Source organism: Bos javanicus, chromosome 3 (genome assembly GCF_032452875.1).
Source record: "Bos javanicus breed banteng chromosome 3, ARS-OSU_banteng_1.0, whole genome shotgun sequence".
Lineage (NCBI taxonomy): Eukaryota > Metazoa > Chordata > Mammalia > Artiodactyla > Bovidae > Bos > Bos javanicus.
Genome location: NC_083870.1, coordinates 28387544 through 28459632, shown reverse-complemented (window position 1 = coordinate 28459632; position 72089 = coordinate 28387544). Strand labels below are relative to the sequence as shown.

Below are 72089 nucleotides of genomic sequence, written 5' to 3'. Positions count from 1 at the left end.
TGACTATATGGACCTTTGTCACTAAAGTAATGTCTCTGCTTTTTAATATGCTGTCTAGGTTTGTCATAGCTTTTCTTCTAAGGAGCAAGTGTCTTTTAATTTCATGGCTGCAGTCACCATCTGCATAGATTTTGGAGCTCAAGAAAATAAAGTCTCTCACTGTTTCCCCATCAATTTGCCATGAAGTGATGGGACCAGATGCCATGATCTTTATTTTTCGAATGTTGAGTTTTAAGCCAGCTTTTTCACTCCTCTTTCACCTTCATCTAGAGGCTCTTTAGTTTTTCTTCACTTTCTGCCATAAGGATGGTGTCATCTGCATATCTGAGGTTATTGATATTTCTCCCTGCAATCTTGATTCAAGCTTGTGCTTCATCCAGTCCAGCATTTTGCATGGTGTACTCTGCATATAAGTTAAATAAATAAGGTGACAATAAACAGCCTTGATGTACTCTTTTCCCAATTTGGAACCAGTCCATTGTTCCATGTCCGGTTCTAACTGTTGCTTCTTGACGTGCATACAGATTTCTCAAGAGGCAGGTAAGGTAGTCTGATATTCCCATCTCCTTAAGAATTTTCCACAGTTTGTTGTAATCCACACAGTCAAAGGCTTTAGCATAGTCAATGAAGCAAAAGTAGATGTTTTTCTGGAATTCTCTTGCTTTTTCTATGATCCAGAGGATGTTGGCAATTTGATCTTTGGTTCCTTTGCCTTTTCTGAATCCAGCTTGAACATCTGGAAGTTCTCAGTTCACGTACGGTTGAAGCCTGCCTTGGAGAATTTTGAGCATTACTTTGCTAGTGTGTGAGATGAGTGCAATTGTGTGGTAGTTTGAACATTCTTTGGCATTGCCTTTCTTTGGGATTGGAATGAAAACTGACCTTTTCCAGTCCTGCAGCCACTGCTGAGTTTTCCAAATTTGCTTGCATATTGAAGGGAGCACTTTAACAGCATCATCTTTTAGAATTTGAAATAGCTCAGTTGAAATTCCATCACCTCCACTAGTTTTGTTTGTAATGATGCTTCCTAAAACCCACTTGACTTCACACTCCAGGATGTCTGGCTCTAGGTAAGTGATCACACCATCATGGTTATCTGGGTCATTAAGATCTTTTTTGTATAGTTTGCTACTTCCCTGATAGCTCAATTGGTAAAGAATATGCCTGCAATGCAGGAAACCCTGGTTCGATTCCTAGATTAGAAAGATTTGCTGGAGAAGGGATAGGCTACCCACTCCTATCCCTCCTAGCCCAAGTATTCTCAGGCTTCCCTTGTGGCTCAGCTGCTAAAGAATATGCCTGCAATGTGGGAGATCTGGATTCTATCCTTGTGTTGGGAAGACCCCCTGGAGAAGGGAACAGCTACCTACTCCAGTATTCTGGCCTGCAGAATTCCATGGACTGTATAGTCCATGGAGTCACAAACAGTTGGACACAACTGAGGAACTTTCACTTTCACTTTCAGTGGGAATTCTATCACCTCCACTAGCTTTTTTTGTAGTGATGCTTCCTAAGCACCACTTGACTTCACACTCCAGGATATCACACCATCATGGTTCTGGGTCATGAAGATCTTTTTTTTTGTATAATTCTTCTGGGTATTCTTGCCACCACTTCTTAATATCTTCTGCTTCTGTTAGGTCCATACCATTTCTGTCCTTTATTGTGCCCATCTTTGCATAAAATATTCCATTGGTATCCCTAATTTTCTTGAAGAGATCTCTAGTCTTTCCCATTCTATTGTTTTCCTCTATTTCTTTGCATTGATCACTGAGGAAGTGATCAGTTGATCACTTTCTTATCTCTCCTTGCTATTCTCTGGAGTAGATAGCCTATCTCTTCTCCAGGGGATCTTTCTGACCCAGGAACTGGAGTCTCCAACATTGCGGTCAGATTATTTACCTGCTGAGCTACTAGCAGATCATACTGCTAGTCATTGTCAAAACTGGGATTTGAATCCAGGTCTGTCTGGTTGCAAAAGCTTTGATATTTCCATATTATCTCTTTTTCCTACCTATCACTTATATTTTAGCAACATCAACAGAACTATAGAGTAATAAGAAAAAGAAAGAAAGAGAAAAAGGGAAATTTTGGCCATACACTTGCTACATGAAAATAAAATCCAGCTGTTTAAATTAAATTTACCCATCGTCTTGTCCTATACCTATCCTGTCCATATATATGTATCAAGTGAACATGGGTAGACATGCCATTTGTGTGCTGCTTTTTTTGTTTTTAACCTAACATTACATTAAAAGCATTTTTCAGTGTCTGGTTATAGTCTTCATAATTGTAATGTTAAGAACTTGTACTTCGTTTCTGATCTCAGTATTAGTGACAAGAGTTTCCCAACTCCAGTGTCACCCTTGTCCCTTCCCTTTCTGCTTACTGCTCTATAAATGCCTCTGGCCTTTACTGGAGGCAGCTGTGAAGACAGTGCTGAACTTGGTGTCAGAAGAGTTGGACAGAGTCCCAGATCTGACAGTAAATAGTTGTGTGACCTTGAGCAAGTCAAATTTGTTCAACTCCAAGCTCCTCCCTTGATTTGTGAGCACCTTTAGGGCAGGAACTGTTTTATTTCTCCTTCGCAGGCCTTGTGTCTGGCACAGATTATGAGATCAATACATATTTGATAAAGGCTTTCAACTTCCTCATCTGTAAAATTGGATAATTAAGCCTATTCCATAAGGATATGGTAATTTTTTTTCCCCATAAGGATATGGTAATTAAATAAAGGTTTTTACACACGTATGATTACATATACATGCACCCTGCAGTTGTAAATCATTATGGAAATACAAGTTGGCGTAACTATTTTAATTGCTAGGTTTATACAATTCACATAAAAGTCTAGTCAATTATATGGAAGAAGTGAGCTTCCTGACTGATGTTGCATCTTCTGTCCAGATGTTTGGCATCCTGTAGGCTTAATAGGCCAGAAACTTAAAAGAATCACCATTCAGTGTTTACATCTAATTGTCTGTTTTCCTTCTTCATGATATTCTCTGCTTTGACAACAGAGACTGCATGTGTTTAACTTGCTGGGTACAGCGCCTTGCTCAGTCAGGACCTTAATAACTATACTTTGGTAGTCCCTGGGAACCTAAAAGAGGCAGACCTGACTGGGTGACTAAACAACAATGGGAAGGCCTAAATAACAGCAACAACATCTATTCTGGGATTCCCGGGTGGTACAGTGGTAAAGAACCCACCTGCCAATGCAGGAGACTTGGGTTTGATCCCTAGGTCGGGAAGATCCCCTGGAGTAGGAAATGGCAACCCACTCCAGTGTGCTTGCCTGGAGAATCCATGGACAGAGCAGCCTGGTGGGCTACAGTCCATGGGGTAGCAAAGAGTCGGACACAACTGAGTGACTGAACATGCATGGTATGATTAAAATGAAGGTCCTGGAATGTTAATTATTCAAATATAAAGGACAGAGTTTGTAAGAACTCATTCTATTGATAGTCCTGTAGTCTTTTGCCTGGGGCAGAAGCTGCTCAGGTGGATTGGTTTTATCCTTGAGGAAATAGAGCAAGATTGTGGGAACAGTTTTCCATTCTCTACCTTACAGAAACAAAAAAACAGTGCAGAGAATTGTGAAGTAATTCCTGTTCAGCTGTTTTTATGATAATCCCCTTTTCACCACAGAGTCCTAAGAGTCATACTTTTATATCATTTACACCATATTAGCATTGCAGTTCTCAATCTTAACAAAGATTAAGTTGTTTTCAAGGTTAATGGTCTCAAGAAAATGGAAAACATGTTGGCTACACATAACACTGGGGAAAAAATAAAATGAAAATTAAAAATGACCCTGCTGCTGCTGCTAAGTCGCTTCAGTCATGTCTGACTCTGTGCGACCCCATAGACGGCAGCCCACGAGGCTCCCCCATCCCTAGGATTCTCTAGGCAAGAACACTGGAGTGGGTTGCCATTTCCTTCTCCAAAAATGACCCTATATCTAGCTAAATTTAAAGATCAAAGAACAAAGAGATATAAAGCAAAGTATTTTTAAGGCACTTCTGTTTAAATGGTAAAATGAACTTAAATTGTACAGTTAAAAATATATTCTGGTGTCTTAGAAAACAAAACCAAGTGTAAAATTACCAAGCATACTATTTTTTATAGAAAGTTGTTCGGGTGTGCAATATAAAAATATTGTTTAATCTTGTTCATGTAGTTTAAAAGAAGTTAAAAAGGAATATACTTCTAGTAGGGCTTCCCAGGTGGCATTAGTGGTAAAGAACCTGCCTGCTAATGCAGGAGACATAAGGGAACTGGATTCGATCCCTGGCTTGGGAAGGTCCCCTGGAGGAGGGCATGGCAACCCACTCCAGTATTCTTGCTTGGAGAATCCCATGGACAGAGCAACCTAGTGGGCTATAGTCCATAGGGTCACAAAGAATTGGACATGACTGGAAGTGACTTAGCACTCACACATTCTTCTAGTAATGATAAAGTAGCTTGTACTGTGTTAACCCCACTTCAGTTCAGTTCAGTTCAGTTCAGTTGCTCAGTCGTGTCCGACTCTTTGCGACCCCATGAATCGCAGCACGCCAGGCCTCCTTGTCCATCACCAACTCCCGGAGTTCACCTAACCCCACTTACAGATAACAATGATACACTCTGAATTAAAACGTTAAAATCAACCATTTAAAGGCTCTGATGAGTGACCAAAAGATAGTGTGAACTGGAAGGATATCATGAAAGAGGGCAACTGAATGAGATTTTTATACCCAATAATTCTACCTGCATGGTGCAGGATGGCTGGACTTCATGCAGAAAGGTCCAGTATTACAGCCATATAGTGCCAGAGGACAGAATTTGAGGTTGCAAAAATTGTTGCAAATGTAGGGAGGAAATCCTGGAAAGGAGAAAGCTGCAGAAGGGGAAGCCCAAATTCTGCATATAAGTTTTAGCCACTTTGTGGCTTATTACTAATTTATGCAACTGGAAGGGAAACTCCAGGGAATCAGGTAGAAATCAACTGCTGGAAGACTAAAGAAACTAAATGGATATTTCAGCTGTTGCCCTAGTTGTCTGTATCCTAGAAAAACAATTAATCCCTTTCTGAGGAAAATAATGTCCTTAGAGACTCTGAAGTATATCCTATACAATAATTATACAATAAAAAAGCACTCTATATGCCAATAAATGGGAAAATGTAACTCATAATCAAGATGAAAAATCAGCCAATAGGAACCAACTGTGAGATGACTCAGACGTTAAAATTATCAATAAGAATTTTAAGTAGAAGTTATAAATATATACAGTGACTTAGAGGAATATATGATTATAAAGAGTGAGAATATGAGAAATCTCAACAAAGAAATGTAAATTATATAAAAGAACCAACTGGAAATCCAGGAACTGAAAAATTCCATATGTGGAGTAAAAAATTCAATGGATAAGCTTAACAGAAGATTTGGAATGACAGAAAAAAGAATCATTACATTGAACTTAGATTAACATAAACTTTCCAATTTAGAGAACAGAAAAAAAAAAAAAGATTAAAGAAAATTGAATAGAACCTCAGTGATCCGTGGAAAAATGTGATCCATTTTTGGATCCAAGTGATCCAAAATATGTGTAGTTGGAGATCAGAAAGAGGAAATGAGAAAGAGTGAGACAGAAAAAAATTAAACAAGTAATCCCAAATTTGATTTAAAATGCATATATATATATATATATATGTACACACACATACATACAGATCTAAGAAGCATAATGATGAGTAAATAAGATAAAACATGTCAGGAATAGTGGAAATAAAAGGTAATGGAGTAAAATCTTTAAAGTACTAAAATAATAATTCAAAAAAATCCTGTCAAGCCAGAATTCTATGCTCAGCAAAAGTATACTTCAAACATGAATGCAAAATGAATACTTTTTCAGATAAACAAAAACTGAGAGAAATCAATGTCAGCAGACATGACTACAGGAAATTCTAAAAGAAATTAGTCATACTAAAGGGAAAAGGTCCCAGATGGAAGTTTAGATCTTCAGGAAAGAATGAAGAGACCTCAAATGGTAAATATGTAAGATGTATAAAACATGCTGTATTTTCCTTCTTTCAATTTCCTTAGAAGTTATCTAAGTTCCAGCTATGAAGGATTAACAAGAACCAGACTTGGCTTCCCATGATAAATGACCAGAAAACTGAACAAATATCTGAAACCCTGTTTTCAACAATAGACTGCAGGCAAGGTGAGCCTTTGATACCTAAAGATGAGAAATGTATGAGATGAAGTCTGTGATAGACTGGCTTTCTCCTTGAAGACACACTGTAAACAAAGGTATAGGAAGGAGAATCTCAAGCAAAATATAGTAGTCTTGCTGCTGCTGCTGCTGCCACCAAGTTGCTTCAGTCGTGTCTGACTCTGTGCGACCCCAGAGATGGCAGCCCACCAGGCTCCCCCATCCCTGGGATTCTCCAGGCAAGAACACTAGAGTGGGTTGCCATTGCCTTCTCCCATAGTCTTGCTAGATAATGATATATAGTTCTAAGTTTAAGGAGGCTGAGGTGACTGGAACTTGGGGGCCAGAGTTTTATAATGGAGGGAGCTACACAGAAAAGCTGTCCAACAAAGCTGCCCAGCAACAGTGTCCAACGAAGGTCCATCTAGTCAAAGCTATGGTTTTTCCAGCAGTCATGCATGGATGTGAGAGTTAGACCAGAAAGAAAGCTGAGCACCGAAGAATTGATGCTTTTGAACTGTGGTATTGGAGAAGACTCTTTAGAGTCCCTTGGGCTGCAAGGAGCTCCAACCAGTCCATCCTAAAGGAAACCAGTCCTGAATATTCATTGGAAGGACTGACACTGAAGCTGAAACTCTAGTACTTTGGCCACCTGATGCAAAGAACTGACTCATTGGAAAAGACCTTGATGCTAGGAAAGATTGAAGGTGGGAGGAGAAGGGGATGCTAGAGGCTGAGATGGTTGGATTGCATCACCAACTCAATGGACATGAGTTTGAGTAAGCTCTGAGAGTTGGTGATGAACAGGGAAGCCTGGCATGCTACACAGTCCATGGGGTCACAAAGAGTCGGACATGACTGAGCAACTGAACTGAACTGAAACAGAAAAGGAAATCCACAAATCTGTGTGGGTGTCTCATTGAGTCTTTGCTGAATATTAAGCTGCACATGTGTAGAGTGAAGTTCCACAGGGATGGGCAAAGAAAGACTATGAAACTCTAAGCCAAACAATTACTAGACCTCATATGGGGCTGGGAGGCAGTCATGACCCAATCAGCCAGAATAGCATCCTTATTAATCACCCAGGGTACAAAGAAGAGACTCCTGCAGGGTCACACCTTATTAGTAAGGTGAAAATATTTGTAAAACATACTACTCTAGAGTCACACTAAGAAAGAGTTGAAAAACAAGTTCTGAAAAGATTATACTCTTCTGCAATTTAACTTCCTACAAAGGTAAAGCACAATCCTATTTTTATAAAAGGCAACAAATTGAGATACTCAGCAACATAAAATTCACAACGTTTACAAGTATTTTTTCAGCTTCACTGCGGTATAATTCACCTATCAAAGTGTAATTATTTAAATTGTACAATGATTTGATACATGTATATATTGTAAAAGAATTTCTACCATCAATTAATACATTCATCACCTCATATATAGACTTTTTTTCTTTAATGAAAGCACTTGTTTTACTCTCTTTGCAAATTTTGATTATGCAATACCATAATATCACAAAGAGTCGGACACAACTGACTGAACTGAACTGAACCATAATATCAATTATAGTCACCATGTTCTGCATCAGATTCTCAGACCTTACTCATCTTATTAACTGAAATTTTGTACCATTTTAGCAGCCTTCCCCTCTTTCTCCCATTCTCCAGCCCCTGGCAAACACTATTCTATTCTCTGTAGACATGCAGACATATTATTGTGCAGTATCTGTCTTCCTCTGTCTAGCTTAGTTCACATAACATAATGCCTTCCTCATTTATCCATGTTATCATGAATAGCAGGATTTCCTTTATTCAAAGGCTGCATAACATTCTATTATACACACATACACACAGAGTTGACCCTCGAACAACATAACTTTGAACTGCATGAGTACACTTACATGCAGATTTCTTTTTCAATAGTACATACTACAGTTCTACAAGATCCAGGGTTGGTTGAATCTGCAAATGCAGAATCTCAGAATTGGAGTAACTGAGTATTTGGAGGCAAAATAATAAGTAATATGTTAATTATTGACTGTTGGAGGGTCAGTATCCCTAACCCCTTTGTTGTTCAAGAGTCAACTATGGGAGGAGGAGCCAAGATGGCGGAGGAGTAGGACAGGGAGAACACTTTCCCCCCACAAATTCATCAAAAGAGCATTTAAACGTTGAGTAAATTCCACAAAACAACTTCTGAAGGCTGGCAGAGGACATCAGGCACCCAGAAAAGCATCCCAAGTCTTCGAAAGGAGGTAGGAAAAAATAAAAAAGACAAAAAAAGAGACAAAAGAGGGAGGGATAGAGTTCCGTCCCGGGAAGGGAGTCTTAAAAAGAGAGAAGTTTCCAAACACCAGGAAACCTTCTCACTGCCGAATCTGTGCCGAGCTTTGGAAGCACAAAGGGCAACATAACAGGGAGGAAAAATAAATAAACAATTAAAACCCGCAGATTTCAATACCTACGGTAACTCCCCCAGCGGAGAAGCAGCGCAGACGCCTGCACCCGCCATTAGCAAGTGGGGGCTGGGCAGGGAGGTGCGGTGCGGGCTGCATGGCTTAGAGTAAGGACCTGGCCTGAATACCCTGAGCGCTATCTGAGCGAAATAATTTGGGCTAGCAAACCAGACTGTGGGATATCTACCACGTGAAAAGCCAGCCCTAACCTAAGACACCGCCAGGCCCATGCACAGAACAAAGGACTGAACAGAGATAGCCGGCTGCAGACCATCCCCCTCCGGTGACAGGCAGCCAGAGCCGGAAGGGGACAATTGCAGCCCCAGAGAGACATTATCTATAAAACTGTAAGCAGGCTTCTTTGCTAACTAAAACTTCTTGGGGGTCTGGATGGTCAACATCTGCCTGAGAAGGTGCGCAGGTTGTACACCTAGATAACCGAGCGGCGGGGAGGCGATAAGTCGCAGCAATCGTGCGCGCCAAACACCTCATCACCTGAGCTGCTCGGATCTCGGAAGGGCACAAAACGCAGGCCCAACCGAGAGTCTGCACCTCTGAGGACTACCCGAGTGCCTGAACCTGAGCGGCTTGGACCTGGGAGGTGAAGGCAGCCCAGGGCCGGCCACAGATGGTTCTCGGCGGAGCAACCTAGAGCCTGAGCAGTGTGGGCAGGGAGGCTACATGTGCCATGAGCGGGGGCAGACCCAGTGTGGCTGAGGCACTGCGAGCACACACCACTGTTATTTGTTTGCAGCATCCCTCACTCCCCACAGCGCGACTGAACAAGTGAGCCTAAAAAAAAAAAAAAAAAAAGTGTCCTCCACCGTCCTCTTTGTGTCGGGGTGGAAACCAGACACTGAAGAGACCAGCAAACAGAAGAAGCTATAACAGAGGGAACTGCCTTGGAAGCTACAGGCAATAGATTAAAACCCTGTGGTTACTACCGACTACATAGGAAGGGGCCTATAGATCTTGAGAAATATAAGTCAGACCAAGGAACTAGCCAAAAATGAACTGAACCCACAATACTCACAACAAAACCAGAGAAAGTCCTAGATATATTTTTACTATTTTTACGATCATTCTTTCTTTCTTTCTTTTTTAAATTTTTTAAAAAAATTCTAAGTCCTCTATTATTCCTTTAATTTTCACTTTTATAACCTATTACTTTGCAAAAAAAAAAAAGACCTTTTTTTTAAAAGCAAACTTCATATATATATATTTTTATAATTTTTTGACCTTGGTTTTTTTTTTTCCTTTTTTTCTTCTTTTCTTTAACATTGTATTTTTGAAATTCCAAACTCTACTCTAGATTTTTAATTTTAGCTTTTTGGTATTTGTTATCAATTTTGTACCTGTATTTTCTTTATAATTTTTGCGACTTTGTTTGTTTTTGTTTTTTTTTCTCTCTTTCTTCTTCTTCTTCTTTTTTTTTAACATTGTATTTTTGAAATTCCAAACTCTACTCTAGATTCTTAACTTTTGCTTTTTGGTACTAGTTATCAATGTTGTACCTATATTTTCTTTATAATTTTCGTGACCTTGTTTGTTTTTGTTTGTTCGTTTTTTCTCTCTCTTTTCCTTCTTCTTTTCTTTAACATTGTATTTTTGAAATTCCAAACTCTACTCTAGATTTTTGATTTTTGCTTTTATGTATTTGTTACCAATTTTGTACCTTTAAGAATCCAATCTTCAGGACCTATTTTTCACTATGGAGCGAGATTACTGGCTTGACTGCTCTCTCTCCCTTTGGACTCTCCTTTTTCTCCACCAGGTCACCTGTGTCTCCTCCCTAACCCCTCTCTACTCTACCCAACTCTGTGAATTTCTGTGAGTTCCAGACGGTGGAGAACACTTAGGGAACTGATTACTGGCTGGATCTGTCTCCCTCCTTTTCATTCCCCCTTTTATCCTCCTGGCCACCTCTGTCTCCTTCCTCCTCCTTCTCTTCTCTGTATAACTCCGTGAAATCTCTGAGCGGCCCAGTTGTGGAGTGCACATAAGGAAGTGATTACTGGCTAGCCCACTCTCCACTGTTGATTCCACCTCATCTCATTCGGATCACCTCTAACTCCCTCCTCCCTCTTCTCTTCTCCATGTAACGTTGTGAACCTCTCTGAGTGACCCTCACGGTAGAGAAACTTTTCATCTTTAACGTAGATGTTTTATCAATGGTGCTGTATAGAAGGAGAAGTTTTGAAACTACTGTAAGAATAAGACCAATAACTGGAAGCAGGAGGCTTAAGTCCAAACCCTGTCTCCAGGGAACTCCTGACTCCAAGGAACATTAATTGACAGGAGCTCATCAAATGCCTCCATACTGACACTAAAACCAAGCACCACACAAGGGCCAACAAGTTCCAGGGCAAGGCATACCAAACAAATTCTCCAGCAACAAAGGAACACAGCCCTGAGCTCCAAGATACAGGCTGCCCAAAGTCACCCCAAAACCATAGACATCTCATAACTCATTACTGGACATTTCATTGCACTCCAGAGAGAAGAAATACAGCTCCACGCACCAGAACACCGACACAAGCTTCCCTAACCAAGAAACCTTGACAAGCCACCTGTACAAACCCACACACAGCGAGGAAATGCCACAATAAAGAAAACTGCACAAACTGCCAGGATATAGAAAGGACACCCCAAACTCAGCAATTTAAACAAGATGAAGAGACAGAGGAATAACCAGCAGATAAAGGAACAGGATAAATGCCCACCAAACCAAACAAAAGAGGAAGAGATAGGGAATCTACCTGATAAAGAATTCCGAATAATGATAGTGAAATTGATCCAAAATCTTGAAATCAAAATGGAATCACAGATAAATAGCCTGGAGACAAGGATTGAGAAGATGCAAGAAAGGTTTAACAAGGACCTAGAAGAAATAAAAAAGAGTCAATATATATTGCAATAATGCAATAATGAATAATGCAATAAATGAAATTAAAAACACTCTGGAGGCAACAAATAGTAGAATAACAGAGGCAGAAGATAGGATTAGTGAATTAGAAGATAGAATGGTAGAAATAAATGAATCAGAGAGAATAAAAGAAAAACGAATTAAAAGAAATGAGGACAATCTCAGAGACCTCCAGGACAGTATTAAACGCTACAACATTCGAATCATAGGGGTCCCAGAAGAAGAAGACAAAAAGAAAGACCATGAGAAAATACTTGAGGAGATAATAGTTGAAAACTTCCCTAAAATGGGGAAGGAAATAATCACCCAAGTCCAAGAAACCCAGAGAGTCCCAAACAGGAAAAACCCAAGGTGAAACACCCCAAGACACATATTAATCAAATTAACAAAGATCAAACACAAAGAACAAATATTAAAAGCAGCAAGGGAAAAACAACAAATAACACACAAGGGAATTCCCATAAGGATAACAGCTGATCTTTCAATAGAAACTCTCCAAGCCAGGAGGGAATGGCAAGACATACTTAAAGTGATGAAATAAAATAACCTACAGCCCAGATCATTGTACCCAGCAAGGATCTCATTCAAATATGAAGGAGAAATCAAAAGCTTTTCAGACAAGCAAAAGCTGAGAGAATTCTGCACCACCAAACCAGCTCTCCAACAAATACTAAAGGATATTCTCTAGACAGGAAACACAAAAACGGTGTATAAATTCGAACCCAAAACAATAAAGTAAATGGCAACGGGATCATACTTATCAGTAATTACCTTAAACGTAAATGGGTTGAATGCCCCAACCAAAAGACAAAGACTGGCTGAATGGATACAAAAACAAAACCCCTACATATGTTGTCTACAAGAGACCCACCTCAAAACAGGGGACACATACAGACTGAAAGTGAAGGGCTGGAAAAAGATTTTCCATGCAAATAGGGACCAAAAGAAAACAGGTGTAGCAATACTCATATCAGATAAAATAGACTTTAAAACAAAGGCTGTGAAAAGAGACAAAGATGGTCACTACATAATGATCAAAGGATCAATCCAAGAAGAAGATATAACAATTATATATGCACCCAACACGGGCGCACCACAGTATGTAAGACAAATGCTAACAAGTATGAAAGGAGAAATTAACAATAACACAATAATAGTGGGAGACTTTAATACCCCACTCACACCTATGGATAGATCAACTAAACAGAAAACTAACAAGGAAACACAAACGTTAAACAATACAATAGACCAGTTAGACCTAATTGATATCTATAGGACATTTCATCCCAAAACAATGAATTTCACCTTTTTCTCAGGCACACATGGAACCTTCTCCAGGATAGATCACATCCTGGGCCATAAATCTAGCCTTGGTAAATTAAAAAAAATAGAAATCATTCCAAGCATCTTTTCTGACCACAATGCAGTAAGATGAGATCTCAGTTACAGGAGAAAAACTATTAAAAATTCCAACATATGGAGGCTGATCAACACGCTGCTGAATAACCAACAAATCACAGAAGAAATCAAAAAAGAAACCAAAATTTTCATAGAAACGAATGAAAATGAAGACACAACAACCCAAAACCTGTGGGACACTGTAAAAGCAGTCCTAAGGGGAAAGTTCATAGCAATACAGGCATACCTCAAGAAACAAGAAAAAAGTCAAATAAATCACCTAACTCTACACCTAAAGCAACTAGAAAAGGAAGAAATGAAGAACCCCAGGGTTAGTAGAAGGAAAGAAATCTTAAAAATTAGAGCAGAAATAAATGCAAAAGAAACAAAGGAGACCATAGCAAAAATCAACAAAGCCAAAAGCTGGTTCTTTGAAAGGATAAATAAAATTGGCAAACCATTAGCCAGACTCATCAAGAAACAAAGGGAGAAAAATCAAATCAGTAAAATTAGAAATGAAAATGGAGAGATCACAACAGACAACACAGAAATACAAAGGATCATAAGAGACTACTACCAACAATTATATGCCAATAAAATGGACAACGTGGAAGAAATGGACAAATTCTTAGAAAAGTACAACTTTCCAAAACTGAACCAGGAAGAAATAAAAAATCTTAACAGACCCATCAGAAGCACGGAAATTGAAACTGTAATCAAAAATCTTCCAGCAAGCAAAAGCCCAAGTCCAGATGGCTTCACAGCTGAATTCTACCAAAAATTTAGAGAAGAGCTAACACTTATCCTGCTCAAACTCTTCCAGAAAATTGCAGAGGAAGGTAAACTTCCAAACTCATTCTATGAGGCCACCATCACCCTAATACCAAAACCTGACAAAGATGCCACAAAAAAAGAAAACTACAGGCCAATATCACTGATGAACATAGATGCAAAAATCCTTAACAAAATTCTAGCAATCAGAATCCAACAACACATTAAAAAGATCATACACCATGACCAAGTGGGCTTTATCCCAGGGATGCAAGGATTCTTCAATATCCACAAATCAATCAGTGTAATACACCACATTAACAAATTGAAAAATAAAAACCATATGATTATCTCAATAGATGCAGAGAAAGCCTTTGACAAAATTCAACATCCATTTATGATAAGAACTCTCCAGAAAGCAGGAATAGAAGGAACATACCTCAACATAATAAAAGCTATATATGACAAACCCACAGCAAACATTATCCTCAATGGTGAAAAATTGAAAGCATTTCCTCTAAAGTCAGGAACAAGACAAGGGTGCTCACTTTCACCATTACTATTCAACATAGTTTTGGAAGTTCTGGCCACAGCAATCAGAGCAGAAAAAGAAATAAAAGGAATCCAAATTGGAAAAGAAGAAGTAAAACTCTCACTATTTGCAGATGACATGATCCTCTACATAGAAAACCCTAAAGACTCCACCAGAAAATTACTAGAAATAATCAATGATTATAGTAAAGTTGCAGGATATAAAATCAACACACAGAAATCCCTTGCATTCCTATACACTATTAATGAGAAAACAGAAAGAGAAATTAAGGAAACAATTCCATTCACCATTGCAACGGAAAGAATAAAATACTTAGGAATATATCTACCTAAAGAAACTAAAGACCTATATATAGAAAACTATAAAACACTGGTGAAAGAAATCAAAGAGGACACTAATAGATGGAGAAATATACCATGTTCATGGATTGGAAGAATCAATATAGTGAAAATGAGTATACTACCCAAAGCAATTTATAGATTCAACGCAATCCCTATCAAGCTACCAACGGTATTCTTCACAGAGCTAGAACAAATAATTTCACAATTTGTATGGAAATACAAAAAACCTCGAATAGCCAAAGCGATCTTGAGAAAGAAGAATGGAACTGGAGGAATCAACCTACCTGACTTCAGGCTCTACTACAAAGCCACAGTTATCAAGACACTATGGTACTGGCACAAAGACAGAAATATAGATCAATGGAACAAAATAGAAGGCCCAGAGATAAATCCATGCACATATGGACACCTTATCTTTGACAAAGGAGGCAAGAATATACAATGGATTAAAGACAATCTCTTTAACAAGTGGTGCTGGGAAATCTGGTCAACAGCTTGTAAAAGAATAAAACTAGAACACTTTCTAACACCATACACAAAAATAAACTCAAAATGGATTAAAGATCTAAACGTAAGACCAGAAACTATAAAACTCCTAGAGGAGAACATAGGCAAAACACTCTCTGACATTCATCACAGCAGGATCCTCTATGACCCACCTCCCAGAATATTGGAAATAAAAGCAAAAATAAACAACTGGGACCTAATTAAACTTAAAAGCTTCTGCACATCAAAGGAAACTATTAGCAAGGTGAAAAGGCAGCCTTCAGAATGGGAGAAAATAATAGCAAATGAAGCAACCGACAAACAATTAATCTCAAACATATACAAGCAACTCCTACAGCTCAATTCCAGAAAAATAAATGACCCAATCAAAAAATGGGCCAAAGAACTAAATAGACATTTCTCCAAAGAAGACATACAGATGGCTAACAAACACATGAAAAGATGCTCAACATCATTCATTATCAAAGAAATGCAAATCAAAACCACTATGAGGTACCATTTCACACCAGTCAGAATGGCTGCGATCCAAAAGTCTACAAGCAATAAATGTGGGAGAGGGTGTGGAGAAAAGGGAACCCTCTTACACGTTGGTGGGAATGCAAACTAGTACAGCCACTATGGAGAACAGTGTGGAGATTCCTTAAAAAACTGGAAATAGAACTGCCTTATGATCCAGCAGTCCCACTGCTGGGCATACACACTGAGGAAACCAGAAGGGAAAGAGACACGTGTACCCCAATGTTCATTGCAGCACTGTTTATAATAGCCAGGACATGGAAGCAACCTGGATGTCCATCAGCAGATGAATGGATAAGAAAGCTGTGGTACATATACACAATGGAGTATTACTCAGCCATTAAAAAGAATACATTTGAATCAGTTCTAATGAGGTGGATGAAACTGGAGCCTATTATACAGAGTGAAGTAAGCCAGAAAGAAAAACACCAATACAGTATACTAACGCATATATATGGAATTTAGAAAGATGGTAACAATAACCCGGTGTACGAGACAGCAAAAGAGACACTGATGTATGGAACAGTCTTATGGACTCTGTTGGAGAGGGAGAGGGTGGGAAGATTTGGGAGAATGGCATTGAAACCTGTATAATATCATGTATGAAACGAGTTGCCAGTCCAGGTTCGATGCACGATGCTGGATGCTTGGGGCTGGTGCACTGGGATGACCCAGAGGGATGGTATGGGGAGGGAGGAGGGAGGAGGTTTCAGGATGGGGAACAAATGTATACCTGTGGCAGATTCATTTCAATATTTGGCAAAACTAATACAATATTGTAAAGTTTAAAAATAAAATAAAATTTTAAAAAAAGGAAAAAAAAACAGTCAACTATATATGTATTACACAATTTCTTTATTCACTCATCTATTGAGGGACAATTTATATTGTTTTCATACCTTTTTGTTGTTATTCAGTCTCTCAGTCGTGTCTGCTCAGTCTTTGCAACCCCATGGACTGCAGCATGCCAGGCTTCCCTGTCCTTCACCATCTATTATTATTATTATTACTGGCCATGCCTTGTGACCTGTGGGATCTCAGTTCCCTGATCAGGGATTGAACCCAGGCCCTCAGCAGTGAAAGCACCAAGTCCTAACCACTGGACCACCAGGGAATGCCTGCTGTGAATAATGCTGCAGCAATCTTTCAGATATCTCTGCAAAAAAGTGATTTTGTTTCCTTTGTGTATATACCCAGAAATAGACTTGCTGGATCTTATGGTAGTTCTATTTTTAATTTCTTGAGGAACCTGCATAGTGTTTCCATAGTGGTTGTACCAGATTACATTTCTACCACAGTATACAAGGTTTCCCTTTTCTCCATGCCCTCACTGATAATTGTTATATCTTTTTGATAATGGCCATCCTAACAGTTATAAGGTGATATCTCATTGTAATTTTGATCTGCATTTCCCTGGTGACCAATGATGTTGAACATCTTTTCATGTACCTGCCGGCCATTTATGTGTCTTCTTTGGAAATGTCCTCTCTCCATTATTCAATTGGGTTACTTATTTATTTATGCTGTTGAGTTGTATGAGTTCCTTGTATATTTTGGGATATTAGCCCCTTACTGAATATGTGGTTTGCAAATATTCCATCCCAGTCCATAGGTGCCTTTTCATTTTGTCGGTGGCTTTGCTGTGCCTTTTAGTTTCATGCTGATCCACTTTTTGTTTTTGTTTTTGTTGTCAAATCCAAAAAATCCAAGACCAGTGTCAAGGAGATCATCTCCTATGTTTTCTTCTTTACAGGTTCAGGTTTTACTTTCAAGTATTTAATCCATTTTAAGTTGGTTATTGTGTGTGGTGTAAGAGAAGGATCCAGTTTTAGTCTTTTCCATGCAGCTGTCCAGTTTTCTCAATATCATTTTTTGAAAAGACTGTTCTGCTGTATATTCTTGACTTCCTGTTGAAAATTAATTAACCATATGAACATGGCTCTATTTCTGGGATCTCTATTCTGTTCAATGGATATATGTATCTGTTTTTATACCCAGATAATTCTATTTTGATTACTGCAGCTTTGCAATATAGTTTGAAATCAGATAGTGTGATGCCTCCAGCTTTGCTTTTCTTTTTCAAGATTGTTCTGTGCTTTGGAAATTTTTGTGGTTCCATATGAATTTGAGCATTTTTTCTGTATCTGTGAAACATGCCATTGGAATTTTTGTAGGGATTGCATTGGCTTTGGCTAGTATGGACATTTTAGCAATATAATTCTCCCAAGCCATGAATACAGAATATTTTCCTATTTATTTATATCTTCTTCAACTTCTGTCATCAGTGTTTTATACTTTTTAGTGTTTAAATCTTTCACCTTGTTGGTTAAAGCTTTTCCTAAGTGTTTTATTCTTTTAGATGCCATTATAAATTGGATTGTTTCCTTAATTTCTTTTTCTGATAGTTTATTGTTACTGTATAGAAACAAAACTGATCTTTTTTTTTTTTGAAAAATACTTGGTATATATGTAGTAATTGTTTTTATAATGCTTTAAATATAACATTTTAAATTAGTCAATTATTTATTTATTTTTTACAGTAGTTCCTTGTTGGTTATCCATTCTAAATGTAGCAAGCAGTATGTACAAGTCAGTCCCAAACTTCCAATCTATTCCTCTCTGCCACTATTCCCCCAGTAACCATACATTTATTCTCTAAGTCTGTGAGTCTGTTTCTGTTTTATAAATAAGTTCATTTGTATAATTTTTTTTAGATCCTGCATATAAGGGATATGATATAATATTTGTCTTTCTCTGTCTGACTTGCTTCACTTAGCATGATAATCTCCAGATCCAATCATGTAGCTGTAAATGGCATTATTTCATTCTTTTTAATGGCTGAGTAATATTCCATTGTATATATGTACCACATCTTTATCCATTCATTTGTCAGTGGACATTTAGGTTGCTTCCATGTCTTGGCTATTGTTAATAGTGCTGCATTGAACATTGTAGTACATGTATCCTTTCAAACTATGTTTTTCTCCAGATATACACTCAGGAGTGGGACTGCTGGATGGTATGGTAGTTCTATTTTTAGTTTTGTAAGGAACCTCCATACTGTTCTCCATAGTGGCTGTATCAATTTACATTCCTACCAACAGTGTGGAAGGGTTCTCTTCTCTCCACATCCTCTGCAGCATTTATTTTTTGTAAGTTTTTTGATAATAGCCATTCTGAGAGGTGTGAGGTGATATCTCATTGTTGTTTTCATATGCATTTCTCTGATAATTAGTGATATTGAGCATCTTCTCATGTGCCTCTTGGGCATCTGTATGTCTTCTTTGGAGAAGGCAATGGCACCCCACTCCAGCACTCTTGCCTGGAAAATCCCATGGATGGAGGAGCCTGGTGGGCTGCAGTCCATGGGGTTGCTAGGAGTCGGACATGACTGAGCAACTTCACTTTCACTCTTCACTTTCATGCACTGGAGAAGGAAATGGCAACCCACTCCAGTGTTCTTGCCTGGAGCATCCCAGGGACGGGGGAGCCTGGTGGGCTGCGGTCTTTGGGGTCGCACAGAGTCCGACATGACTGAAGCGACTTAGCAGCATGTTTTCTTTGGAAAAATGTCTATTTTGTCTTCTGCCCACTTTTTGATTGGGTTGTTTGTTTTTTGGATATTGAGCTGCTTGTAAATTTTGGAATCTAATCCCTTGTTGGTTTTATTGTTTGAGAATATTTTTTCCCATTTTGTGGGCACAACTGATTTTGTATATTAATTTTGTATCCTACAACTTTACTGAATTTATTAGGTTTTAGCTTTGTGGATACCATGGTGACAGTTTTTTTTTTTTTTTTTGGTGGAATCCTCAGGTTTTTGATATGGCATATTGTTGTATCTGCAAAGAGATAGTTTTAGTTCTTCTTTTCTGATCTGGATGCCCTATATTTCCTTTTCTTGCTTAATTCCACTGGCTAGGACTTCCAGTACTATGTTGAATAATAATAAAAAAATGTGATAGGACTTCCTTGGTTGTTCAGTGGTTATGACTTCACGCTCCCAATGCAGGCAGCCCAGGTTTGATTCTTGGTCAGGGAACTAGATTCCACATATCATAATTAAGGGTTTGCTTTCTGCAACTGAAGATCCCATGTATTGCAACTAAGAGCCGGTATAGCCAGATAAATAAATTCTTCTTTTACCCAGTTTGTTGTGAGTTTTTATAATGAAAATATATTAAATTTTATCAAATGATTTTTCTGCATCTATTGCAATGATCCTATGATTTTTATCCTTCATTCTGTTAATGTGGTATATCACATATATTGATTTGCATGTGTTGATCCATCCTTGAATCCCTGGAAGAAATCCCACTTGATTACAGTGTATAATCCTCCTATTGTGCTTTTGAATTTAGTCTGCTAATATTTTGTTGCAGATTTTTGCATCTATGTCCATTAGGGATATTGCCTTTAATTTTCTTATCTTTAGTGTGTGTTTGTGTGTGCTCAGTTGCTCAGTTGTGTCTCACTCTCTACAGCCCCGTGGACTGTAACCCATCAGGCTTCTTTGTCCATGGGATTTTCCAGGCAAGAATACTGGAGTGAGTTGCCATTTCATACTCCAGGGGAATCTTCCTGACCCAGGGATGGGTGGGCTACAGTTCATAGGGTCTCAAAGAGTCAGACATGACTGAAATGACCTAGCAGGCACACACTGCTGCTAAGTTGCTTCAGTCGTGTCTGACTCTGTGCAACCCCATAGACGGTAGCCCACCATGCTCCCCCGTACCTGGGATGCTCCAGGCAAGAACACTGGAGTGGGTTGCCATTTCCTCCTCCAATGCATGAAAGTGAAAAGTGAAAGTGAAGTTGCTCAGCCGTGTCCAACTCTTCCAGACCCCATGGACTGCAGCCTACCAGGCTCCTCCATCCATGTGATTTTACAGGCAAGAGTACTGGATTGGGGTGCCATTGCCTTCTCCAAGCATGCACACACACATACCAACAAATTAGATAACCTAGACTAAATGGATAAATTCATAGACGTATACAACCTATCAATGCTCAATGATGAAGAAACAGAAAGTCTGAACAGACCAATAATGGCAACCTCCAGACAAGAATACTGGAGTGGGTTGCCATGCCCTCCTCCATGCCCTCCTTCCTGACCCAGGGGTTGAACCTGTGTCTCTTACGTCTCCTGCAGTGGCGGGCAGGTTCTTTACCATTAGCACCACCTGGGAAGCCCCTTGTTGGTGTATAATTTATCATAATAGTTTTTATGTCCTTAGTATTTCTGTGTTATCAGTTGTAATGTCTCCTATTTCAATATTGATTTTATTTGATCTTCACTCTTTTTTTCTTAGTTTAGCTAAGGGTTTGTCAATTTTGTTTATCTTTTTTAAAAACCAGATTTTAGTTTCATTGACCTTAAAATTGTCTTTTTAGTCTCTGTTTCACCTATTTCACTTTGATCTTTGTTAGATCCTTCTTTCTACTGATTTTGAGCCTATTTTCTTCTTTTCTACTTCCTTGAAATGTAAGGATAGTTGTTTGCTAATTCACTTCAGCTGTGTCCGACTCTGTGCGACCCCAGAGATGGCAGCCCACCAGGCTCCCCCGTCCCCGGGATTCTCCAGGCAAGAACACTGGAGTGGGTTGCCATTTCCTTCTCCAATGCATGAAAGTGAAGTCGCTCAGTCATGCCTGACTCTTAGCGACCCCATGGACCGCAGCCCACCAGGCTCCTCCATCCATGGGAGTTTCCAGGCAAGAGTACTGGAGTGCAGTGCCATTGCCTTCTTCGAGGATAGTTGTTTATATGAGTCTTTTTCTTTCTTTTTTATTGAAGTATAATTGATTTACAGTGTTGTGGAGATTTTTTTTTTTTTTCTTAAAGTAGGCGTTTATTGCTGTAACCTGTCCTCTTGGAACTCATTTTGCCAGTCATAAGTTTTGGTATTTTGTGTTTTCCATTTTCATTTGTTTCAAAATATTTTTCATTTCTCTTTTGATTTCTTCCATGACCCATGGGTTATTCATAGGATGTTGATTAATTTCCACATATTTTTGAATTTTCTGTTTTTCTTGCTATAATTGATTTCATAACATTGTGGTCAGAAAAGATGTTTCATATAATTTAAATTTTAAATTTATTAAGAACTTTTTGTGGCCTAACATATGATCTATCCTGAAGATTGTTTCACATTTGCTTAAGAAGAATATGTATTGTGCTGCTGTTGGATGCCTGTTTTGTGCATGTCTATTGGGTCAATTTGGTCTCACGTGTAGTTTAAGTCCAGTGTTTCTTTCTTAATTTTCTATCTGGGTGATCTATCATTGTAAATGCAATATTGAAATCCTCCACTATTATTGTATTGCTATCTCTCCCATTGGCTCATTAGTGTCTGCTTTATATATTTACTTGTTTTGATGTTTGGTGCATAGTTACAATTGTTTGCCAACAAAGGTCCATCTAGTCAAGGCTATGGTTTTTCCTGTGGTCATGTATGGATGTGAGAGTTGGACTGTCAAGAAAGCTGAGTGCCAAAGAATTGATGCTTTTGAACTGTGGTGTTGGAGAAGACTCTTGAGAGTCCCTTGGACTGCAAAGAGATCCAACCAGTCCATTCTAAAGGAGACCAGCCCTGGGTGTTCATTGGAAGGACTGATGCTAAAGCTGAAACTCCAATACTTTGGCCACCTCATGTGAAGAGTTGACTCATTGGAAAAGACTCTGATGCTGGGAGGGATTGGGGGCAGGAGGAGAAGGGGATGACAGAGGATGAGATGGCTGGATGGCATCACTGACTCGATGCACCTGAGTTTGGGTGAACTCTGGGAGTTGGTGATGGACAGGGAGGCCTGGTGTGCTACAATTCATGGGGTCGCAAAGAGTAGGACATGACTGAGTGACTGAACTGACTGAACTTGATAAATTGACCTGTTTATCATTTTGTGTCTCTTGTTATAGTTTTTGGCTTAAAGTCTATTTTGTCTGATAGGAATATAGCTAGCTCTGCTTTCTTTTGGTTTCAATTTGCGTGGAATATGTTTTTCACTTTCAGTCTACATGTGTTCTTAAAGTTGAAGTGAGTTTCTTGTAGCAATGTGTAGTTAGTTGGGTGTTGTTTTTTGATCCACTGAGCCATTCTGTATCTTTTGATTGGAAAACTTAATCCATAAATATTTAAAGTAATTATTCATACATATGGACTTAGTACTGCCATTTTGTTCATTGTTTCCTGACTATTTTATAGTTCCTATTCTTATTTTTCCTTTCTTCCTCTCATGCTATCTTCCTTTGTGTTTTGATGATACTCTATAGTGGTATGCTTGAATTCCTTTCTCTTTCTCTTTGGTTTATCTATTAGTTTTTGCTTTGTGGATACCATGAAGTTTACATAAAGCATCTTATAACTATCCATTTTAAGGTGATCAATAACTTAACTTCAAATTCATAAAAAAGCTCTACATTTTTATATTCCTTCAGATTTACATTTTGAAATTACAGTTTACATCTATTTATATTGTAATCTACAACAAATTATTGTAGCTATAGTTATTTTTAATACTTTTGTGTTTTAACTGTTATACTAGAGTTGAAAATGATTTACCTTTAACTGTCAAGATATTAGCATATTCTAAATTTAACTCTATTTACCTTTTCTAATGAGTTTTATAGTTTTACATGTTTCATGTTACTAATTAGCATCCTTTTGTTTCAGCTTGAGGAATCCCCTTTAACCTTTCTTATAAGGTTGGTCTAGTGGTGATGAACTCCTTCAGCTTCTGTCTGGGAAACTCTGTCTCTCCTTTAGTCCCAAAGTATTACTTTGCTAGGTAAAGTATTCTTGGTTGGTGTCATCTTTCCCTTCACCACTTTGAATATATCATCCACTCCCTTCTGCCCTGCAAGGTTTCTGTTGAGAAATATGCTCTTTATCTTATGGGAGCTCCCTTGTACGTAACAAGTTGCTTTTCTCTTACTGCTTTTAAGATTCTTTCTTTGTCTTTAGTTTTTGATAATTTAGTTATAATGTGTCTTGATGTGTATCCCTTTAGTTCTCCTTATTTGGTATTTGGGATTCCTAGATCTGAATATCTGTTTCTTTCTTCAGGTTAGGAAAATTTTCAGCTATCATTTCTTTTAATAAGCATCTGCCCATTTCTGTGTTTCTCTTTCTTTTCCCCAGGACTCCTATAATGCATATGTTGGTTCTCTTGATGGTGTCCCATAAGTCCCTTAACTAATCTTCACTCTTTTTCATTCTTTTTTCCTTTTGCTCCTCTGGTGAAATGAATTCCACTGCCCTGTCTGAGTTTGCGGATCTTTTTGTTCCTGCTTGATCTAGTCTACTGTTGAACCCCTCTATTGAGTTTTCACTTCAGTTAACTTGTTCTTCAGCTCTATAATTTCTGTTTGGTACTTGAAAAAAGTATTTTCTCTTTCTTAAAATTCTTGCTTTCTTCATTCATTGCTCCCCTGACTTTGGTGAGCGTCTTTGTGAATTCTCTTTTGAACTATTAGATAAATCGCTTATCTCCATTTTGTTTGGAACATGTTTCTTATTTCTTCATTTTCCTTGACTCTGTGTGTTAGTTTCTGTGTATTAGATAAAACAGCCACGTTTTCCAGTCTTAACAAACTAGTCTTGTGTAGAAGATAAACCTCATCAATAAGCTTGGCCATAGTTCCTGGTTGACTCTCAAATTTTTGTGGTTGTCCAAGTTGTTGTCTTTATTTTTAGTGGCTCCCAGCAGTTGAGGGTGTGCTGAGACCTGGGGACTTCCCTCATAGCTCAGTTGGTAAAGAATCCGCCTGCAATGCAGGAGACCCCGGTTCAATTCCTGGGTTGGGAAGATCTGCTGGAGAAGGGATAGGCTACTCACTCCAGTATTCTTGGGCTTCCCTTGTGGCTCAGCTGGTGAAGAATCTGCCTGCAATGCAGGAGATCTGTGTTCAATCCCTGGGTTGGGAAGATCCCCTAGAGAAGGGAAAGGCTACCTACTTCAGTATTCTGGCCTGGAGAATTCCATGGACTGTACAGTCCATGGGGTCACAAAGAGTCAGACACGACTGAGTGACTTCCACTTTCACTTTAAGACCTGCCAGTGTCCCAAAAGAGAGGGTCTCAGTCAGCACATAGATGCAGTGCTGATTGAATAAATGTTGGGATGTTAGATGTTGAGTCCACGCCCTTCACTCCTCAGGGAAAACAAAGTTGTGAGTTCCTTTCTACTGTGTGTTACCATGCCAACGGAAAGTTTATGAACAGACTGTTTATCAGCCTCTTCTACCTACTTCATTGTTTTTTCATTCTTCATTTGCCCCATATGTAGGATTTTCTCAGCTAGTTTCTGGATTTCTCTCCGCATGTAGCTGTATATTTGTTATTTCTGTGGAAGGAAGTTAGTTTAGGAGTCTCCTATGTTGCAATATCGAACCAGAACTCTTCAGTATTTCTTTTCAACATTTTACTGGAGGCCACAAATAATAATCTTGCACATAAAAAACCCTAAGGAATTTACCAACAAATTGCTAAAAGTAATAAGTGAGGTTAGCAAAATCACAGGATTAAACAGTCAATACACAAAAATATACACAGTTCTATATATTAGCAGTGAAATTGGAAAATGGAATTTTAAATCAATACCACTTCCAATAACATACAGAAACTTGAAATACTTAGAGATAAATTTAACAATCATGTGCCAGACTTGTACAATGAAATCTTCAAAGCATACTTGAGTGAAATTGAAAAAGACTTAAATAAACTGAGATAAACCATGCTCCTGTATCAGAAAACTTAATATTGTTAAAATTGAAGTTCTCCCTAAATTGATCCAGGTATACTGGAATCCTAACAAAAATTCTAGTGTGTTTTTTTTTCATTAAAATTTTTACAAGCTGAATTTAATACTTTATGTAACTGAAAAGGACTTAGGCCAAAATGCTTTTTAAAAGAGGAAGAAATTTAGTGGATTGAACTACTTGATTTGAAGACTTACTGGGAAGTTGTAATAAACAAAACAGTGTAATATGGATGTTAAGGATAGACATCAGATAAAATAGAGAGTTCAGACCCACACAAACACGGACAATTGACTTTCATCAAATACGCCAAGGTAATTCAGTGGGGACAGTACAGTTTTTTCAACAATGATGTTGGGACAACTGGTTGTCCATTTGGAAAAATGAACTTTAGTGCTTGACTGATTCCGTATACAACTATTACCTTGAAATGAATCATAGACCTAAAATTAGGGCTAAAGCTATAAAACTTCTAAAAGGGAATGTAAAACAATATTTTGGCAAAGTTGGGGTAACAAAAAAATCCATAGATAGGACAAAAGAAAAAAACTTGATCAGTTCAGTTCAGTTCAGTCACTCAGTTGTGTGTGACTGTTTGCGACCCCATGAGTTGCAGCACACCAGGCCTCCCTGTCCATCATCAACTCCCAGAGTTCACGCAGACTCACATTCATTGAGTTGGTGATGCCATCCAGCCATCTCATCCTCTGTCGTCCCCTTCTCCCCCTGCCCCCAATCCCTCCCAGCATCAGAGTCTTTTCCAATGAGTCAACTCTTCGCATGAGGTGGCCAAAGTACTGGAGTTACAGTTTTAGCATCATTCCTTCCAAAGAACACTCAGGACTAATCTCCTTTAGAATGGACTGGTTGGATCTCCTTGCAGTCCAAGGGACTCTCAAGAGTCTTCTTCAACACCACAGTTCAAAAGCATCAATTCTTTGGCACTCACAGTGCCAACTCTCAATCCATACATGACCACTGGAAAAACCATAGCCTTGACTAGACGGACCTTTGGTGGCAAAGTAATGTCTCTGCTTTTGAATATGCTATCTAGGTTGGTCATAACTTTTCTTCCAAGGAGTAAGCGTCTTTCAATTTCATGGGTGCAGTCACCATCTGCAGTGATTTTGGAGCCCCCCAAAATAAAGTCGGACACTGTTTCCACTGTTTCCCCATCTATTTCCCATGAAGTGATGGGACCAGATGCCATGATCTTCATTTTCTGAATGTTGAGCTTTAAGCCAACTTTTTCACTCTCCTCTTTCACCTTCATCAAGACGCTTTTTAGTTCCTCTTCACTTTCTGCCATAAGGGTGGTGTCATCTGCATATCTGAGGTTATTGATATTTCTCCCGGCAATCTTGACTCCAGCTTGTGCTTCTTCCAACCCAGTGTTTCTCATGATGTACTCTGCATATAAGTTAAACAAGCAGGGTGACAATATACAGCCTTGACGAACTCGTTTTCCTATTTGGAACCAGTCTGTTGTTCCATGTCCAGTTCTAACTGTTGCTTCCTGACCTGCTTATAGGTTTCTCAAAAGGCAGGTCAGGTGGTCTGGTATTCCCATCTCTTTCAGAATTTCCCACAGTTTGTTGTGATCCACACAGTCAAAGGCTTTGGCATAGTCAATAAAGCAGAAATAGATGTTTTTCTGGAACTCTCTTGCTTTTTCCATGATCCAGCGGATGTTGGCAATTTGATCTCTGGTTCCTCTGCCTTTTCTAAAACCAGCTTGAACATCTGGAAGTTCATGGTTCACATATTGCTGAAGCCTGGCTTGGAGAATTTTGATCGTTACTATCCTGTGAGATGAGTGCAATTGTGCGGTAGTTTGAGCATTCTTTGGCATTGCCTTTCTTTGGGATTGGAATGAAAGCTGACCTTTTCCAGTCCTGTGGCCACTGCTGAGTTTCCAAATGTGCTGGCATATTGAGTGCAGCACTTTCACAGCATCATCTTTCAGGATTTGAAATAGCTCAACTGGAATTCCATCACCTCCACTAGCTTTGTTCGTAGTGATACTTTCTAAGGCCCACTTAACTTCACATTCCAGGATGTCTGGCTCTAGGTGAGTGATCACACCATCTTGATTATCTTGGTCGTGAAGATCTTTTTGTACAGTTCTTCTGTGTTCTTGCCACCTCTTCTTAATATCTTTTGCTTCTGTTAGGTCTATACAGTTTCTGTCCTTTATCGAGCCCATCTTTGCATGAAATGTTCCCTTGGTATCTCTAATTTTCTTGAAGAGATCTCTAGTCTTTCCCATTCTGTTGTTTTCCTCTATTTCTTTGCATTGATTACTGAAGAAGGCTTTCTTATCTCTTCTTGCTATTCTTTGGAACTCTGCATTCAGATGCTTATTCTTTTGTTTTCTCCTTTGCTTTTCGCTTCTCTTCTTTTCACAGCTATTTGTAAGGCCTCCCCAGACAGCCATTTTGCTTTTTTGCATTTCTTTTTCTTGGGGATGGTCTTGATCCCTGTCTCCTGTACAATGTCACGAACCTCCATCCATAGTTCATCAGGCACTCTATCTATCAGATCTAGTCTCTTAAATCTATTTCTCACTTCCACTGTATAATCATAAGGGTTTTGATTAAGGTAATACCTGAATGGTCTAGTGGTTTTCCCTACTTTCTTCAATTTAAGTCTGAATTTGGAAATAAGGAGTTCATGATCTGAGCCACAGTCAGCTCCTGGTCTTGTTTTTGTTGACTGTATAGAGCTTCTCATCTTTGGCTGCAAAGAATAGAATCAATTTGATTTTGGTGTTGACCATCTGGTGATGTCCATATGTAGAGTCTTCTCTTGTGTTGTTGGAAGAGGGTGTTTGCTATGACCAGTGTGTTCTCTTGGTAAAACTCTATTAGCCTTTGCCCTGCTTCATTCCATATTCCAAGGCCAAATTTGCCTATTACTCCAGGTGTTTCTTGACTTCCTACTTTTGCATTCCAGTCCCCTATAATGAAAAGGACATCTTTTTTGGGTGTTAGTTCTAAAAGGTCTTGTAGGTCTTCATAGAACCATTCAACTTCAGCTTCTTCAGTGTTACTGGTTGGGGCATAGACTTGGATTACTGTGATATTGAATGGTTTGCCTTGGAAATGAACAGAGATCATTCTGTCATTTTTGAGATTGCATCCAAGTACTGCATTTTGGACTCTTTGTTGACTATGATGGCTACTCCATTTCTTCTAAGGGATTCCTGCCCGCAGTAGTACATCTAATGGTCATCTGAGTTAAATTCATCCATTCCAGTCCATTTTAGTTCGCTGATTCCTAGAATGTCAACGTTCACTCTTGCCATCTCCTGTTTGACCACTTCCAATTTGCCTTGATTCATGGACCTAACATTCCAGGTTCCTATGCAATATTGCTCTTTACAGCATTGGATCTTGCTTCTATTACCAGTCATATCCACAACTGGGTATTGTTTTTGCTTTGGCTCCATCCCTTCATTCTTTCTCGAGTTATTTCTCCACTGATCTCAAGCAGCATATTGGGCACCTACTGACCTGGGGAGTTCCTCTTTCAGTATCCTATCATTTTGCCTTTTCATACTGTTCATGGGGTTCTCAAGGCAAGAATACTGAAGTGGTTTGCCATTCCCTTCTCCAGTGGACCACATTCTGTCAGACCTCTCCACCATGACCTGCCTGTCTTGGGTGGCCCACGGGGCATGGCTTAGTTTCACTGAGTTAGACCAGGTTGTGGTCCTAGTGTGATTAGATTGACTAGTGCTGGCTGCGATGGACCTTGCAAAAGCCTGGCTGAGAGGAGCTACCCCACATCCGAGGTCAGGGGTGGTGGCCAGGAGGAGCTACCCCACGCCTGAGGTCAGGGGTGACGGCCCAGAGGAGCAACCCCACATCCAAGGAGTGGTGGCTGCGCGGGTGCAGGAGGGCCGAGAGGGCACAGGAGGGCTGAGAGGAGACACTCCACGTTCAAGGTCAGGAGGGGCGGCAGTGAGTAGATACCCCTCATCCAAGGTAAGGAGCAGCGGCTGCGCTTTGCTTGAGCAGCCGTGAAGAGATACCCCACGTCCAAGGTAAGAGAAACCCAAATAAGACGGTAAGTGTTGCGAGAGGGCATCAGAGGGCAGACACACTGAAACCATAATCACAGAAAACTAGTCAAAAAACCTGATAAAAATTGTTAAAAGTTGTTTTTATAACATGAAAAACTTCTGTTCTTTGTCACCAGTAAGAAAAATGAAAAAGGAAGGCCTTACACTGAAAGATGTTTGTCTCACATGTATCTGACAAAGGAATTCTACCTGGAATATATAAGGAGTTCTTATAATTCTACAATAAAAAGACAAACAATTCAATATATACTTTGACAAAGAAAGGTATACAAATACACTCTGAGGCAAGTTGTATGAATAGAGAAGAGAGAGCCAAATTTGGATGATTTCATAATGAATTTATCATGAAAACATAATAATCGCAAATGTTTATTCACTTAATAGTAGTTTTTATATGTATGACGCAAAAACTGACAGTACTAAATGCTAAGTCGCTTCAGTCGTGTCCGACTCTGTGTGACCCCATATATGGCAGCCCACTAGGCTCCGCTGTCCCTGGGATTCTCCAGGCAAGAACACTGGAGTGGGTTGCCATTTCCTTCTCCAATGCATGAAAGTGAAAAGTGAAAAGTGAAAGTGAAGTCGCTCAGTCGTGTCTGACTCTTAGCGACCCCGTGGACTGCAGCCTACCAGGCTCCTCCGTCCATGGGATTTTCCAGGCAAGAGTGCTGGAGTGGGGCGCCATTGCCTTCTCTGACAGTACCAAGGGAAGACACAAGTACACATCACTGATGGGGTTTTTTAAAGTCCACCTTCAGAATTCCTCATGCTACCACATTTTTGCCCTCAGGTTTATGGGGTAATGAAGCACACAGATAAGTATGCCTCTCAGAGCCTCAGATTCCTTTTTATGCAGTTTGGGTAACAGCAACAATATGAAATCATCAAATAAACGATCATCGACATATGGGCACATCACTAGACTGTGGTGCCAGTGTGAGAGTTCCATAGAGCAGTGAAGGGATGGAGTAGAGCTAACTACCTTTATCAATATAGATAAGTAAGTAAAAAATGCAAATTGAAGAAGGATACATTCATAGGATTGTTCATATATAGTTGTAAAATATGCAAAACAATAATAAATTATGGATACATATCTTTGTAATAAAAGCAAGAAATTATGCATGAGAATGATATGCTAAATTTGGAAAAGGGTCTGGACTTTTATGTTCAGAGAGCTCTTGAAAGTTTAGAACATAATGGCAGAAGTTACAAATTCAATAGAAGTCTTAGAATAAAGTTGAAGAAATCTTTCAGAAAGCATAGCAAAAATCCAGATATGAAAAATAAAAGTGAAAAGATATAAAATTGGAAGACCCACCAGTTCAGTTCAGTTCAGTTCAATCACTCAGTCATGTCCGACCCCATCTTTGCAACCCCATGAATCGCAGCACGCCAGGCCTCCCTGTTCATCACCAACTCCCAGAGTTCACCCAGATTCATGTGCATTGAGTCGGTGGTGCCATCCAGCCATCTCATCCTCTGTCGTCCCCTTCTCGTCCTGCCCCCAATTCCTCCCAGCATCAGAGTCTTTTCCAATGAGTCAACTGTTCGCATGAGGTGGCCAAAGTATTGGAGGTTTGGCTTCAGCACTACAGGAGGTTAAATAACTGAATAATTGGTGTTTAAGAAAAAAGCCAGGGAAAACTAAGGTAAAGAAGTTATAAATGAAGTAGAATTTCCCAGAACTGAAGGCTATGAGTCTTCAGGACCCAGTTACTAACTTGTATAATGGTTAAAAATAGAACCACATCAAGGCACATCCCTGTGCAATTTCAGAAGATTGGTGTGTATATGAGGGAATTTAATGCTGGCTTCAGCAGCAGATAACTCTCAAAATTATTTAGTGGTTTAACAGAGCCAAAATGTTATCACTTATGCAAAGCCTGATGTACTTCAGGTGGTCCAACTCCAGCTTGTAAACATGTCACTGGATGTGGGTCTCCTGGGATAGTTATGGGAAGGGAAATTAGGGATGGAGGAGGCACACTGGCTTATAGCCTGGGGGTGACACGTGTCACTTCTGCTCTTAGGCCATTGGCCAGAATTTGTCACATGGCCTTATCTAACTGTAGTTAGGCTAGACAGGCTGGAAAGCCTAGAGGAGCTCATGCAATACTTGATGCTTTGCACACCAATAACTGGAAACAAAAAGAAGATCCCTCATCACTGCTCATATACACAAAATCAGGAAGCAAAATGGCCTTGCACTTCTTAATGGTAATACTGGAAACTAGAATACAGTGGAGTAATGCTTTCAAAACTTTCATAGTTAGTGATTTATAACTTACAATTCTTTATCTAGCCAAACTGTCAATCAAGGGGCAGTGTAGAATAAAGCCATTTCAGACAACAATGTTTCAAACAACTTACCTTCTGTGTACCCCTTCTCTGGAAGCTGCTGGATACATACTGTGCTCCATTAAATTGGGTCTTCCCAGGTGACTCAGCTGGTAAAGAATCTTTGTGCAGTGTGGGAGACCTGGGCTTGATCCCTGGGGTTGGGAAGATCCCCTGGAGAAGGGAAAGGCTACCCACTCCAGTATTTTGGCCTGGAGAGTCCCATGGACTGTTTAGTCCATGGGGTCGCAAAGAGTCAGACACTACTGAAAAACTTTCACTTTCACTCTTCCATTACATTGAGAGGGAAGCTAAGCAAGAGGAAGACAAAGAACTCAAGACACAGGAGATCCAATGCAGGGAAGACGTGAAGAGAATTCTTAAGACTACTGTGGAGAGAGCTCCTTTGATGTGGGCTGGGCACCTGGCACACAGGGAGAACGGAAACAGGTGAGAAAACTCCAGGAGAGCCTTCTTCAAGAAGATGTGATCGACAGAACTTCCTGAATATATTGAGAAACAAATTAAGAAACTGGCAATGAATTTATTGAACATAGTTACCTAGGAAATAAACAAAATGGAAAAAAGATAACTATTAAATACAGAGAAAACAAAAAGTTTTGTGGGGAAGGAATTCAATTATAACTTACTATACAACTCAGCCAATATGCCAGCAAATTTGGAAAACTCAGCAGTGGCCACAGGACTGGAAAAGGTCAGTTTTCATTCCAATCCCAAAGAAAGGCAATGCCAAAGAATGCTCAAACTACTGCACAATTGCACTCATCTCACATGCTAGTAAAGTAATGCTCAAAACTCTCCAAGCCAGGCTTCAGCAATATGTAAACTGTGAACTTCCTGATGTTCAAGCTGGTTCTAGAAAAGGCAGAGGAACCAGAGATCAAATTGCCAACATCCACTGGATCATGGGGAAAGCAAGAAAGTTCCAGAAAAACATCTGTTTCTGCTTTATTGACTATGCCAAAGCCTTTGACTGTGTGGATCACAACAAACTGGAAAATTCTGAAAGAGATGGGAATACCAGACCGCCTGATCTGCCTCTTGAGAAATTTGTATGCAGGTCAGGAAGCAACAGTTAGAACTGGACATGGAACAAAAGACTGGTTCCAAATAGGAAAAGGAGTACATCAAGGCTGTATATTGTCACCCTGCTTATTTAACTTCTATGCAGAGTACATCATGAGAAACGCTGGACTGGAAGAAGCACAAGCTGGAATCAAGATTGCTGGGAGAAATATAAATTACCTCAGATACGCAGATGACACCACCCTTATGGCAGAAAAGTGAAGAGGAACTAAAAAGCCTCTTGATGAAGGTGAAAGAGGAGAGTGAAAAAGTTGGCTTAAAACTCAACATTCATAAAACGAAGATCATGGCATCTGGTCCCATCACTTCATGGGAAATAGATGGGGAAACAGTGGAAACAGTGTCAGACTTTATTTTTGGGGGCTCCAAAATCATTGCAGATGGTGATTGCAGCCATGAAATTGAAAGATGCTTACTCCTTGGAAGGAAAGTTATGACCAACCTAGATAGCATATTCAAAAGCTGAGACATTACTTTGCCAACAAGGTCCATCTAGTCAAGGCTATGGTTTTTCCTGTGGTCATGTATGGATGTGAGAGTTGGACTGTGAAGAAAGCTGAGTGCCAAAGAATTAATGCTTTTGAACTGTGGTGTTGGAGAAGACTCTTGAGAGTCCCTTGGACTGCAAGGAGATCCAAGCAGTCCATTCTGAAGGAGATCAGCCCTGGGATTTCTTTGGAAGGAATGATGCTAAAGCTGAAACTCCAGTACTTTGGCCACCTCATGTGAAGAGTTGACTCATTGGAAAAGACTCTGATGCTGGGACGGATTGGGGGCAGGAGGAGAAGGGGACAACAGAGGATGAGATGGCTGGATGGCATCACCAACTCGATGGACGTGAGTCTGAGTGAGCTCCGGGAGTTGGTGATGGACAGGGAGGCCTGGTGTGCTGCGATTCATGGGGTCGCAAGGAGTCGGACACGACTGAGCGACTGAACTGAATTGATACAACTCAGCTATGAACTGAAGAATAGTCACCATCATGTTTCTTGAATACTGATATAATCAGAATTGTGCTCTCAGTATTAATGTGTCAGGAGAATGAAATGGTGGGAAGAATATGTGTGGGAGAATGAGGTGGGAAGGTGGAAAGAGAGCCAAACTTCACTTTTTACTGTGTGAAATTAATTGATAATTCCTAAAACAAACACACAAACAAACTGGTGAGCATGTTATTAAGAGGTAGGAAGTCAATACCAAAAGAATCAGCCAGAGAAGTTGCAAGCGGCTGCCTATGGGAAGAAATAAATGGGACAGGGAAGCGGGGGAATCACTGTTTTGACTTAATAAACTTGATTGACCTAGATGACTCTTTGAATTATGTCTCGTATAACTGATAAAATTAAAAGTTAATAAAAGAAAAAAACAAGTCCTGGACTGATGGGTATAGCATGATACAATTTTTTACAGTTGCTCTCACACTATTTCATAGGAACATGCAGGTGTGTGTGAATGATTAGGGCAAGTCTGGGATAGCCATCAGACTGGAAATGCTTATCTCTGGGGAGGTGAGTCTGACATGTGAGGCTTATGTATAGTGTTTGATGGAGAATTTTGCTTTATTATCATAAAAATGTGTTCATGTATTATCTGTGAAATTAAGTGTAAATAAACAATAAAAGGCAAAAAAGTGTTTTAGATCTGGAATGTAAGGGCTGAATTAAAAATCTGTTTCTGAACTTACCTCACTTTTGCAGAGCTGATAGTAAAAATGTCAGTAGAGAGAGTCAAGCTGAGAAAAGGGGCCGCCCTGAGAAAGTTACAAGAATGACAAATCTCACTGTATGTAACTGTGTGATACTTAGCCAGGTTAAGGCCCACAGCACAATCTGTACATTTTTTACCCTACATCCACCATTCACTATCCATCTTCATTAATCCATTCACCATCCATTTGCCATCCGTCCGTCTTCCTCTGTGATACTTTAAACCATGCATTTACCATACATCACTCACCACCTACCACCCATCCAGTATCACTTCACCATCTACCCATCCACCATTCACCTGTCATGAGTCCATTTTCTAAGATGTAGCTATCTGTCATTTAACCATCACTCATCATTTTATCATCTAACCATCATCTCTTCATCCACAATCCATCCATTCATTATCTATCCACCATCCACCTTCCATCTACATTTCCCATCTACAGTACATAACCTATTATCCATCCACCTAGCAACCATCCATTTATTTGCCATCTATTCCCCATTCATGCACCATCCAGCTACCATTTACTTGTCTGCATGTGCCTGTGTGCTCAGTCGCTTCAGTCATTTCTGACTCTTTGTGACCCTATGGATACTCTGTCCATGGGATTTTCCAGGCTAGAATACTGGAGTGGGTTGCCATGCCTTCATCCAGGGGAATCTTCCTGAGTTAGGTATCAAACTCGCATCGCTTATGTCTCCTGCAGGAGTAGGCAGGTTCTTTGTCACTAATGCCACCTGGGAAGCCCATTTTCTTGTCTACCATTTTCAATTACATATCATAGAAGCTATTGTTGCTATCCTTATATTCCAGCTAATGAGAGAAAGCTGGGATCAGGGTATAGATGAGGGGCCTGCCTGGTGTCAGGTACTGAATCAGGAAGACTGCTGAGCTGCCCAGGAGTTTACTTCCTGGTTATAGCTTCTCCCTGCTGAATACTCTGGCAAAGCGACCTGGGTTTGAATTCTGAATTCCCTACTTATGGTCATGTGAGGTTGGCAACTTCTCTGAGCTTTAGTGACCTCATTTAAAATGGTAATAATGCATGTACAAATCCTTAAGTGACTATGTATTATATACCTGGCACATAGTAAGCACTCAGTAAATGTTGATAATGATAATTTTCAATCATACTTGCAAAGTCAGCCTTTGTTCTACCCTTCCTCAGAAATCAAATGGCATGTTCCAGACCCAAAGAGATAAGCTTAGCATTATCTGTTATTTGGATTATTTATACTATTGCAGAATTAACTGATTACAAGGATTAAAAAGTGATTATTTTTACAAGCTCAATGTAGCATTAAATTCTTTTATTTTGATGTATCTCAGGCATGCCAAAAGTAGAAATAATATAACAAACACCCCTGTGTCCACTAGCTCTTTCACTCCTGTACATAAAATGATAAAGCATTTCAGGTTGAATAAAAACTCCTGAGCACCCCTTCTGACAAACTCCTGAGTACACCTTCCAGTCCCTCTCCCCCCCTCCCTCCCCAAAGAGAAGTGTTCTTCTAGATTTGGCATATCATTCCTGTGCATAATTTCTTGCCTTTATTACAAATTTATGTATCCATAATTTGCCAACAAAGGTCCGTCTAATCAAGGCTATGGTTTTTCCTGTGGTCATGTATGGATGTGAGAGTCGGACTGCGAAGAAGGCTGAGCACTGAAGAATTGATGCTTTTGGACTGTGGTGTTGGAGAAGACTCTTGAGAGTCCCTTGGACTGCAAGGAGATCCAACCAGTCCATTCTGAAGGAGATCAGCCCTGGGATTTCTTTGGAAGGAATGATGATAAAGCTGAAACTCCAGTACTTTGGCCACCTCATGCGAAGTGTTGACTTATTGGAAAAGACTGATGCTGGGAGGGATTGGGGGCAGGAGGAGAAGGGGAGGATAGAGGATGAGATGGCTGGATGGCATCACTGACTCAATGGACGTGAGTTTGAGTGAACTCTGGGAGTTGGTGGTGGACAGGGAGGCCTGGCGTGCTGCGATTCATGGGATTGCAAAGAGTCGGACACGACTGAGCGAGTGAACTGAACTGAATTTATTATGGCTTTGCATATTTCACAACTTTATATGAATAATCCTACTAATTTATCCTTCAATTTTCTTTTTTCACTTAACTTATTTATCTATATAAGTGTAGTTCTGATTCATTCCCTTTCACTGCTCTGCAGAATTCTCATACTTATGCCACAATCTAGTGATGTGCTCATATACTGATGTCATTTCTGATGTTTCTATATTGTTGCTGTTACCCACACTTCATACATAGGAATCTGAGACTCAGAGAAGTGTACTTAGCTCTGAGCTTCATTACCCCATAAACCTGAGGGCAGACTGCCTTTGGATTTCTGCTTCTAGGATCTCTCTGGCTCATTGTGAAGCTCAATGTCTGTTGAATAACTGAGTGACGTTTGTTCAGAGAAACATGGTGTCATATCCAGTCCCACAATTCAGACCTCCCTTTCCATTGTACCCTGGAGCCAGGCAGATATTCCCTGAGGCCAGGGAGGCTCGACTAGGGCTAGGCACACTATGTAGAAAGATGGTAAGGGGAGACATTCTGGATAAGGAATTCCTTTCCTTCCTGTACAAGATTGGGTCAGGACTTCATTCAGGACTGTCCAGACAGGACAGGCAGTATGGTTTCCTTTTTGACTGGAATTTGGTAAAGAAGGGGACTGCGGGAAGGACCTGCTCTACCATGAGGCAGCTCATGTGACTCTTGGCCTTGGTTAACTTCCTGGATTCCTGCGATTCCTGCCCTCTTGCTGCCACCAGGAGATGCCTATCATCTGGTGTGACCTGACCTTTTCCTAAAGAGTACAGGGAAACTCTCCATTTGGGTGGAACCTCCAGGGAGGTTACCCTTCCCACCAAAATCAGAGCAGAGGCTGGTACCAGCGCTTCCAGGCACAGCTATGTCTGTGACATGTCAAGGCTTAATTTACTCACCCAGAATTAAGACCCACTTAAGCTGGCCTATTAACAGTCTCTGCTTGTCCAGTCCTGCTGTGCCCCTGGGCTTCGAAGGGCAGCTCTGCCTCCACCTCCTGTGTGGAGGGTCTGGGTGGTTCACAGCAGGCCTGTGCCCTGTGGCCTCTTCGTGACACATCTTGCTGGACTGGTGTCCTCTGTGGAAACCTCTTGATCACAAATGGCCCCTTTATGACAGAAACACGACAAGAACATTCCCCAAGGGTGCTGTTCGCTGTGGTAGTTGTCTACAGATTTTCCCACCAGGACCCTGGAGCAATTCCAGTGCAGAGTTGCCACTGTCATGAGAAGCGAACAGATGACCGTGGAATTAAATCTTAGCTCTTCCCCCTTCCCTCTCCAACCCTTTGATTTCAGAGGCTCTGCACTCGTTGTTAGTGGTCAGGAGTCCTGCACCTCCTTTGTAAACTAGGAAGACGTGGGAATGAGAGGTCTTCTGGGCCCTTAAAAGCAGCAACAAATAGCCCACAAAACCACCATCTGCAACTTGAGCAACCCTTGCTATGAACCCTCCTGGAGGACAGCCAGGAAAGCAACCAAGTCGGCCCCCAAAATAAGCTCCTCGCAGGCACTTTCTTAGAAAAGAGAGAAAAGCAGGGAGGGAGAGAGAGAGAAAACTGATTTCCTACTCAAAAGTAGTAATCATATCTATAGAATGCATTTTTTATTTTTTACTGTTGCTCACTTGGTTTAAGTCTAATTATGTATGAAAAATGTTATCAGCTGACATGTTATATGGCTGTCAAGAGATTCATCACCATTTTTCCTCAGAAGCAGCTGGTTTTAGGTTCAAGTGAGGGCTATGAAGTTAAAAAACGCTTACTCCTTGGAAGAAAAGTTATGACCAACCTAGATAGCATATTCAAAAGCAGAGACATTACTTTGCCAACAAAGGTCCGTCTAGTCAAGGCTATGGTTTTTCCAGTGGTCATGTATGGATATGAGAGTTGGACTGTGAAGAAGGCTGAGCACTGAAGAATTGATGCCTTTGAACTGTGGTGTTGGAGAAGACTCTTGAGAGTCCCTTGGACTGCAAGGAGATCCAAGCAGTCCATTCTGAAGGAGATTAGCCCTGGGATTTCTTTGGAAGGAATGATGCTAAAGCTGAAATTCCAGTACTTTGGCCACCTCATGTGAAGAGTTGACTCATTGGAAAAGACTCTGATGCTAGGAGGGATTGGGGGCAGGAGAAGGGGACGACAGAGGATAAGATGGCTGGATGGCATCACTGACTCAATGGACGTGAGTCTGAGTGAACTCTGGGAGTTGGTGATGGACAGGGAGGCCTGGAGTGCTGTGATTCATGGGGTCACAAAGAGGTGGACAACGACTGAGCGACTGAACTGAACTGAATTGAGGGCTCTGTACAGTATAGATTTTGCCTTTACAAATGTTGTCATAAAAAATGTCTGTGAGGTGTGGAGAAAACTTCTGAGGGTGATCCCCATATTTTTCTTTGCCTTTTTCTAGAGGGCTTTACAGATTGTATAGATCAGACACTAATTTACTGAAAGAGGCCTCGGTTGTGCAAGATAGGTAGTTTACTAGGCACCTTTGCAAATGTTGGCTTCTTTGATCCTCAAAACAACTCTTCTTGGTAGATGTCATCACTATTTCACAGATGAGCAAAATGAAAATTGGATAAAGAAGATGTGGCACATATATTCAGTGGAATAGTACTAAACCATGAAAATGAAATTGTGCCATTTGTGGAGATGTGAGTGGACTTAGAGACTGTCATACAGAGTGAAGTAAGTCAGAAAGAGAAAAATAAATACTGTATATTAGCATATATGTGTGTGATCTAGAAAAATGGTATAGGTGAACCTATCTGCAGATTAGAAATAGAGTCACAGACATAGAGAACAAAACTATGGACACTAGGAGGGAAGGAGGGGTGTGATGAACTGGGAAATTGGGATTGACATATACACAATACTATGTATAAATTACGGAGAAGGCAGTGGCACCCCACTCCAGTATTCCTGCCTGGAAAATCCCATGGATGGAGGAGCCTGGTAGGCTGTTGTCCATGGGGTCACTAAGAGTCAGACACGACTGAGCGACTTCACTTTCACTTTTCACTTTCATGCACTGGAGAAGGAAATGGCAACCCACTCCAGTATTCTTGCCTGGAGAATCCCAGGGACGGGGAGCCTGGTGGGCTTCCGTCTATGGGGTCGCACAGAGTCGGACACGACTGAAGCAACTTAGCAGCAGCAGCAGCAGCATGTATAAAGTAAGTAACTAATGAGAACCTACTGTATAGCACAGGGAATTCTACTCAGTGCTCTGTGTTTATATAAATAGGAAGGAAATCCAAAAAGATTGGATATATGTATCCATAAAGCTGATTCACTTTGCTGTATAGCAGAAACTGACACAGCATTGTAAAGCAATAATACTCCAATAAAATAGAAAAAAAAAATTGGAGGTGGGGAAGTGACTCACTCAGTGGCAGATGATTCTGGTCTTATAAGGCTGAGTTGGTGTTCTTTACTCTTCTTACAAAAACTACTCATTCATTTTATCATTTGACAACTTAATGAAAGGAGTTAATAAAATATTACACTGAATCATATCCATGTCCTGCCAACTTAGACTTGTACCTTGCAAACCTGAACTCACTGTCAAAATTCTGGACTCATTTCCAGCTGTCAGCTCAACACCTCCATTGGATATCTGATAGCTTTCTCCAACTTCATGAAGTCAAAACAGATCTTTTGAGTTTTACCACAAATCTGCTAGTCCCATAATCTTTCTTTGCTCTATAAATTTAGCCCCTGGTAAAAGCCAAGATCTCATCCATTGGAAATCCCATAGAAAAATATAACAAAATCAGTCCACTTCTTTCTTCTCTGCTGCTACCTTAATCCTGTCTCTCACAGGATTACATTAGTCTCTTTTTTACTCATTTTATTACTCTTGTCCTCAAGCCTCTTCTCCATTTTCCTTATAAAAATCAGATATGCAACTCTTTATTCAAAGTTCTTCAGTGGATTTTAGATTAAAATTCAAACTCCTACAATGTTTCCTTACCCGACTCTCAATTACCACTATGTCCCATCACCCATGAAGCTCCAGCTACTCTGGTATCCTCCCTGTTTCTTAAACTTACCAAAGGACTTCTGTGGACTTCCCTGGTGGCTCAGATGGTAAAGAATCTGCCTGCAATGTGGGAGATGCAAGTTTGATCCCTGGGTAAGAAAGATTCTCTGGAGAAGGGAATGGTTCTCTCCATGGTGCTCTCCTTTGTCTCCATGGACAGAGAAGCCTAGTAGGCTACAGTCCATGGGCTCACAAAGAGCTGGAGCTCTTTTAACCAAGAGAATTTTACTTTCACTTTTCGAGGGCTTCTATATCTCCCTTTTGCCCCTGATTTTTACATATTTTCCTCCTGTTATGCAGATCTTGACTTAAATGTCACTTCTTCAGAGAGGTCTTACCTGACCACCCAACTTGAAGAGACCACTCATTTTCTATTACACCACTCTTTCTTCATTTTTCTTTATAGAATGTTTTGCTATATGGTTGTATTCGTATACTTATGCTATATGGTTATATTCATATACTTACATATTTATCTCCCACCATAGAATGTAGATCTGGACTGATCTTTTTTGTTTATCTCTGACATCCAGAATAGTTGTTCTCAACTATTCATGCCTGGCATATAATAGACACATCATAAATATTTGATTGAATGAATGAATGTTTTTGTGAGTAGCATCAAGGGATGGTTTCCACTGGAAGATCTTTCTGTGTATCATCCGGGACCCAGACCTCAAAGGTAGAGATAAATAATGTTTTGTGTTATCCATGTCCAGATAAAAAGATTACAATCCCAGAGATCAGTGCTACATCCAAGAACATGAATCTAGTCAATGATAGAACTAAAACTAGACCAAAGTTGTCTTTTCATGAGACTATCATGTTTTTAATCTCATTCTGACTCTACAGTGCCATAGGTTCGCTTTGTGAATAGTGAAGACTTCTTAACTGTCATCAAATATAGGTATTTATTTATTTATTCTTAACTCAATTTATTTAGTTTGCTATGCATTCATGAAAAATATATACTTATTACTGAGTCCAAACTTGCTCTGCTTGCCACATGACAGGCCAGTAAAGTTGGAAACTAAGTGTGGAGGCAAGAAATATTTCATTTAGAAAGCCAGCGAACAGAGAAGATGGTAGACTATTGTCTCAAAATAACCATCTTATCTGGGTCTGAATTCCAGGTTCTTTTATAGGACAGAGAAGGAGAGGAGGTGAAGAAGTAGAATTAAAAGGCCATTTATCTTGCAAAGTAGGAGTGGATGTGTTAGTTTCTTCTTTTCTACAGCCTTTCGCAGGTGGGTCAGATTGTCTCTAACAAAGGCAGTTTAACAGTCAAGCAGAGGGACAGGATTCCCTGAGGCAGGCCATTAAGTATGATTACAATAACAATCAGTCAGTTCAGTTCAGTTCAGTCCCTCAGTCCTGTCCAACTCTTCGCAACTCCATGAATCGCAGCACGCCAGGCCTCCTTGTCCATCACCAACTCCCGGAGTTCACTCAGACTCATGTCCATCGAGTTGGTGATGCCATCGAGCCATCTCATCCTCTGTCGTCCCCTTCTCCTCCTGTCCCCAATCCCTCCCAGCATCAGAGTCTTTTCCAATGAGTCAACTCTTCGCATGAGGTGGCCAAAGCACTGGAGTTTCAGCTTTAGCATCATTCCTTCCAAAGAAATCCCAGGGCTGATCTCCTTCAGAATGGACTGGTTGGATCTCCTTGCAGTCCAAGGGACTCTCAAGAGTCTTCTCCAACACCACAGTTCAAAGGCATCAATTCTTCAGCACTCAGCTTTCTTCACAGTCCAACTTTCACATCCATACATGACCACAGGAAAAACCATAGCCTTGACTAGACGGACCTTTGGTGGCAAAGTAATGTCTCTGCTTTTGAATATGCTATCTAGGTTGGTCATAACTTTTCATCCAAGGAGTAAGTGTCTTTTAATTTCATGGGTGCAGTCACCATCTGCAATGATTTTGGAGCCCCCAAAAATAAAGTCTGACACTGTTTCCACTGTTTCCCCATCTATTTCCCATGAAATGATGGGACCAGATGCCATGATCTTTGTTTTCTGAATGTTGAGTTTTAAGCCAGCTTTTTCACTCTCCTCTTTCACCTTCATCAAGATGCTTTTTAGTTCCTCTTCACTTTCTGCCATAAGGGTGGTGTCATCTGCATATCGGAGGTTATTGATATTTCTCCCGGCAATCTTGATTCCAGCTTGTGCTTCTTCCAGTCCAGCATTTCTCATGATGTACTCTGCATATAAGTTAAATAAGCAGGGTGACAATATACAGCCTTGATGTAGTCCTTTTCCTATTTGGAACCAGTCTGTTGTTCCATGTCCAGTTCTAACTGTTGCTTCCTGACCTGCATACAAATTTCTCAAGAGGCAGGTCAGGTGGTCTGGTATTCCCATCTCTTTCAGAATTTTCCACAGTTTGTTGTGATCCACACAGTCAAAGGCTTTGGCATAGTCAATAAAGCAGAAATAGATGTTTTTCTGGAACTCTCTTGCTTTTCCTGTGATCCAGCAGATGTTGGCAATTTGATCTCTGGTTCCTCTGCCTTTTCTAAAACCAGCTTGAACATCAGGAAGTTCACGGTTCACCTATTGCTGAAGCCTGGCTTGGAGAATTTTGAGCATTACTTTACTAGCATGTGCTGCTGCTGCTGCTGCTAAGTTGCTTCAGTCGTGTCCGACTCTGTGCGACCCCATAGACGGCAGCCCACCAGGCTCCCCATGAGTGCAATTGTGCGGTAGTTTGAGCATTCTTTGGCATTGCCTTTCTTTGGGATTGGAAAGAAAACTGACCTTTTCTAGTCCTGTGGCCACTGCTGAGTTTTCCAAATGCGCTGGCATATTGAGTGCAGCACTTTCACAGCATCATCTTTCAGGATTTGAAATAGCTCAACTGGAATTCCATCACCTCCACTAGCTTTGTTTGTAGTGATGCTTTCTAGGCCCACTTAACTTCACGTTCCAGGATGTCTGGCTCTAGGTGAGTGATCACACCATCTTGATTATCTTGGTCGTGAAGATCTTTTTTGTACAGTTCTTCTGTGTATTCTTGCCACCTCTTCTTAATATCTTCTGCTTCTGTTATGTCCATACCATTTCTGTCCTTTATCGAGCCCATCTTTGCATGAAATGTTCCCTTGGTATCTCTAATTTTCTTGAAGAGATCTCTAGTCTTTCCCATTCTGTTGTTTTCCTCTATTTCTTTGCATTGATCTCTTTGCTATTCTTTGGAACTCTGCCTTCAGATGCTTATATCTTTCCTTTTCTCCTTTGCTTTTTGCTTCTCTCCTTTTCACAGCTATTTATAAGGCCTCCTCAGACAGCCATTTTGCTTTTTTTGCATTTCTTTTCCATGGGGATGGTCTTGATCCCTGTCTCCTATACAATGTCATGAACCTCAGTCCATAGTTCATCAGGCACTCTATCAGATCTAGTCCCTTAACTCTATTTCTCACTTCCACTGTATAATCATAAGGGATTTGATTTAGGTCATACCTGAATGGTCTAGTGGTTTTCCCTACTTTCTTCAATTTAAGTCTGAATCTGGCAATAAGGAGTTCATGATCTGAGCCACAGTCAGCTCCTGGTCTTGTTTTTGTTGACTGTATAGAGCTTCTCCATCTTTGGCTGCAAAGAATAGAATCAATCTGATTTTGGTATTGACCATCTGGTGATGTCTATGTGTAGAGTCTTCTCTTTTGTTGTTGGAAGAGGGTGTTTGCTATGACCAGTGCATTTTCTTGGCAAAACTCTATTAGTCTTTGCTCTGCTTCATTCCATATTCCAAGGCCAAATTTGCCTGTTACTCCAGGTGTTTCTTGACTTCCTACTTTTGCATTCCAGTCCCCTATAATGAAAAGGACATCTTTTGGGCATGTTAGTTCTAAAAGGTCTTGTAGGTCTTCATAGAACCATTCAACTTCAGCTTCTCCAGCATTACTGGTTGGGGCATAGACTTGGTTTACTGTGATATTGAATGGTTTGCCTTGGAAACAAAGAGAGATCATTCTGTCATTTTTGAGATTGCATCCAAGTACTGCATTTCAGACTCTTTTGTTGACTTTGATGGCTACTCCATTTCTTCTAAGGGATTCCTGCCCTCAGTAGTAGATATAATGGTCATCTGAATTAAATTCATCCATTCCAGTCCATTTTAGTTCACTGATTCCTAGAATGTTGACATTCACTCTTGCCATCTCTTGTTTGACCACTTCCAATTTGCCTTGATTCATGGACCTGACATTCCAGGTTCCTATGCAATATTGCTCTTTACAGCATCAGACCTTGCTTCTATCACCAGTCACATCCACAACTGGGTATTGTTTTTGCTTTGGCTCCATCAAAGTTTAAGGTCAAAGAAACAGATCCAACATGGAGTCAGAATTGGCTCTTCCCTGTAACATACTCAGTGTTCAGTATTTGCAAGCACTTTGCTATGATGGTAGAAGAGGGTCTGTATTTATGATATGAGCTTTCTGAGGAAAAAAAAAAACAAACATTGATTATACCTTCTGGGAGGATTCTGACCCATCAGAAGGAACACTTGACCAAAGAGGTGAATCAGCCCCAATGAGACTAAGAATTGACCTATGGGAAGGATGCTCAAAGACCCCACTGTCTCACAATATCTCCCTCAGTGTAATTATCCCCAACAGTAATGTGGGAACTACTGTGTGTAAATACCCATGGGACTCAAAGCATGGGACTCAGCCCCCATGGATCTGAACCTTAACAGTCTGGAATCTAATTGTGACTCTGCAGTTGTTTACAGATGAAGGCAAATAAAATAGCCCAGGGGAGACCTACAGTGGAGCTGGATTGGACTCTGATGTGTTTAGTCACCTGTTTATTACTTTTCCCAAGTGTCCTACCCTCCCCCATGTTATATACCCTAAAGCAAATAAACTGAACAATATATTTAGAGCAATGTCACATAAGGGAAGCCTTTGTTGACTACTGAATTACACTTGTAGCTTGGCTCCCCACCCTGGCACTCCCCATCCTCTATTCCCAATCTGCTTTATTCCACAGCATTTATTATTCTCTGACATAATAGATGATATACTTCTTTCCTTATTGAAGCCTCCCACTAGTAGAATGCAAGCTCCTCCAGAAGAACAGATAATTTTTGTCTGTTTTGCTCATTGCTGTATCCCCAGTACCTTTATGAGTGTATGGACCTTATAGCTGCTTGGCAACTATTTGTTGACTGAATGGATGAATCAAGTAATCAGACACTTTGACATATGCAGTACTTTTTGACTCAGAAATTATGTCTAGTAATCTATTTTTCACATATTGGCTTGGATGAATGGAAAAATGTATGAACCAAGAGGGCTCATTCCCTCATTATTTATAAGCATGAAAAAAAAGGGGTCGTGGTGGAAATAGTCCTTTAGCAATAAGGGATTATTTAAATTGTGGTGTATCTATACACTAGAATGCCATGAAACCACTAAATTTCATGTCATAGAAGAATATTTAATAACATGGGACTATGTTAAGGATGTTGTGTTAAATGAAATGGTATTATATAATTTGATTGTAAATTTAACATGACTATGTTGAAAAAATAGTGGAAAGGTAACAGTATCTGTGGGAGATAGGATTATCTGTGGTTATTGGTGGTAGGAAGGATTAAAGATTATTTGAATTTTCCTTTTATGTGTTTTCCTCTGTGTCAAAATTTCCTAAGAAGAGAGGAGGAGACTGGTGGTAGTGGTGGTGGGATATCTCCATGGAGCTTCAGGGTTTGGAAGAAATGGCCTCTTAATTACTTAGGCCCTCAGATAGATCTCTCTCAAGTGACTCTGGGTTAGGCCATGTGACTTGCTTTGGCCACTGGGAGTTTAGACCTCACTTGCCTGTCTAAAGTCTCAGTTGGGATGGCTATAATGGCTGGATGGCCAGAGCTTCTCTTTGCATTGCCTCTCATCCTCCAGGAGACCAGTCCAGATTTGTCTGCATGACAAAGGAAGAGTTTCTGTCAGCAAGAGAACCCCAGTGCATGAGTGAGGTCATTCTAGGCCTGCACGGTCCTAGACAGTGGCTGTAGAACCCTTGAAATATGGCTAGTATGAATTGAGATGTGTTATAAGTGTACAATGCACACTGGATTTTGAAGATTTGTCCAAAAGAATGTAAACTATTTCTTTAATAGTTTTCATATCAATTACATATTGAAATAATAATATTTTGCTTATATTGGGTTAACTTAAAATATATAGTTAAAATGAACTTCACCTGTTGAAGTTTTTAAAATGTGGCTACTGGAAAATTTCAAATTACAGACATGGTTTGTATTATATTTCTATTGGACAGCTCTATTCTAGACCATCTAGCCACAGACAAGCCATCCCAGACCAGAAGAACCACCCAGCTGACCCACAGAATTGGAGCAAATAAAATGATTGTTGCTTTAAGTCACTAAATTTTGCCATGTTTTGCTATGAAGCAAAGCCCATTTCTTGCCAGAAGCATAGTGTGATTTACTGATCCTACCAACTCAGCTCCTTGACCTTTATAGGAATGAGCCAGAGTCTCAGAGAAGTTTGGAAAGAAAGCAGGATATGACGGAGAACAATGACCAGTGGCCTGGTTCTGGGACTGGGGACACTGGTGAGAAGGTTGCAAGGTTAGGGGGGAGGGGATGTTGAGAGACCTTCACCTTCTGAGAGTCCCAGCCTGGAAGGCCGCCTCCTCAGCCTGCAAGCCTGGAGGACAGGAGCTTGGGAAACCCTAGAAAAGCCCTTCTTTTTCATCCCCCCTTCCTACTGCCACTCTTCTTTCCTGTGTTCTGTGTGTTCTCTGCTGTCCTATCCCACAGAGCTCTGTGGGAAAAACACTACATCAACAACAACAAGATAATGAAGGGCATGTCAATGAGAGAACAGGAGGCGGGAGGGGGGAAGGGTGATTTTGGCAGCAATACCTCATCATCTAGGGCCTCTGTGCTTCCCTCAACTCCCTCCTCCCTGAGCCAGATGGGATTGCACGTCAGAGCTAGAAGAAGCCTTAGAGATCGTCCAGCCTGGTCCCTCTCTGTCACATATGAGGAAACTAAAGCCCATAGATGTTAAATGACCTGCCTAGGGTCATACTAGAAACTAGTGGTGGTCAATATAGAATTCACTTTTCAGATTCTCAGTCTAGTGTTCTTTCTGCAGCTCCCCATGGTACCAACTCATTGGTATGTCATGCTATGCTCAGCCTGGGCTTTTGGAGGCTCATTCATGCCTAAGAGCAGTGTAAGTGCAAGGGTTTCTCTTTGCCTGAGCACCGTGTCTCCCTGTGAACTCATCCCTCCTCTACCTGCTATTGAACTTTTGCTCTCAGATGTGAGAGGTTCGGAGGACATTTACTTGGGGGTCTCTCTCCTCACTGTAGTGCTCTCCTTGGTTGGAGTAACATTCCTGTTCCCACTCATTTTGTGCTGAATGTCAGTTGAACAAAGCTATGGGCTCTGGAATGATTGTGGCTCTGGTCTTTGTGTAGCTGGCACCCAGAGGCAGTCCTGAAGCACAGGGGCGAGGATTGAGAGCTTTGCTGGAATCTCTTGGGTGGCAGGATACAGGAGTGGGATGGGTTGGAAATAAAAGGGAAGAAGGTGAGAAACCCTCCAGGCACCACTTCCCTCCCTCTGGATGCCCACGCTATGAGATTGGCTAGCATAGCCCTCACATCTCCTCTGCTTCTAGACCACCATTCCACCATCCTCTGAACCATAGCTCCTCTTTGGAAGCCCAGCTCTCTCATACGACCTCTTTTACTGATTTGTTGTTTTCATCATTTGACATCTTGTGCGCAATTTTGGCTGTTCTCCATGATTTGAGCACAGGTTGGTGTGTGATGATTATCCCAGGGACTTTGGCCTCCATGTGAAGGCATCTCTGCCCTCCCAGCTCTGTTCCTTGATAGGGTCAATTCCAATGATCTTTATCTCTGTTCTCTTTAGTTTTATCAACCATATCTTGTGACTGATTGCTACATGGTGACTGAACTCAGAATTGCTTATCTTTAAGATTTCAAAATCTGTGACCCACTGCCCCCTCCTCCCCCGACCGCCATCCCCAAACCTGAGAATTGTCTCCCTACCCTGCTGCTTCTGTGAAGTATTCTCCTAAGTCTCCTTTGTTCTGACTCACTCCCTTGCCAGGATGAAGGTTTTCAGTTCTTCCTTATAGAAGCTTGCCATCGTTTCTTGGAACAGAAGAATGCTCACCTGGAAGGCTGTTTATTGTTGGCAAAGCAGCATGCAAAGAGGCATTGAAACCAATAACCCCAAAGGATTCTGAATTTAAAAAAAAAAACCAAAAAACTTTTTTTGTTATGTGTCTGGAACCTTGTTGCCATGATGATTTTCTGAAAAGATTTTCTAATTTTCACCCAGATGTCTAAAGTCAGGAGGATGTATCAAGTATCATGGTACTACAAAGCTGCTTACTCTCTCAGGAGGCAAATGATGAGAATGTGGCCAAATCCAGGGAAATTGGCTGTGGCAGATAATGGCCATTGGAGGGCTAAGGAATTGGACTTTGGGTTGTTTCTGGTCCACATGACAAGTTTTCAAGGTGAGTGTCTTAGTTCGTTCTGACTGCTATAACAACATACCACTGGGACGGGGAAGCTTGTACACAACAGAAATTTATTTTCCCAGTTCTGGACAATGTTAGTCTAAGATCAGGGTGCCTGCATGGGCAAGTGCTGGTGAAGGCCCTCTTCCAGATTGCAGACTGCTGACTTCTTGCTGTGCCTTCACATGGTGGGAGGTGCAAGTGTTGTCTCTGGGGCCCCTTGACCTAGCCACCTCCCATTCACCTTAAGGATGATGATTTCAATGTATGAAGCTTGGGTGGGAGGTGGTGGTGGGGACACAAACATTCAGACCGTAGTGGTGAGGATGAGCAGAAAAGCTGCGTGAGGTGATGTGAAAGCTGAAAAGAGAAACATGTGATGCTATCCAGGAAAACCATCTAAGGGAAAAACTCTAGCGAGGCAGATTGAGAATTTTAAAACAACACTCTCCCACCCAACTGCCCCATGACATCTGTTAACACAAGAGGCAGAGCTATTTCCTGGAAAGGCTCTTTGTGTTTACAAGGGTGAGACCCTCTTGATGTTTTTGCAACTTTAATTAAAGAGCTGAGGGATGGATTCATATCCCCAGCGGTTCCCATGAGGGAACACACGGCCTGGTTGTACACAATGCTGCACAGTCAGATGAAAAGAGAAAAAAGTCAAGTGCCCAGATGTTTTGGAATTTTACATCAATGAAGCCACAATGAGGATTTGATTCTTGATAATGTATTATTCTTGCATAATGGTGGAGAAAGTGTTCTTGCAAAGAAGATGAGAGTGTTTTCCTAATACCCTTTTATTCTTTCTTCTTTTTGTGTTTATATTTAACAAAATCGAGCACAATAGAGAATGGAGACTGAGAACAGAGATCAGGAAAAAAAAACCAAACAAGGGTAGGATAGGCCTCCCCTTCCAAATTGCAGTAGGTGCTCCTGGTTAGGGCAGAATAACCTTCGTGTGGAGAGTAAGGTGGGGGACAGTACTTTAGCAGTCTGGCTATTCTGGGATGTGCAGACCACAGCATAGATGTGTACTCAGAAAACAATGACATTTAAGATAAGAGTTTCTCAAATTGTCTAAAATTCCTCCATTAGAAATCTAGTTCTTTGACTTAAGAAAATGGTTTCCAGACATTAGTATATATAAGAACCATCCTAGTAATGAATTTGGAGAAGGCAATGGCACCCCACTCCAGTACTCCTGCCTGGAAAATCCCATGGACGGAGGAGCCTGGTGGGCTGCAGTCCATGGGGTCGCTAAGAGTCGGACATGACTGAGCGACTTCACTTTCACTTCTCATTTTCATACATTGGAGAAGGAAATGGCAACCCACTCCAGTGTTCTTGCCTGGAGAATCCCAGGGACGGGGGAGCCTGGTGGGCTACCGTCTATGGGGTCGCACAGAGTCGGACACGACTGAAGCGACTTAGCAGCAGCAGTAATGAATTAAATTGCAGATTTCTGATCCCCACTCTCAGGTTCAGATTCAATAGGTCTGGGGTGGTGGCCAGGAATCTGGATTATGAGTGAGTACCCCAGTGGTTCTAGCATGTCTCTGCCTTGGGAAACAATTAAGGCATTTCCTATTCCAGCTGTTCTCTTTCAAAAGGAGACACGCAGGCTGAAAGTACAACTGTCCAGCCATGCGTGGGAACCAGGTTCTGGAACATTAGGATATAGTCCCAACTTCCGTCCTTCTCACTCTGTGACTTTGGGCCAGACATTTCAACTCTAAGGATCTGTTTCCTCATCCATTAAACAGAGACAAAAGTTTCAGTCCTATGTAACCAATGGGCCAACGTTAGAAACATTATCATATGAAATGATTTAATGTAAAAGCCTTGAAAACTGATCAGTGCTTTGAACAGTATTTTATTCCATACCTATGTAAAGTGTTATTGTTATTTTCCATTATCATCCAGAAACACATCTGTATAAATTAGTTTAAGAAACTAAGAGATGAAGGAAGGGGGAACTTGCAGCTCAGGCAACTGCAGGAAGGGGGTAAGTGGTCGCTGTCCCATGCCCACGGCTACCAGGAAGGCCCATGGTACCAGGGTGATAAGAGAAGCAAGCAAAGTGTGTGTGCTTGTTGGGGGCAGGAGAAGTGTCGAATGTTGGAGAAAAGCTGAACTTACTTTACGATTTTGTTTCAAGTTTCTGATTATTGGGCACTAATAACATGCCTGGAGTGACTTCTGTGTTTTTTATCCTCAAAAATTTTTAATAAGCCTTGAGAGGCACAAATAGGAGAATATAAGAGGATAGTTTTTCATGGAAAAATAAAGAAAAGGAACATTACAGAAATCGTATGGGAAAAGAATCAACTTCAATGTAAAACTTAAAGAATGTCTTCAAACCAGCCACAGACGTCCTCTCACCTTCTGGATATTCTCTCTCTCTTTTTGGACAACAGGAACGGTCAGCTATCTTCATATCCCTCAGGCTGGTTCAAAATAGCCACTTCCCTTGGGAATTTAAACCAAAAAAGAATGCTGCCTTCCAGGGAGGAGAACAGAGCTGTGTGTATACGCATTTGTCTCCCACAAACGTAGCAGGCGACGTCTCCATCTCCCTGCTGTTTGTGATTAGCAGATGTGGGAATAGGGGGATAATGCGTGTCCCTTTCTTAGCACAGAACATCAGAGACTCAAAGATATGATTCTTAAGGAGGAGGAGAAAGTACAAGGTTAGAGGTGGGAAGAGAGAGTTGCATGAAGGGCCCCTCTTCTGAGAGGTCGGAATGCATCGGCCTCTGGACATGGTGGAATTGTATCTGGACGGTGAGACAGCACTCTAAGTGGGGACTGTGTTGTCAGCTCAGTACCCCGATTGGAGTTTGTGTAGTCACTTAGCATGGCTCCTTGGGTCCCTGCAGGGCATCCATCCCCTAGGGTGGGGAGTGCCAGCCTGTTTAAAAATTAGTGGGGACAGTGAAATGGGACATGAAGAGCAACACATCTTTCATTTAAAACTCAATGGAACAGGGAAACAGACAGAGATGGGATTATTAGCTTGGAATTGGGCCGGGAACAGCAAAGTCTGGAATGTGGAAAGGATGTGGTCCAAACTGTCTGCAGAACAAAATGCCAGGGAGGCCTCCTGTGGTCGGGGGTGTCGGCCCGGAGGCCTGGGTCGACAGGCTGGATGGAACCTCGCTTCGCTACAGAGGCCTCAGTGACAAGTCTCTGGTCCATCTGGAGGTTGGAGAACGGAAGGCGCCATGCAGATGGGGAGCCAGCTTCTCACCCCTAACACATCCCAGATTCGTGCTGCTGAAGGTCGGGTCCAGTTGTGTGAAATTCCCGCTGCTTTCCCTTTTCTAAAAAGAGCCACAGGATGAGATGTCAGAAATGTTTCTTTAAGCAAGATGATAAACTGTGCCCCAGTGCAGTTGACCCTAGGGGAAGTAAGGTGGATAATCTCCAGCTCTGGAGAAACCCCAAATCACCTGTGATTAGCTTTGGAATGTGTGTGTGTGTGTGTGTGTGTGTAGAGCAAGCGGGGATAGGGGAGAGAAAGAGAAAGGCAGGTTTAACTGAGTATTATGCTTGCTTTAGCTGATATTAAAATACGGAAACATTCCTTGGATCTTCACAGACTAATGACAGGAGCTAGGACACAACGCGGCATTTTGGGGCACAGGGGCTGGTGTCACTTTGTGATGGCAAATGAGGGAGAAAATTTGTTAAATAATGAAGTTACCATTGTGTGATGAATGAAGTGCTTACTGCACTTGAGGATTCTTTTAAAACTGAACATATAGTAAACTCGTGGTTAAGCTTCTGTTCCTCTGAGTTCTCCAGCTGATCTAGGAAGGGAAGGGTCTTTCTTCTGTATGTAAAGAAGAGTCCTCGAGGATAAGCCCTGTCCAGGAGGTGGCTGGTGATTAGCATGATTAATATATGGATGTATTCCTGGGAAGGGAACCTTCCAGTAGGAGAAGTGCAGATGAACTTCTGAGAACTCTGGCAGAAGTCCCCAAAGGAGCACATATTTTATGAGCCCTGACTTGAGAACAGGGCCGTCATACCCCCTGGGACCCGATGCTTGCTTCTTGCTACCAGCATCAGCATAGATACACTGTCATGTGTAAAATTGGAGAAGGATATGGCAACCCACTCCAGTATGCTTGCCTGGAGAATTCCATGGACAGAGGAGCCTGGCAGGCTACAGTCCATGGGGTCATAAGAGTCAGATACAACTTAGTGACTAAACCACCACCACCAACCAAGATACCCAAGGTGGCACAGTAATAAAGAACTCACTTGCCAATGCAGAAGATGCAGGCGTGGGTTCAATCCCTGGGTTGGGAAGATCTTCTGGAGGAGGGCATGGCAACCCACTCCAGTATTTGTGCCTGGAGAATCCCATAAACAGAGGAGTCTGGCAGGCTAAAGTCTATAGGGTCACAAAGAGTTGGACATGACTGAGTGAGCATGCATGTATAAAATGGATAGGTGGTGAGAAGTTGCTGTATAACACAGGGAGCCCAGCTTGATGCTCTGTGATGACCTAGAGGGGTGAGATGAGGGGAGGAGAGGGAGGCTGGAGAGGAGGGGATATATGTATAATCATGGCTGATTCTTGTATGGCAGAAACCAATACAGTGTTGTGAAAAAAAAAAGACATTTTCCAGTACTGCAATTTTGGAGACTCCTGAAGGAGAAAGATCCTCTTTCTTTTACATTGTTTATTTTTTATATTGTTTTACATAGTATTAACTTTATCCCAACTTGGTCGACTATGGGATTGAATTCTCCAGCCTGTTAAAATGGTCTGTACCTGGCTTACTTAGATTCTTTTTAGCGTAGTTTTGTGCCCTCCAGTTTCTTATTTTACAGTTTTTTTTTTTTTTTTTGGACTATCTGAAATGATAAGCTGGAGTCTCTCCTGAACTTTCCTACAGCCCCATCACTCAACCTATCCACCCATCCATCCACGGGGCTGGTTGTGTTTATGGAGATATCTGCTTTATATTCTCAATGGACAAGGCAGACATGAAGCATACCCTATGGGCTCTGCTCACCCAGAGATTATAATCCCATGAAGAGGATGATATATTTTGAAGAAATATAAATAATTGCTTTTACAAAAATGGCCACAATATACTGTAGTCCAAGGTAGAAAGTTAATAAATTTTGGATTTCCTCAGAACACGAGTGAGTTTTCTCACTCACATAGGAAGTTTTCATAGTAGACTGATGTAGTTACCATATCTTCTGGATATTCCACAGCCAACAGCATATAGATTTGGGTGCGTTTTAAAGAATTGACCCTGATAATAGCAACAGAGTAGAAGTCCCTGGGATTCTCATGATATTGGGAAGGTTATTAGACTTTCCAGAGTCCCCTGATGGAATTCTTTCTCTCCTAATTGTGGAATGGAAGGTGGCACTGCAAAGGTCTGAATCCTTACTCCATTATTTTTATTTAGACGATCCTAGCCTTACTGAGGGTCTTCGCCAATGGCTCAGCAGTAAAGAATCTGCCTGCCAATGCAGAAGACATGGGTTCAATCCCTGGGTTGGGAAGATCCCCTGGAGGAGGAAATGGCAACCCACTCCAGTGTTCTTGTCTAAGAAATCCCATGGGCAGAGGAGCCCGGTGGGCTACAGTCCATTGGGTTGCAAGGAGTCAGACACAACTGAGGATGCAGAGAAGGAAACCTACAGATTTATAAGATGAGGACAATACCACCTACTTGCAGGGTTGCTGTGAGAATTCGAGTTAGTAATTGTCCAAACACATGGCTCATAGTAGAGACTCAGTTGATAGCAACTATTACAGTAATTATTCAATCCTAGACTCTTGAGACAGGTAAATTCTCTGCAACGTGTCACAGAAATCAGCTAGAAAAGGTGATGGGGAATTGCTGCAGTAGAAATGAATGGTGCAATTTTATCACTTAATAACTCTGGGATTGAGAAAAATATATAACCTCTCCAAATCCAAACCTCTCATCTATATTACCTGATTTATAGGGCTGTTGGAAGCATTGAAACAGCCATCATGAAAATGTTTCCACTTTAAATGTAAGATCTCTGGATACAATTTGACTCAAATGTACGCTGGTAGGGATGTTCCTTAGTGAAGATGAGGGAATCTGAGGTGTGCCTTCATAGTTCTGAAAGCAGTTCCTAGGCTAGGAAGGAAATGGTTTTTGCAGTTCTTTCTTAGATAAATAGAAAAACTGAGACTTAGAGAAGTTGTGACATGCCCAAGACTGCGACAAAGTCAAATAGTAACTTGGTTCTCTGATCTGGCAGTTTCTGTCGAACAACTTTAAAAGCAGGAGATGACCCAATGTCATTGCCAGAGTGCTTCCCACCCCCTGACCCCCCAAGTTTTCACAAATGAGGCTAGTGGAGCCTGCAATACCACTTTTGCGAGAATTTGTCAAATGGTTCTCTTGTCCCAGAAGGTTTACAGTATGTAAAGTTTCAAGCAATCCCAGGGATAGATTGTAGTCTCAGGTACTGTAAAGAAAATACTTTTAAGCTTCTTTTAAAAATAAAATTCCTCCGAGATGTTTGGCCTGTGGCTAATGTGTTTGAAACATATTTTCTGTAAAACTCAACCTCATCAATCTACTTGCAAATCCAGAAAGGCAGCTTTTATCACACACATCAGGGCTTGTCCCAAACTCTCCCCATTCACAGTGGGGGATAAAGAGAAATGAACCGCAGGCTCAAGGTGTCTCCATCCCGTTTTCCCCCAGTAGTTCAGCCACTGAGGATGTGGGTCTAGTGCCACACTCAGCCTCAGCTCTGGAAGCCAGTGCTTGAGCCCAGACTCCAATAGAGAGACCATTTTCTTACCCTTGTTTTAGCATTTCTCACTCCCTGTGCCTAGATGGAGCTTGGAAGGGACTGAAAGCTGTCACCCTCTTACCCATTAGTAGAGTCCTTCCTCTCCAAGAAAGGCTTTCTCCCCACTCGGAGTCCTGGTTATGTCTATGGCTCCTCAAGAGTCAGCCTGTGATAGTTCGACTATTCATTCATCAGAACTGTCAGACCTGTGCATCTCCTCTCCCTTCTTCTGGCTACCTCACTCTGAAACATCATCCTCCACAAATTTTGAAATCACTGAAGAAAGGAAACAACGTAAAAACTCGATTCCAACTAACACTTTGTAATTTACTGCTGTATAGCTGGAGGAGTTGCCATTTAGTAAATGGAGGTGACTATCTCAAAAGGGAGTGAAGTAAGTCAGAAAGAGAAAAACAAATTTCGTATATTAACATATGTATATGGAATCTAGAAAAAAAAATGGTACTGATGAATGTATTTGCAGGGCAGGAGTAGAGATGCAGACATAGAGAACAGGCTTTGGACACAGCGGGAGAAGGAGAGGGTAGAATGGATTGAGAGAGTAGCATTGAAACATCCACGTAAAAGAGATAGTTAATGGGAAGTTGCCATGTAACACAGGGAGTTCAAGCTGGTGCTCTGTGACAATCTAGAGGGGTGGGATGGGGTGGGGGGGGTTGGGGGCAGGTTCAAGAGGGAGGGGATATATGTATACCAATGGCTGATTCACGTTGTTACATGGCAGAAGGCAACACAATACTGTGAAGTAATAATCCTTCAATTAAAAATAAACTTTTAAAAAAATGACTGAAGTAGTCATGTCCTCAAGGACCATCACCTGAGTACTCACCGCCTCCCCCATTTTTTCTTAGTTTATGAGATTACCGGTCCAGGGATGGAGGGGAACATTCTCAGGATACAGATGGGTGTTGTGGGTCTCAGCAAAGTCCCAGATGTGTCCTAGGTGAACCAGGGTTGAGTCCCACGTTGGACAGACTTCTTTAGCTTTCATCAGCTTTCCTCAAGACACTCTCCTTTAATAGCATGCCTTGAACTGATGTAATTTCTTGTAATAAAAGGATTAAGGTCTGTCCTTCTTCATCTGCATATTCCATATGCCTACTCAGAGGGCTGTCTTAGGAGCAGCAGTTTTACATTGGGAAATCTGAGCCTGGATTATGTGTTTATGAGGCATTCCACAATGTCTAGATTTTAATTTTGCTTTTATTTCATTGTGACAAGATGTGTTGGACTGAGATGCCTTTGGGCTCTAGCCCTGGAATTTATGAACAGAGAATGCTGCAGGGTTATGGCATGGGTGAGGCTGGAAGATGTCACCTCCACACACGGGTTCATCACAATAACATATGTTAGAAGAATAAACTAACCTTGGAACAGTAAACACACACACACACACACACTCCTATGCATACACATGTGATCACGGCAAGGCCACTGTCAAATCCTGGACAGCTCTGTTTGGTTCTCAAGGCTGCCTTTTCCACTTAGAAAGCTGGGCAGCAGCTTCATGGGTATTCTTTTTGTCTCCCTCTCGGGCACAGGAATGTGAGAGGACAGGAGTCAGAAGTCACGTGTCTGGGCCCTTCTCAGCCATTCTTCATGTCCACTTATTCCTGGAAGTAATTCATCCTACTCTGTCCCCTGTCTAATCTCTCTCTGGAGCCTTCCCCTGAGCTGCCTCCAAGGTGGCAGGTGACAGGCTGGCCTGGCCGAGAACAAAGACAGTTATCCTTGGCTGCCACCTGTCTCCCTCTGCGTGCCTGCCCTGTCTTGTCATGCTCCCTCCACATGTCTAGTAGACACCGCAAGGCCTCTGGGCAGGGGCTTTTTTTTATTATTTTTTCCTTTAAAAAATTCTCTGGTTTCTTCTGTGGTTAGATGGCTTATGTTTGATGTTTAACTTCTCTACACCCCCATTTTTCTTCATTCTTAAAAAATGCCAACAGAAAAATCTTTAAAATGAACACATTGGGTTGCTGTTCTATATACTGGAGAAAAAAAAAAGGTAAAATGAGGCATGGAAGATGCCATGGTCTGAATGTTTGTGTCCTTCAGAAATTCATATGTAGAAATCCTGACACCCACCCCCAAGTGGTATTAGAAGGTGGAGCCTTTGAGAGGTGATTAGGTCATGAGAGTAGAGCCCTCTTGAATGGGATTGTGTGAGCTTAATCACATCTGACTCTTTGCGACCCTTTGGACTATCACCCACCAGGCTCCTCTGCCCATGGGATTTTTCAGGCAAGAATACTGGAGTGGGTTGCCATTTCCTTCCCCAGAGGATCTTCCTAAACCCATGTTTCCTGTGTCTCCTGCATTGCAGGCAGATTCTTTACTCACTGAGCCATTGGGGAAGCCCCCATGTGAATGAGATTGGTGTCCTTATAAAAGTGATTCTGCAGACCTCCCCAGCCCCTCCTACCGTGTGTGGACACAGGGAGAACACAGCTATCTATGAATTAGAAAGAATGGTCTCCCCAGACATGGAATCTGCTGATGCCTTGACCTTGGACTTCCTAGTCTCCAGAATTGTAAGAAATACATTTCTGTTGTTTATAAGCCAACCAGTCTATGATATTTTTTTGTAGCAGCTTGAACTAAGACAGGAGGATTTTGATGGCCCCTGGCAGGTTTCTGAGAGCAGCTGGGGATTGCTGGGGAGAGGAGAGGTTAGTCAAGGAGGGGTCTCCCTGGACTTACTGAGAGTGGAGACCAGAACACAGCCCAGGCCCAGGTCAAGGTCCTTTGGTTGTTTTGTTCAGAACAGAATAAACTTTATGATTTGGACCTTGAGGTTGGCAGTTTCCTATAGTAGAAAAACTGACTGGCCTCATGGCCAGAGAAAGATACCTTTCTTAAGTATTTTTATTAGTACTATGCTCAAGATTCTTGTAGTAAATACAGGAATTTAGGGTTAGAAAAGGTCCAGGGCTTGGTGGAAATCACTATTTATTTCTTTAACCCACCCACCCATCCATCCATCTATCCATCCATTCTTTCATCTATTTATCCATCTATCCAGACTGATTAACCACAGTGAAATGGAAGAAAGTTTTAGAAGATAAACATGGATCAGATCAGATCAGATCAGTCGCTCAGTCGAGTCTGACTCTTTGCAACCCCATGAATTGCAGCACGCCAGGCCTCCCTGTCCATCACCAACTCCCGGAGTTCACTCAGACTCACGTCCATCGAGTCAGTGATGCCATCCAGCCATCTCATCCTCTGTCATCCCCTTCTCCTCCTGCCCCCAATCCCTCCCAGCATCAGAGTCTTTTCCAATGAGTCAACTCTTCACATGAGGTGGCCAAAGCACTGGAGTTTCAGCTTTAGCATCATTCCTTCCAAAGAAATCCCAGGGCTGATCTCCTTCAGAATGGACTGGTTGGATCTCCTTGCAGTCCAAGGGACACTCAAGAGTCTTCTCCAACACCACACTTCAAAAGCATCAATTCTTCGGTGCTCAGCCTTCTTCACAGTCCAAATCTCACATCCATACATGACCACAGGAAAAACCATAGCCTTGACTAGATGGACCTTGTTGGCAAAGTAATGTCTCTGCTTTTGAATATGCTATCTAGGTCGGTCATAACTTTCCTTCCAAGGAGTAAGCCTCTTTTAATTTCACGGCTGCAGTCACCATCTGTAGTGATTTTGGAGCCCAGAAAAATAAAGTCTGACACTGTTTCCACTGTTTCCCCATCTATTTCCCATGAAGTGGTGGGACCGGATGCCATGATCTTCGTTTTCTGAATGTTGAGCTTTAAGCCAACTTTTTCACTCTCCTCTTTCACTTTCATCAAGAGGCTTTTTAGTTCTTCTTCACTTTCTGCCATAAGGGTGGTGTCATCTGCATATCTGAGGTTATTGATATTTCTCCCGGCAATCTTGATTCCAGCTTGTGTTTCTTCCAGTTCAGCATTTCTCATAATGTAGTCTGCATATAAGTTAAATAAACAGGGTGACAATATACAGCCTTGATGTACTCCTTTTCCTGTTTGGAACCAGTCTGTTGTTCCATGTCCAGTTCTAACTGTTGCTTCCTGACCTGCATACAAATTTCTCAAGAGGCAGATCAGGTGGTCTGGTATTCCCATCTCTTTCAGAATTTTCCACAGTTTATTGTGATCCACACAGTCAAAGGCTTTGGCATAGTCAATAAAGCAGAAATAGATGTTTTTCTGGAACTCTCTTGCTTTTTCTATGATCCAGCGGATGTTGGCAATTTGATCTCTGGTTCCTCTGCCTTTTCTAGAACCAGCTTGAACATCAGGAAGTTCACGGTTCACATATTGCTGAAGCCTGGCTAACATGCCCCTAGACTTCATCTACCTACACTTGAGTCACTGCAATGTGACTAGAAGATTAGAGGGCTGAAAGTGAAAGGAGAAAGACAATGACTTAGGTGAGGAGGGGTCAACTTGGGAAATTTTCCTAGAGGATTAATTGGTTGAGATAGAAGAAAATCCATGTGGAAGAGGAAAAGCATTTCAGATTGGGAGAAAGATGTACAGAATGTTTGAAGATGGGGAGAAAGGGACTAGTGGACATGGTCCAGAGCCTGTAATGGGCTGTCCATCGGTTGGGCACTCAGTAACGAGAGCAGCAATGACAGCTGGGGGAGAGCTAGTAGAATAGATAAAGATGGTGGAAACTTCCAGGGTGCTGTTGCATGACCAATGAAGAAGTCATGTATTGCAGGCTTATTTAGGGAAGTGCAACAAGCAGAGGGATGGTCTTCAGTACAAGCCAGGATGAGCATTCCATATCAGTCTGTCTGTCCTACAACTGATCTGTGTCTATGGTGGAGGAAATGATCTGGTTGAGATAGTGACAATGTGTGATGTGTTCACACCCAAAAGGCCAGAGGCCACTTTGGTGGCACCATGAAGGTAATGAGAGTCAACAGTCCCAGCGACTAGGTGCTCTAACTAGATGCCAAGGCTGAGAGAAACAAGAGCTGAGCGCTTGCCATCAAGGTGCAGAGAGCTGTGGTCTCAGCCCTCAGAAACAGCATCAAAAGGAGTTGTTCAGAGCAAAATGCATTCCATGTGTTAGCCCTGCCCATATGTTTCTTGTCAACGAGGCTGATCTTCCTGGATTTGGAAGGATTTCTGTTTGAAATTTTATGAGTCTTGGCTGGGAAGCAGCACTTACCCCCGAGTTGTGGGAGTTAATGGCCTTTTCTGGCGGCACGACTCAGGGGCCTGGGGGAGTTCCCAAATGCCAGGCAAGGAAAAACCTGTAGCCCATATTTCAACTTAAAATTGCACTTTATAGGTAGCCAGGGACCAAAGACTCTTCAGCGCCCTTCTTCAGCATCACCTCAGAATCTGATGTGGTGTTATCTGCCCTCACAGGGGCTTCCTTGGGTTAGCACTTAGAGCTCAGGCTAGCATTCTTATGAGGAATGTGCCCAAGTTAAGGGCCCCTCACTCCCCTGTGCCAAATAGAGACATCAGCCTACACCCAGGGCAGGATCTGCATTTGTGCCTTAGTCTTCCTACCTAATATTACATAAGTAGAGAAGAACTTAAACAGAGAAGTCAACACTAGCCCTCGACACACTGATGCCTACTTGATTGACTTCAAACAACATTTAGGGGGCAGAAACTGGGAGTTATTCATTGTATTGGGCACCATGATAAATGCAAAGGGACAGAATGGGATGGCAATCCAGAAGATCTTAGTTCAAGCCCTGTGCAACCATAATCCATCAAGTTATACCATGATTGCCGATCATCACCCTCTCTGGGCTTCTGTCTTGTCATTTGTAAAACAAGGAGCTTGGACCAGTTAGTACAAGTGCTGAAGAAATTCAAATGGAAAGATTCTTAAAATATTAGTTTAAGGAGGGTAAATGAAAAAAGATCTTGGAGTTCATTCAAATAATTGGTGTTTTGTATGAGTGTCACTTAACTGCCTGTTGTCTATGGTAGAGTATCTACTTGGGATATCCTAAGAAACAGTCCTGACTGCCTCCCAGCCTGGCCATCTGAGTGAAAGTGTTGTGAAACAGCCCTTGTGAAAGTGTTGGTCACTCAGTTACTCCGACTCTTCATGACCCAGTGGACTGTAGCCCATCAGGCACCTCTGTCCATGGATTTCTCCAGGCAAGGATACTGGACTGGGTAGCCATTCCTTTCTCCAGGGGATCTTCCCAACCAGGGATCAAACCCAGGTCTCTTGCATTGCAGGTAGATTTTTTATCTTTGCCATCCCATCATCTCTATGCCAGCCCAATATCTCATATGCTAGTTCCCTACAGATGAACTGCTATTTACAGCAATAATCCTAGACCAGGTCCTTGACCTATTTCCATTCTAGTGTTCTTTCTGCCTGGGCCTGACTCTTGGCCCTGGCTGCTGTTTACTGTCTCCTGTCCTTGGATGTGGGGTTGCTTTTTGTTCTTCTTGGCTTGACTCTTAGCTTCCCTTCAAGGTCTTGGCTGGGACCCACTCATGGACTCAACTCATTTCAAACTATCTCAGGTGGGATTTGAGTGCCCCATTTGATCCTTCATGACTTAATTCTTGTTGTTGGGCAGAAAAGAATGGAGACCAAGGGAACTTGAAACTCTTGAATAGTCCTAGCTGGGCAATAAATATTGTACTAGAATTTTACCCAAAAGGGGTATGTGTATAAAATATGGCTCCCTGAGGGCTCCAACCATCAGTCCTAGTTTTCTCTTTTGAGGTCACACATGAACAAGTTTAATTCCTTTCTTATCGGATGGCTCTTCACATATTTAATTACAATTATCAAGCTCTCAACCTCTGTTATCATCTTATACCCCTGCCAAGTCAGCTCTTCCTCAGGCAAAACATGTCAGATTTTCCAACATTCCTCAGATATTATGGTTTTGAATATTTGTGCCAACCTGACTGCTCTTCTTAATCCTGTCCAACTGACTGTATTCCTCTTCCTTTGAGGTGCCCAGAGCTGTACACCACACATTAGATTTGGCTCTGGTCAGCCCAGGGAGCTGGATTCCTTTGCTATAAGTCATACTTCCCAAAGTGAGTTCCATTCATCCCAGCTCCTGGGACATGCTCTGAGGTCAGGGATGGGAGTCAATTAGTTTCAGTCAAATATATTTGGGAAATCCTGCAGATTATCCTCCCCTCTTGGAGATTTCAAAATGCACATGAGAGTACTAAGAGATCGAAGTAGTCCTGTTTACCTTGACCTAACCTAGTGTTTCCCAGTTTTATTTGACCACAGGGCTGTTTGCAAAAGTATCACACATAAGCCTCCCTGGTGTGCCTGAAGATCTGGGAAGCACTGCTCAACTTCTGTTTTGATATCATTTTTCCCCTCTTCTTTCTCTTTCCCTCTTCTTCCCTTCACACCTACTTCTTTCTTCCTTCGTCTAGCCTTCTATAATGTCACATTGAGTGTGTGTGTGTGTGTATGTGCACTCAGTGGTGTCCTACTCTTTGTGACCCCTTGGACTGTAGCCCTCCAGGCTCCTCTGTCCATGGTTTTCCAGGCAAGAATAGTGGAGTGGGTTGCCATATCTTCTCTAGGGGATCTTCCCAACCCAGGGCAAGACCCCACGTCTCCTGCATTGGCAGGCAAATTCTTTACCACTAGTGCCACCTGGGAAGCCCTTTGAATAAGATGATACAATTAATTGTAATTGTCCTAATTATATCGTCCAGCCTATATCATGGTGTCCAGCCTTTGTTTCTCTGTGCTTGTTCATAAGGCTGTCTTGAAATGCTCATCAAATGCTTTGCTGCCATTGTGTTCATTACCAGGTCAGATTACCTAATATGCCTGTGTAGAATAACCCTGTCCTAGAAGAAGATGAAATTGATATGACAGGACTTTGCATTTCAGAATCCCATGCAGAAGTTTAGAAATAGAGGTGAACATTAAAGGGCAGGTAGGATTTAAATAAGCAGAGAGGATCAGAAAGAGTAGAGGTAAGCATGAGTAATGTATTTTTCAGAGTTTACTGTTATAAGGCTCTAGGCAGGGAGCTGCAAGGAAGGGGATTGTGTAAGATGGATAAATAGCTAATAATTTAGCTTTATAATTACTACTTAAAGGATGAAATGTGATAAGTGTTAAATGAAAGGAATGAATAATACCATAGAACTTTTATTACCAGGAGAACTGGGGAAAACGTCACAGAAGAAGTGGGCCCGGAGCTAGTCTCCAGCAGGCAGGGATGGAGGGCCTCAAGTTCAACACTTTGGTGCTGACGCAGATCCCCTTGATCATTAATTCAGTGTCATTAAGGAGTGAAAAGGCTTGGTAGGGATGGAGAGTCACTGACATGCATGGCAGCATGGCGTGAGAGAAGACCCCTATTCTGCAGACAGGGTAGGAGGGAAGACATGGGTGGCAGGGGGGTCATAAGACAGATGCAGGGGGATGAAGGCCTGGGCTGAGGTTGTAGCCACATAGATGAAAGTCAGCATAAAATCAACGTAAACATTCCTCAAAGGAAAAAATAGCAGGATATAATGTCGTTGGGATCAGGAATAAAAAAAGAAAGAGTGAAAAATGCTTGTGAAGATTTCCATCTATGAGGCCAGAAGGGGGACCATGGGAGGGGATGTCACGAGAGAGGGGAAGGAGGGTGACAAATTCAGTCACAAGGAGGGGGCTTTGGCTGGCAAATACCCTTGCTACCCACAAGTGGGTGAAAAGCCTGGGATTAAACATTCTGAGTGATTAGAGCTGGTCCAGGGCCAACTCTGATTTTTATTTTGTTTCAAACATTTCTGGATGTGGTGAGGTTAATTCATGTCATTTATATGAGCCAGTTTCACAGAACAAAACACATTTTTGTGTTTGTTGGACAGGGGGCGGTGCAGGAAGTGATTCTGGCATATGTTGCCCTGGAGCCAAATGGCACAACAGGGTCTTTTCTTTGGGGGTTTTCCACTGTGGGACTTTTCAAATGTTCAAACACTATGACTCCTGTTCTGGGACTGAAGCGGGTCTAAGACCAACCCATATAGATCCCTGGAACCTCCACGCTGGTTCCCTCTTGCTCTTCTCCATTGATGCGTCTGGCGTCAATCTGTTGAAGCAAACCAGCTGGAATAATTGCAATTCATTGATTCTTTGATTGATTGCTTCTTTCATTTCAAAGATGCGTGTGTGTGTGTGTTAGTTGCTCAGTCGTGTCCGACTCTTTGCAACCCCATGAACTGTGTAGCCCGCGAGGCTTCTCTGTCCATGGAATTCTCCAGGCAAGAATACTGGAGTGGATTGCCATTCCCTTCTCCAAAGGATCTTCCACACCCAGGGATCGAACCCTGGTCTCCTGCATTGTAGACATTCTTTACCATTTGAGCTATAGGTTCTACTTCCCAATTTCATGTTGGTCCTTGTGGGAAAAAACAGCTCTTACTTCCTCCTGGTCAGTCCTTGCTCTCAGCTTCCCCACATCATATTTTGCATCTGTTTCCCCATTTGTTTCCATTTTCTGGATGAGGGCTGTCTAGGCGGAAGCTGTAGAACAGTGGTAGACCATCCACTGTCACCTGTCTTTCCACGCTGTCACACGCTTATCATCTCTCCACACCAAAGTATGCTTTAGGGTCTTTCAGGACCATCAGGGTGAGAGAGGGCAACTAAGAGAAAAAGAGGAGCCTGTGCAGCTCCCTCTAGTCCTCATGTCTCATGGATGTGTCTAGGGCAGTGTTTCATTCAGTAGGAGCACCAAGGGGCCAGGGAAGCAAGGGACATTGCCCGAGGGCAGCAGACCACTTGATCATGGTCACAGCAATTGTTCTTTAGTAGGAAGACACACTAGTTCAATGCTCTCTGTTCAGGGGCACTGATCTTTGTACATCCAACCTGTCCCACTTTAGCCCTTCTCCCCTTGGGGTCCCTGCCCCTAGACCTGCTCCTCAGACAAGGAAGCACTGTTGAAGTCACTCTCTGAGGACTCAGAGGGATTCTGCTTCTCCCATATGCCTATTGCACCTATTTCAAAGAAAGCAAGCTTTCCTCTGGTGGGAAATTGTTTGGTCTCAAGATTTATTTAAGAAAACTTTATATAAACTAAGCTGAATTTATCAAGCAAAAAAATATAGGCTTTGCAGCAGGACTCATCACATGTCCTCCAAACAATCATAGTTATAATCTAATAGTACTTACCACTTGAAAAGACCTTTGCACTATTTCATTTAATTCTTGCCATTAATTCTTAATTACAAGAATTATGTGACAACTGATTAGCTCCATTTTACACATCAGAAAAGATCAAAGACATGGGAAGAGATCGAATAGCTTTCCAGTGGCGAATGAAGGAGCTAGTTAGTTAAGGAGCCCAGATGCAAATCAGAAATAAGCCAATTCAAAACTGTGTTAGCTTCCACACTGTTGGAGAGCCCCTGGAAACCTAGAACGTTCATGTCTGTCTTCCCAGGAACCCATTCTTGAGGGGAGTCCCTCACTTGGAGAGAACTCCTGTCTCCCCTTTCCCCTAGGGTTCACTGTGGTGTTGGAGCAGTGAACACCTCCCAGCTCCATTTCCCACACCCAGGTCTGAGTCGCTGGTGGAGCCTTCTCAGGTGATTACTGGCAGCAGTGATTACCCTTGCTACTCCTGGGGAAGGTTTTGAATTAGTTCAGAGCATTATGGAGAAAACTAGAAGCTGCAGTACCTTCTGTGAGGTTCTCAAGGTGAGCAGGGTTCTGCAGGAACTGCTCTCCAGGGAGCCCTTGGCTCTTTCCATGGCCCATGCTGGCTTACTCTCCCAGGTGGGGTTGGAGTTGGGGAAGAGGTGAGGGAAAGGGCCACAAGCAACTATAGGCCAAACACCAGATGATGCCTTGCTCAGTCCCAGAACATTTAAGGATGTGAGGATTCCTCATGCCTTCAGGGCATGAATTGTTAATAACGGAATCTCAGAGGAAATAAATAGCAATTACTCTGATTTAATGTTACCCTGTGGACATTATTAAATTCAGCACTGCCCACTTGATTGTTGTTGAATGTACCTCTTAGAGCAGGGGAAGTGGGCATTTCTCCCAGCATGGATGGAACTGTATGTATAGGATGGAAGAGGAAGGGGAAGCTGAAGAAAAGCTCTTGGGAAAAAAGCTGCGCAGATCGATCTGGGAAGTGCTGATGTGCTAGGGAGGGGTGCCTCATGGATCCAACCTCTGGGGAGCAGTTCTCTGCTAGTGTGCTAGGCCCTGGGCATACACCAAATCACACTCCTAGAATGCAGACAGACAGTGTCTCCTTTTATCCATGAGTAGTCTCTGGCCCTTGGAAGTCTTTCCCAAGGTCACCCAGCTAGTAAGCAGCAGAATGATAGCTAGAATCCAGCTTTCCAGACTTCCAGATTCATGATCTCTTTCTTGGACCTGGGCCCTGTGGAACCTTAGACAGAAGTGGGTTTTACAGTCACACACAGACACCTGTGATGAATCAGTCACCAGCAGTGTAACCTTGGTCTTCGCACCCCACTCTTTTTATCTGTAAAATGAAGCTAGTAGTACTACAGTGTTGTGAGGATTGCATAAATATTGTAGGCAAATTTTCTACCTACTGGAGGTGCTTAATGAACCTTCCTCCTCCCACACCGTTTAGCCTCATTGTATGTGGGCTCTGTGGGAAAGAGCTGGGAGCTGCTAAAGGAAGATTTCCCCTCAGCACTGACCCAGAGCAGAAAGATCCAGGCTCAGAACTCCTTCTCCAGCCTCACCCTGATGAAGCTGAATTCCTGTGCCCTGGCAGGAGGAGCAGCCTAGAGGCAAGGTGCACTGGCACCTCTTTGCCATAGACCACAATATCAATGCCTGCCTTTTGCTCCTGCACCTTCTCCTGGGGGGCTAGCCCTGGCTCACACCCCTGCCAAGTCCAGTGGTCATTGGGTGCTGGAAGGGAGGCTTTTTCTCATTTTCCTTAAAAAAATGTATATATATATATATTTAATATATACATATGTGTACATTTGTAAATATACCACATGTACATGTATAAATATAATATAATGCATAATATATATGTGTGTGTTTGTGAAAGTGTTAGTTGCTCAGTCGTGTCCGACTCTTTGCAACCCCATGAACTGTATTCTACCAGGCTCCTCTGTCCATGGGATTTCCCAGGCAAGAATACTGGAGTGGGTAGCCATTCCCTTCCTTAGAGGATCTTCCCGACCCAGGGGTCAAGCGAGGGTCTCCTGTATTGTAGGTGGTTTCTTTACCATCTGAGCTACCTTGGAAGCCCTTGTGTGTGAATATTTTTTTAATGTAAATAAATATATAGCAGAAAAATGAATGCACTTTACTCACTCCCCACCAAAAATCTTTTCCAACCGCTCTAATGAAGGAAGGACAGTCAAGGCTCTGATCTATTGACCCAAAGATTATGGACCCAAACTTTCTTAGATCTTTCACTTCATTCATCTCTGACTGGTTTATTGGCATATTAAGCCTGTAATAATAGTCGGTAATAGTTGTTACAGCAGTAATAGCAATGGCTAGCAATTTGTGTTTTGTGCAGGGCTCTATGTTGGTGTGAGGTCGGGATTATTACTATCCTCCTGTTACAGAAGAGGAAACTGAGGCTTAAACAAGTTCAGTAATTTTCTCACAGTTACACAACCAGCGAGTGGCTGAGCTTGGATTTGAATTTAGACTTGGCTGATTCTGGAGGGAGCCCCTCTTGGTCGTGGTGGTCTATACAACACACAATATACAGGGGAAAGTCTATTGTGATCTTGCCACCTTAAATCAGGCCCATCCTTCCCTACCCCAAGCCACCGCCCCCTATCCCTGCCCGCCCTCCCCACCGCCCCCAACAACTAACCCCTGGACTCAGATGTGAGGCAATTGAGCAGGCCTGGCAGAGTCAGCTGCCAGGAAGGACTTGTCTTCATTACTTTCACAGACTGTGACAGAAGCAAATAAAACATGAAGAGAAAGCTTCCCCCAAGTGGTTCCTCCAACCACTTGCCCTCCCTGAGTGGTTAGGCTGGCTGTTTTAAATCCTTCGGTCACAGCATGAAGGTCATAAAATGGGAAGGCTGCAATTTCCTCCCTTCCACACCAGCTCTGGCAGCATAAGGAACTGATGGAGGATGGGGATGTTGTAGCAGGTCTTGAATCCTCACTCAGCAGGCCTGGCAGGCTTCATAGGTTGTGCTGTAGTTGGGACTGAAAGGGCATTTCCAGCTCTGAGTTCAGAAAGTTGGGAAATGATGCCTAAAAGAAAATTACCATCATCACTAGCATTTTGTAGAGTTTTGTCACTTCAGAGCATTTCTGCCTTTTATCTTGTACCTGTGTCTCCTATTTATTGCCCAAGTTTCCAGAACCACAGTTTGTGAGTGTTCTTGACCTTAAGTATTGAAGCTTTCAGTAAGGGTTAAAGAGTTTATCAAGAAAGTTATTAAATTATGTTGACCGTTTTGCCCTTGAAGGAGCACTGGATTCGATTTTGAGCCTTAATTAGGAGTCAGAAGAATTAAATTCAGAGCCTTAATTTTTTTCATCTGTAAAAGGTAGTTAACACTGACTTTGCCTGTTGTACGTGGATAGTATGAGTATCAAATGAAATGCATGTAAATAGGTATTGGAAATTAGGTATTTCCAATACCAAATCTAATACCAAAAATAGGTATTGGTATCTGTAAAAGGGAGATAACACTGACTTTGCCTGTTGTACATGGATAGTGTGAGTATCAAATGAAATGCATGTAAATAGGTATTAGAAATTAGGTATTTCCAATACCAAAAATATGTATTGGTATCCTGCTGCTGCTGCTGAGTCACTTCAGTCATGTCCGACTCTGTGCGACCCCATAGATGGCAGCCTACCAGGATGCCCCGTCCCTGAGATTCTCCAGACAAGAACACTGGAGTGGGTTGCCATTTCCTTCTCCAATGCATGAAAGTGAAAAGTGAAAGTGAAGTCGCTCAGTCATGTCTGACCCTCAGCGAGGGTATCCTAAAACTATATAAAATAAATGGAAGTTACTACTACTTATAATGCATGTGTTTAGCTTCATAATCATGCAATATACATTTCTCACTGTCTGACCCTGAAACCTATCTCTCCTTATTTTTCAATGTATTCAATTAACTTTTATTCATTGTTTAGTACATAAGTCTTTTTTTTTAAAGACTTTTATTTTTAGGGCAACTTTAAATTTACAAAAAAATTGAGAGGAATGTCTATGTACTTTTCACCCCGACACATATATTGCTTCTCACATTATCATCACTCATCAGAATGGTGTGTGTGTATATATATATATATAATTGTACCAAGGATTAACCTGTGTTGATACATCATAATAATTTAGAATCTATAGTTTACCTTAGAGTTCACTATTGGTGTTATACATTCAGTGGTTTTAGACAAATGTATGATGACATGAAGCCATCATTATTAAATCAAACAGAGTGTTTTCACTGCCCTAAAAATCCTTTGTGCCCTGCCTTGTTATCTCCCCTTGATCTCCTGAACCCTTGTCAACCAATGATATTTTCATTGTCTCCATACTTTTGCCTTTTCCAGACTGTCATATAGTTAAAATCATACAGTGTGTAACCTTTTCAGGTTGGTTTCTTTCATTTAGTTATATGCATTTAAGTTTCCTCCATGTCTACTTATGGTTTGATAGTTTATATCTTTTTTGCACTGAGTGATATTTCATTGACTGGATGTACCACAGTTTGTTTATCCATTCATCTACTGAAGGAATCTTGATTGTTTCTAGGCTTTGGCCATTATGAATTAAGCTGCTGTAAACATCCACATGAAGGTTTTGTTTTTTTGTGTGTGTGTGAACATAAGTTTTTAACTCCTTTGTAAACCTAGACAGCATATTAAAAAGCAGAGGCATTACTTTGCCAACAAAGGTCCGTCTAGTCAAGGCTATGGTTTTTCCAGTGGTCATGTATGGATGTGAGAGTTGGACTATAAAGAAAGCTGAGCGCCAAAGAATTGATGCTTTTGAACTGTGGTGTTGGAGAAGACTCTTGAGAGTCCTTGGACTGCAAGATCCAACCAGTCCATCCTAAAGGAGATCAGTCCTGGGTGTTCATTGGAAGGACTGATGTTGAAGCTGAAACTCCAATACTTTGGCCCCCTGATGCGAAGAGCTGACTCATGTGAAAAGACCCTAATGCCGGGAAAGATTAAGGGCAGGAGGAGAGGGGGATGACAGAGGATGAGATGGTTGGATGGCATCACCAACTCAATGGACATGGGTTTGGGTGGACTCCGGCAGTTGGTGATGGACAGGGAGGCCTGGCGTGCTGTGGTTCATGGGGTCACAAAGAGTCAGACACGACTGAACTGATTTGATTGAAATACCAGGAAGTGCGGATTGCCAGATTGTATAGTAAGAGTATGTTTACTTTTGTAAGAAACTGCCCATCATTCTTATAAAGTGGCTGTACCATTTTGCATTCTCACCAGCAATCCCTGTTACTCGATATCCTCACCAGCATTTGGTGCTGTCAGTTCTGGATTTTGGCTCTTCTCATAGGTGCATACTGGTATCTCCTTATTGTTTTTTTTTCTTTTTTCACTTTTCTTTTTTTCCCTAATTTTATTTTTAAACTTTACATAATTGTATTAGTTTTGCCAAATATCAAAATGAATCCGCCACAGGTATACATGTGTTCTTGTATTTCTTTGATGACCGGAATGTGGAGCATTTTTCCATATGCTCCTTTGCCATCTGTAAATCTTCTTTGACAAGGTATCTGTTTAAAGTATTTGGCCTACTTTAAATCAAGTTGCTTTCTTATCATTGAATGTTAAGAGTTTTTTGTATATTTTAGATAACAGTCCTTTATCATATATGTCTTTGGGAAACATTTTCTCCCAGTGTGGGGCTTGTCTTTTCATTCTGTTGATATTGTCTCTTGCAGAGCAGAAGTTTTTAATTTTAATGAAGTCTAGCTTATCATTTCTTTCAA

General features: G+C 41.5%; 1 long non-coding RNA gene across 1 annotated transcript; it reads right to left on the bottom strand.

Moving 5' to 3' along the window:
- Positions 1 to 52331: 52331 nt before the first annotated feature.
- Positions 52332 to 57336, bottom strand: LOC133243408 (uncharacterized). The gene is made up of 2 exons (XR_009735075.1): positions 57039 to 57336; positions 52332 to 52663 (listed from the first exon to the last, which is right to left on the bottom strand). It is a non-coding gene; the product is annotated as an uncharacterized LOC133243408 (long non-coding RNA).
- Positions 57337 to 72089: the final 14753 nt, after the last annotated feature.